We start from the raw sequence: 72,089 nt of genomic DNA, 5'->3' as shown, positions 1-72,089 counted from the left end.
AGAAAAGACCTTGAACTTGGAGGTAAGTGCACTTACGATTCGGAGATGATTATTGGAAGCAAATTTAAATGCTCGCAGTTCTCGCAGTCTCGTTGTTGACCAAGAAGCACATTAAAACTCGACTCCAATTTGTTAACGAGCACATAAACTTTCCTAAAGAGAAATGGTGCAACGTATTGTGAAGAGATGAGAGTAAAATTGTTTTCTTTGGTGGTACTGGATCCCGCCAATACGGCCTGTTTTTCCAACTCTGGTGTAGGGCTCATAAAATATATTAAAGGCATTATAGATCAGCGGGTCTATCTCGAAAAATACAATATGCTGAATATGATATCCCGCTGAAATGGGTCAAATGGTACAAACATCAGGCGGCTAAAGAGTGGTTTCGCGTGAATGGAATTGAGCTAATGTCTTGGCCAGCGCCACCATCTGACTTAAATCGCGTTGAACATTTATGGGGTGATGTTAAGAGGGAGGTTAGAAAGAGCTAAGCTTTCTAATATGACCGAGAATTGTGGGCCGTAGTGAAGGATGCTTGTCAGAACATACTAAAGGATCGTTGTGAGTTCTGTGTAATGGTTTTATAAAGCAATTAATCATACCATAAAGTGGACATTATTTTGAACACAGCTGTGAGAGCTATTGAAATTATTTCAACATCCAATTTTAAATAATGAATAATACCATGCACAACATAAACAGAAAGAAGTGTAGATAAATCTGTTTATAGAAGACAAGACGACCGTTTTGACATTAGTGCTTCCGAATATTTAAAAATACTAATCCTTTAGCAATATTGTTGCATTTTACGTCTCGAAAATAATCTTTTAGCTAAATTTATTTCTTTAAATTGCATGAATCATGATATTTTACAGATTGCAGGTCTCGAAACCAATTCCTTTTAAATTTTATTCGAGTAAGATTTTCAGTGCAAAAAGAAAATAATGTATGTACATTGTACAATGTGTACATTTACCAAAAAGAATATTTTTAAATGACACAAATTCTAAACGAAATCCAATGGAACAAAAAACACAATTTTAATTTCGATTAAAGTGAGAATATCAAAATTAAATCCTAAAACAAATGTCCGATCCAAAGAAAACTAACAGGTTTTTAACTAATTTTTTTCGTAAAATGTCAGAATTTCGGGTCAAACTAAAAACGTTTTAACTCAGTTTTATTCAACCGATATCTAAAATTCCCAGAACGAAAAAATGATTTGAATCCGAGTTTTACAGACATGATTAGATGTAAAGAAATGCTCGTGTTCTAAATATTTAAAAAAATAATTACACCGAGAATTACTAGATCGAGTTATTATTTTATTATGGCTTCAAACTAATTTTATCTCACAGAAAATATTGTTTTCGACATTCAGTACTTTTTTTTATAAAAATCTAACTTAAACTTAAATTCAAAATTAAAATTAATATCAGCAAATAACAGTATGAAAAACTGTTAAAAATTGATGTTCGGTTCTCCATATCTCGTGAACAATAGAAGATATTGACTTCAAATTAGTTTTATTCATCCCATTTGTATTTGTTTATATAAGAAATAAAAACTATTTCATCATATGCAAAATATTATTGATAATTTTTTAATTTTTTACAATTATTCAACGAAAACTTTTTAACAAAACAAGTTAACTTAGAAACCTTTTAAACAAGACAAATCGACAGACGGGATGAGAAGTTATCAGTGTGGGTCGCAACCCAGCCTCTTTATTAAATATGAAATCCAATCTAAAAATGACTTATTTTACCAATTACCAATTCGCTTGAAATATTTGTATAATAAATAACCAAGTATTGCAACTTTTTATCGATACAAATTGAGGACAGGAAACTTTATATTTATATTTCAGGAAAACTATACTTTCCAAGAATATTTCAACTTACAAAGTTGTCAACAATGACTTGGAACTTTGCTAGTAAATTGTAGTTATTTGTAAATGTTCTATCCTCGTGACCTTTAAAATGATGATGTTTTGTTTGAGGCTGTGAAAAGCTGTGGAAAAAGTGGCCCACAATACGAGCTAAACATTTTTAAAATGGAAACAAATCTTAAATAAAAAAACGTTATATACTCTACTCGTATAAGCAACAATTAAAATAATTATCTTGTTTCCCTAAAGAAATCCACCATACGTTTTATCATAGCAACTATACTACACATATCACTTATAAATTCACATTCAAATATTGATAGTTGTTTGGAAATGTTGTCGAAATCACCACCCCGAACCGCACTGCGTCCTGCCTACGGTAATATAAAGAAAAATTAATCCTTTTTAACACGCGAAGGTCACAATAAGGCACAAATAATAGCGCGCGCTATTCGACATTGAATGTATTCCGTCATCCTACCCCTGCATAGCTCAATAGTACCGTGTACGTTAGGCATATTATACTCATATGGACTTACCATGTACTTTCTAGGCTCTTGGCAAGCAAGGACGATATTTTGTTTTGAGTGCATTTCGAAGACGAATTATTCTTCAATGACCGCGAGAGTGTATTTGAAGTGCACTCTGGTTCAAGTGTGTATGTGATAGACGACGATGACGAGGACTCTGCAGACATATGCACATACAATACACACATTGTTTGCGGTTATCCTTCTTTATGCCAACTACTTGACATTGGAATGAAAGACTGGCACAAGCGAACAGGCAAACAGGAGGTAATTTCACTGTACATGGCATGGGACAGGGACAAAAATGTAACCGGAAAATTGGCGAGATAATTTCCATTTTTCATTTAAGAATGCGTGCACAGGATAAACTGATTAAATCGAATTATTGTGATATGCAAATTATGAGCAAATTATTGTGCGACAATGATTGAGAATTTAATTTTGTGTTTATACAGTGACGATGGCTGGTAAAATGTATTTTAAGATTTATATCCACGCGATGGTGGTTTGTATGGAATTCTTTTTCTCCTTTAAATTCAAGCATGCAATCAATTTGAAATATGCTATAATTTATTTTAAATTAACTTTTTTTAAAGAATTTAGTTTTGAATGATTTCATTTTCGATTGACGTTTACCAAAACTTTTAGATAAATATAACTAACTAACTTTACAATTATCTTAAAAACGTATAAGAACAACGTTTAATCTAACGCTTGTTGGTAAAGATTACTTACTTACTTAAGGTGGCGCTACGGTCTGTGTGAACTAGGGCCACACCCAACAATCTACTCCATCTAGGTCGGTCCCTAGCTAGATGTCTTCAGTTTCGCGCTCCAAGTTGGGTGCATTCACTTTGCAGTTGTGCGCTCCACCTGATCCGTAGTTTGCCTCTACTGCGCTGTCCTATGGGTGTGGATTAGAAGACTTTCCGGGCCGGAGAATTAGTTTCCATGCGCTTTACGTGACCCAGCCATCTTAGTCGTTGGACTTTTACCCTTCTGGCAAAGTATACGTCGCTGTACAGCCCATACAGCTTGTCGTTCCATTTTCTCCTCAAATGTCCTTCTATGCATACGGGACCGTAGATCACAGGAAGATCGACCCAAGCTGCTTTCATCCTGTTTTATCATTGTCCATGCTTCTGCAAGTTGTTTAAGATTATTTAAATTTATTTCACCGATCGGAAGACTGCCGACGAGGATTACTTTTCTTAATGTACGGATAAACGACACGGATTAACACATAAACTTGCTATAAGAATCGGTCTAAATTTTTATCACTACATCAAAAATCGCCGAAAAAACCTATATGGAACTCTTCTCTGAGCCAGTTCAACCACGTAAGGGCAGGTAGGTATGTACCTTGGTATGGCAATAGCAAGCAGCCCTTGTTGCACTACGCAATTAGCGTTTTGGTACCATATACTCGTTTAACCTATTTAATAAAAAAATAAAAATACAAACCATAATATTATGACGGATTTAAATAAATAATTTGGGTTTACAGTTTAATGGTTTATTTAAAGAAAGGTCTCATGACAAGAATTACTCTTGGAAAATTTGTCAATTCCTCGTAGGAGACAGTACCCGTGAAAAAAATGTTAGAGCGCACAGGCAAGGTTTCAAACCATGAAATATAATGACAAAATTAGCATTCCTAGAGTAATTTCTCGCATGAAGAAAGGAAAACAGACATTTCAATTTTATCTCGGAATGTTCATCAAGATCTTTAAGTTCATTTTTATCAATACCACTATCACCTGGAACCCATGGAGGTTGATGTGGAGGATGGATCGATTATCCTGACATTGTTGTACCAGTAAAGAGGATGTTATGAGCTAATTGAAAGCCATAATAGCCGCCGGCTGTCAGTGCAGATAGCCGTATTTCTATTTTGGTTTGAGTTTAATTTGAGTACTTTGCATGCTTCTCTGATTGGTAGTAATTCAACTTGAAATACACGCAAAAGTTATCCCCAGAGTACGTCTCAGAGGCACTTAACAAGAACATGAAATAATTAAGAAACGACGAGGTAAGTGGGACAGCTTTAAACAATGTTACACGCGCTACAAAGCATTTTTTGACAAAGATACCACACAAAATTTCATTCTGCCAAAAGCTAATGAGTTCTTGCATTTTGCTAAGTTTCAACGCTCAGTATATTTTATCTGTTTAGCACACGAATCAACATATAAAATCTTGTAAGTGCTTTTTGCCAGCAGCGAGGTCATAAAGATGGGATATTGATGTTGTTTGCACTTTTGTGTGGTTTTGTTACTTTCAATTTGGTAACTTAATCTTTCAAAAATGCACAGGGAAATTCAACTCTTTCAGAACGAGATCTTGTTTATAAAAGGCCCAAGGGCCAATGTACATAATTTGAAGCCTACATGTAGCTTAACGAGAAAGTCGTTCCAGTATTTCGTGCAAAACATCCTGTACCCTATTATTCATTGTTTGCGAGTGACAAAGAGCTCCTTAGATTTTAACATTCTGGATTTTTGACATCATATGATTTATGACTGGGCAACACCAGCGATTATTCTGGGGGTGAGAAAGGCAATTGTGTTATGATATTTTAACGACACTTGCAAAGACTTAAACAAGTCTTCACCCGTTTTCGTGAGTATGATGGGTTGCAAATAGACATGCTAAAATGGGAAGGATTTACAAACCTGTTACAAAGAAAGTGAATGCAATCATATTAATATCAGAGCCTAAGAAAATCTCATAGCTTCAATTGTTTTTGGGAGCATTACTTTTTCGAGGGAGGATCTTTCAAAAACAGGTATTTCATCTTAACAATCTTAAAAAAATACACCAAATCCAATGTGGACGACAAGTTTTCCTCACGCCTTCAGAGAATTTAAGAACATTCTTTCATAGGATCTGGGTCTGATGCATTACAAGGTACCTATCATCGATTCCGCCAACAACAATCAAATGGAGCCTCCATTTCACATTGGCTCACACGAATCAATCAAAGCTGTTTAACATACTTCGCGTTCTCTAACACATTCAGAGCAGAACTAAATTCAAGTTGAGAATGAAGGATTGGCTACCGTCTCCGCAACAAAAAAGTTTCATAAGACGTTTCTTGATCTGCAATTTATTTTTTAAACTCCAAATGGTATCCTAGCTCATTGGACTTTAACACTACTAGGTCACGAGCTTGTAATCGGGTATGCGAATATCGTGGAGGGATTTTCATCTCATCGTTTGACACTGCCTGATATTTGGTGACCTATTAATTGTGCCTGATAAATTTCATACCATTTTACTCAACGAATTTTATCGTGGACTTCCGGGCTATGAGAAAATGAATTCAATTGATAGCAGTTATGTATATTGATCTCAACTAGACCACGACACCTAAGTACAAAATTGATCCAGTTGTCAATCCGTTACAAAATGTCTAGCCAAATCCACACTGGTCTTTTTCAAGCAAACTGCACTTTCAAAACGAGGGACTTATACAAGGCCAACGATATTTAGTCAACATTAGTGAATTTTCTGAAAGAAATAATTGCAACGCCATACAACACCAACGCAAAAGCAGCCACGATAAATATTTTGAGTGAAGTATTTGCTCGACATATTTAGATATTAGATATCCTTGCAAACTGATGTCAGAAAATGTTCTGTAGTTAGTAGTTGGAACAATTTTTAAAAATTCGGAGGCGTAGAGCATATCCGCAATGTTTCATCACCAATCAAATGGGCAGGCAGAGAGATTCTTCGATACTTCTGCCCTAAATAAGGTCAACAAAGTGGAAACTCTGCAGCATGCTACAACAATTCCTTAGCGTTCGTCGAACAACTGCAAATTGAAACACTATATTAATAAATTATAACCAGCTGAGCTGATGTAGCTTTTTTACGAAACTATACATGGCATGCATTGCCTAAAGAAAATAATAAACAAGAAATTCAGTTCCACCATCGTTATGGATATAAATTTCCAACCCGAAGATCGAATGTTTCTTAATAACCGAAAGTATGCCTTCGCAACAGTAGGTTTACTGGTGATCTCATGGGCCATCTCACTGAACAGTGGAGCAAATCTTTACATAGTTTTGGAGAAAGTTAGATTATTGCTTGCTATTTGAAATGCAATATTTATTTGAATCGATAGTACGGTCCATATAATTTAATATTTAAAGGTTATTTCATGCAAACGTTGACCTTGACTGCGCCTCAAATATCCATCCGCTTAGTCCCCTTTTGGCATACTCTTTCCAACATTTCGGCCGGTATCTCACTAATAAATGCTTCAATGTTGTCTTTCAATGCGACAATTGAAGCGGGCTTGCCTGTGTAAGCATGAGCTATAACATATTCCAAAGGCGTTAAATCGAGGCGGCCAGTTGAACGGTCCCGAACGTGAAATAAAATTTTCACCGAACTCGCCTCTCTATAAGTCCGTTGTTGCGCGTGCTGTGCGGCATGTAACACCGTCTAGCGCTCACCTTTCACACTTACGTTACAATTCCTATCATCTTTGAAGAAGTACGATCCAATGATGCCAAATTGTGACTTTTTCTGGATGCATTGGTAGCTCTTGCAATGATTCTGGCTGATATTCACTCCAAAATCGACAAATCTGCTCATTGACGTACCCCTCGCGCCAAAAATGAGCTTGGTCGCCTAACAAAATTTTTCGGTAAAGAAGCGCGCGATGAACTTTCTTAACAGAGCACACATTTTTATAATAAAATTCAATAATTTGCAAGTGTTGTTCGGTTGTAAGACGATTCATGGTTAAATTATAGACCAAACTTAAGATGTTTGACATTGAATCAAAACACGAAACGTGCATCAACTGTTTAAACCAATGTTGCCAAAAAGATAGTAGCTAAAAAATCACCCATTATATATCAAATCCCTCTTCTTCGGATGTGGAACTGCAACCACAAAATATGATGAGCTCACTAAATTATCAATTTTCTCGGTATGTGTGTCACCAACCAAATCTTATGGAACGTTCACATTCGAAATGGTCTGATCTGGTTGTTATCTACAACACTTATGTATATACGTTCAAAGCTTGAGTATAATACAAATCTTTTGGTTAGTGCTCCTGCAACTTACTTAAGCCTCTTGGACAGTATTTAACGTAGAACAATTTAAATTAATTGGCTATAATATGTGCATTAGATCATTTACTTCGCTTAAAAATCGTCGTAAGGTTTTTTGTCTAACGCTTTTTTACCGTTATTTTAACGTTGTATGCCATTATAGCCATCGGCATTCCTCCCCTTAAACAGTTTAACCGAAATACTCGCGCTTCCAGAGATGTTCATCAATATACCTATTCTCGAGCCCAACTTCAGTCATACTATCAAATACAGAGATTTGTTCTTTAGCCGGACTCCGCGAATGTGGAATGCTTTACCACAATCTGTATTTCCCAGTCATTGCAATATTCAGGAATTCAAAACCAATGTGCATTCAAAATACATCTGCATAATAAGGGAAGTAAAATCCCCTAGATGTGCGCTTATTATTAAAACAAAAGCGAACACGTTATTCTCTCAAACCTACATTTTTGTCTACTTCTTAGAGGACCGATAAATAATAACATACTAATCAAATTTTTACTTAAGAAAGCTTCTATATAAGTAACACCTAAAAAGTTTCTCCAATGGTACTACTCTACCTTTAAGAAATTCTTCAAAGAGGAGTGGTAACATGGCCCACTCTTCATACACTTTATGCAAAATACTTCATTAAATATACATTATTGTCCGATGCAGACAGGTATCAGATCAGCCTTTGTATTATAATCTTTTCTGATCACAAAATAAGACAAATGTATTTTTCTATGGAACTTGCATAACATCAAACGTACGTACCTACTCGTACATATTTCTATAGACAAATACGGTTTTAATTATTATGAATGATCATAGTAAATAAATATCGCTTAGATAATCATTTTTATTAATTATTCAACAACGTAAAATACTTGTTTGTGTTCGCGAGCTACGACCATATTACAAGTCCATTGTACAAAACACCCAACAAAAGTAAAAGAACTCAGAACAAATGAATCACATGTCATAATTGATGCCATTAATTACATATGGAACAGTGTAACAATATAAGTAAGAAATAAATCATTCATATAATGAGGATAGTGGTTGACAATTGCAATTAAATTGATAATTCATATATTAAGTGAACTGAAACATACAAAGTTTTTCTCTTTGCAATTCTTGTAAATGAGAATACCAAATCACATGCGGGGAATTCGACCTTAAATAACTTACAAAGGTTCGGAGTAATAATGCTCAATAAAAATACCCTTTTTTGTTGAGCATTATTAAAATATTTACTCAACCACAAATTATCTGATTAACAAAAATAGTTTTCTAATAAAATTAGTCATCGATATACCAAACATACCAAGCTAACATTATGTACATTCATAGTGAATGCTGCCAACATTTATTATCGTTCCCACACCATCAGATTTGAAAAGTTAAGCTATGTGGAATACAACTTTAATAGCTCTGAGGTTTTTCTTTTAAGTGAGTATAAAAATAATCACTTTAAAGGTGTGACTGCATCTTAGAAACTAGCTAATTGCAACGTTTATTTAAAAAAAACTGTAATCGGTGCGCAATCGGGGCGACTTACTATTACCGCAGCACGCGGTTATTTTTGATTTTTTTTTACAGCTAAGAAGAGGTCTCAAGATAAAAGAATTAATATTAGGTAGAGGAAACTCCCCCAAATGATAAAAAAATGTTTTATTTTTAACTGAGAACGCCTGCTTAAAGTTGATATTAATGGGTAGTACAATGCAAAAAGAGTAAAATATGTAAGGGGGGCATGCTGCCCTTCTGAAACTCCATTCTGGTGCAGTAAAGCATTTCGGGTAGGTGCGAGGTTGAATGTGCAAACTATCGTTTATTCAAATGTTTTATTCAACAATACATACCTTTTGGGCTACCAGAATTAATAGAAGTTCTAATGAACTGAACACAAAAATTAAACAAAACAGTGAATAGTTTAGGTGTTTTTTTATTGATTTATCCTAAAATCACCATTTACGTGTACTTAACGTAAACGATTGCCTTCACTAACTCCTAAAATTGAACAAGGCATTTATTTTGTATGTTTATCCTCCACATAATACATAATTACATCAGCACTACGTACATTAACAGTTCACAACACCAACCATGAGATCTTCAGAATTCAGATCCATCTTCTATCATTCCAAGGACCAATGAAATTGTCCAAATTTGTCAATTTGAAAAACGTGACCAGGCCTACTTATTTTGGCACCAATTTCTTGAAACTCTAAAAAGTGGCCAACGATAAGTTCCCAGCAGCTATACCAATCTGCAATGATTCTCGTTGACACACGAAAGGAGAAGCGGAAGTGAAATCTTCTACCATGGCCATGTACCCTACATTTTTTGAAAGCACGCAACGCGTCTGTACGTACGTCCGTACATTCGCGACGGTTTTTTCGTCGTCCATAGCTCAAGAACCAGAAGAGATATCGATTTCAAATAAATTTTATTATACAAATAATAAGGCAGAAAGATGCAGAAAGGGCTCTCAAGAAAATTGCGTGGCTGGTTTTTTTACCATAGCAGTTTGAAAACAAGGTGAACATTTTGGTTAACTTTAAATATCTTACGAACCAAAACCACTAGAGACTTGAATTGAATTTTATATAACATATTGTAACGTGATATAACAGAAGTACATTTCTTGAAAAAAATCCATTAACCTGTTTTTTGATAAATTAAAAAAACTGAAAAAAAAAATTTGTCACCCCCAAAATCTTACGATTAAAATATGATTTCATCTCCAAAAAAATTTTGTGCAACAAAGAATAATGTTTTTAACATCTGATAAAATTTTGAGAAAAATCGAATTGACAGTTTTTTTTATAAAAAAAAAAAATCTAAAAAAAACATTACTTAAAGTTGGTAAAAATTGAATATCGACTCGAATATGTTTTCAACAACTTGAAATTCAGGCTTCAATTTTATTTTATCTTATAAGAAATATTGGTTTCAACATTCTGAAAAATGTTGAGAAAAATCGAATTGACAGTTTTTTTACAAAAAATAAAAACCTAAAAAAAATTAATAAACGTTGGTAAAAATTGATTTTCGACTCAAATATCTTTTCAAAACTTTGAGATATTGGCTTTAATTTACTTTTACCTTTTTTACATTCTGTCAAATTTTGAAAAAAATCGAATTCACAGTTTTTTTACAAAAAAATTAAAAACCGAATAAAAATAAAAAAAAGTTGGTAAAAAATGATTTTCGACTCAAATATCTTTTCAAAAATTGTAAATATTGGCTTAAAACTATTTTAAGCTTTTGAAAAATATTGTTGTCAATATTCAGTAAAATTTTGATAAAAATCGAATTGACAGTTTTTGAACCAACAAATTAAAAACCTAAAAAAAAATTAACAAAAGTTCCTAAAAATTGATATTCGACTCAAATATCTTTTCAAAAATTTTAAACATTGGCTTCAAACTAATTTTATCTTATAAGAAATATCATTTTCAACATTCGGTAAAATTTTGAAAAAAAAAACGAATTGACAGTTTTTGTACAAAAAATAAAACTCTAAAAAAAAAACAATACTTAAACTTGGTAAAAATGTAATTTCGACTCATAGCTTTTCAAAAATTAAAAATATTGTCTTCAAACATATTTTATTTCACAGAAAATATTGTTTTCGATATTCAGTAGTTTTTTTTATAAAATTTCAACAGTCCCTCTTTTCATAACAAAATAAAAACTACAAAAAATAGTTCGCAAATTTGGTAAGAATCGATGTTCGGTTCTTGATATCTCTCAAATTAATTTCATTTTGTTTTCAACTTAAAATCTATCAAAACTAGATTTTAAAACTCAGATTTTTCTTCAAATGAAAAATATTGTTGGTAATTTTAATATTTGTAAGAATGATCCAATTGGCAACTTTTTTAACCCAACACGAAAACCTACAAACTTTTTAGTAAGACAAATAGACAGACGGGAAGGGAAGTTAGCAGTGTGGGTCGCTCTTTTTTTCTAATTCAATTTGTCCAGGAACACTTTCAGTTCCACTTCCACTAGTTCTTCCCATTATGATAGATTAAAATTGCATTCATATGATGCAATATCATTTTCCTTAGATTGCGGCATATTTTCCGGTAAATAGCTGCTTTTTCTCAAGTTGTTTTCTAAAGGATGAGAATGCAAAATTTCCCAAATGTATGTAAAACATCCGAAAAAAGATCAAATAAATGGGAACATTTCTAACATAATTCCAAACAAGTATATAACAATAACAACTCTGATTTCGCCTTAGGGGATTCCCGATACAGCAAGCTATATCTTGTTAGATTTTACCTTCAATAGATGCAATACTTCCAAGCTACTAGAATATATTGGACCTACAACACCGACGCGACGTCTGGGTCAAAACGTCATCATCGACAGACGTAACTTTAAGGTAGTTAACTAATTTGTCTGACTTTTGTTAATCGTTGTTTCTTTGGGAAAAGAAAGCAATTTAGTAGCAAAATCATCTCTGGAGCGACCTAAATATGATGCAGAAGTATGTACTACGACAAAAGCTTATGAAAGCACCTTGGATTCTTTTGAGAAAAAAGTTATTTCCGAGATCTACGGTCCCGTATGAATAGAAGGTGAGTGGAGGAGAAAATGGATCAACGAGCTGTAGATACGAGCTAACGACTGGCTGGGTCACGTAGAGCGCATGGAAACCAATGCACCGGCGAAGAAAGTCTTCGAATCCACAGAGAGGGGCCGGTACTGATGGGTAAGTTTGTTGGGTGAGGCCCTAGTTCACACAGGACTGCAGCGCCCCCTTAAGTAAGAAAATAGAAACTCTCTTCTTTTTCTACTGGTTGTTTGTTATAAGAAAGGTCCCGATATAAAATAAATAAATTGGGTGGCGCAGCAGTCCGTTTGAGAACTATGGCCTAGTGACTGACAACTCTCAACCATTCCTGTGTGCGAGTACTGTTGTCAGGGATAGAAGGGACCTACGGCAAATTTGAGAAAGCACTTTTCATGACAAGAATTACTCTTGGAGAATTTGTCAATTCCTCGCAAGAGGCAGTACCCGGGAAAAAAAACTTCAGGTGGCATAGGCAGGGACCGAACCCAAGACCTCTCACATGACAGTCCATCGCACTAACCATCATGCCACGGGTCTCGATATGGAACATCATCATCTTAATTTTCTCCGTGTCTATTTTTAGCCCCAAGATTTCTGCATCTGTACATAACCTTGTTGTCATTTAGTGGAGATCCATTATCCTATGAGGTGGCAAGCATACATAGTCTGCAAAGTCTAGGTATTTCAGGCATGTTGCCAGAGTCCATCTTATTCCTCCGTTTCCTGTCCTTCAACTAGCACATCACTGATTATTAATAAGAAAATATACAGCCATGTCTAACTTCAATTTGGACTTCTAACTCTTTTGACTGGAGTTTGTCCGATGAACTCCCTATTGACGTTGTCAAAAACCTTCTCAAAATGAACGAACAACAGGTGAAGTGATGGTGATCGATATTCAACGCACTGCTCGATGACGATCCGTTCGGAATCCTAATTGTACAGCGTCAAGCGTTGCTTCAAAGTGTTTTCTTGCACGTTCTAATACAACAGGCCAAATACAAATGTCTCTCCAGTTTTCGTACTTCATCCGGTCTCCTTTTCTGAAAGCTTGACAATAATTCTTTTTTTTCCATTTTTACTACAACCAATCAAAAATCCTGCCTCCCGTTTCCTGCATTGTGATTGGCCTCACCTGCAAACAAACAAACAACTTCGGAAATAGTTATCCATCTTGACAAAGTTATTTAACCCAAATCCTGGTAATCAAGATAATATGCCAGGAATGTTTGTACATTCTTGCATTAAGATATGTATTTGTGTAGGTATATGAATATTACCTACCAATTCGGATTTGATAAATTGACTAACTCAAAGTCGATTATGAACTTCTTCGACCTCTACCCGCTGCGCGAACAGAAACTCCCTCAAACCATGGTACAATAATAATTTTCCTCCAGGGGACTCTGCGGAGCTCTCTGCCTGTTGCTGGATAAAATCGATATTGCGGTTCCTGTGTGAATTTGTGGATTTATGGCCCAAATATTGCGTATACCTATAAGGCAAGAGTTATATGCTCGAATTTACCTACCACAATCATTTTCGGTTTTATAGATATACACGAAAGGATACACCTGATATTATACCTTCATAAACACATACACAACACATCTGCTGAAAATAAGGATAAATATTTGTTTTCAGGTGGGTGAACCTATGTCATATCATAACTGATGTTATACTTTATACTCGTACTTTGGGATATATATTATATAGTATACTGTTTACAAGGATTCCAAGTTTGCAACAGGTTTTTATTTGGAAGCGTTCTGTTGGGCTTTGTATGATTTTTCATAAATCTAAATATTAAATGCCTTTGACTTTGAAGCAAAAGAATGTAAACAATAAATTTATTTTTCGAAAGTAATCTTAAAGTCTTCGTCCATTTAAATAAAACAAAAATTAATATCCTGTGACTATGGAATGGCTTAATGTTTTTATTAATGATGTAAGTTGGTGAAGAGACGATTTCAAAGGAACGTTTATTAAATTCAATGCGGTTGGGGGTAAGTTCTGTCGCAAGATTAATGAAAATTTTATCACAATTTTGGTCATAAGTGTATATGAAATTTAATGGGTCAGCTTAAAGATATAATTGATAATACAATTAATTGGAAATATATTAAATAATTAAATTGTATTTACCAAATTAATCAAAAACCTTCAATATCCAAAAAGTTGTTTATGTATTTACTTTTATTTTATGTAGCACTACATGCCGCATAAGACGATTGGCCATCAAGCTTGTCCAGCTTAACCAATAATTTGTGATGTATTTATAGATGGTGTACTGAAATAGTTTTCGGGTTGAATAAAGAATGCTTCTGCTGAGAGGAACTCCACATGACCCATATACTGTTTAATTTTGTTTTAATTATCACATGGGAGACAAATTTTAAGTCGGTATAAGCGGTTTTTCAATGCAAAACATAATATTGAATGAATATTGCGCCCAACTAACACACTTAAGTGCTAATTTTCGCCCTTGTAACCGATGTCGTACCTATAGTGGCGTGAGAGTTAATGCGTTCGGCTTTCTTGCTAGAGGTCTTGGGTTCAAATAGTGCCTGTGCCATTTAAAGTTCCTTCACCGGTACTGCCTCTTTCGAGGAATTCACAAATTCTAAAAAACTCATTCTTATCATGAAAAGTGCTTTTTTCAATTTAGACGTTTGGATTTGGCTATTAAGTGTAGGTCCCCTCCATTCCTGACAACATTACCCGCACATAGTTGAGAGTTGTAAGTCACCAGGCCCTAGTTCTCAACGGCCGCCTGTCGTGCCACATATACATAGTTTATTAATTTTTTTTCAATCGAAATCACTTTATGTGAATGTAACAGTATTTGATATGATCAAAATGATAGCTGTTAGATCCTTGAGGAAGATTTAAAAATATATTTCATTGTACACAATTCTTCGTGGCTGCGCTAGAAAGACTTGTAACGGACATATACGACACATTACATTTTTGCATGAGCAGAAATTACGGCAAAAAATACTACAATGTCTCAAAGGTAGTAAACATTTCTGGTCATTTGTAAAAAATGTGCGCAACACTACGCCAACGTCAGTTCCTACGCTCGTTTCAAATGACACTCCTTTTGCTAAAGCCAATTTGCTTGCAGCACAGTTTGCTGTTTACTCGATCCTGGCAATGAGTGACATGACTCCTCCTGTACTTGAAAACGTAAACATTTCTATGGGATAAATCTTCTTTTGCACTCGTATGTTGTTAGAGTACTAAAAATTCTTGACATTCACAAATCCGCTGGCCCGTATAGTATCCCCGCTATTGTTCATAAGAGGCGTTCTTTAACGTTTGCAAAACCATTGCGTAAGCTTTTCCATCTTTCCACTCCTTCCGAGTGGATGGAAAACTGCATTTATCCAGCCTGCTCCTTAAAAAGGCGAATCCTCCTCACCTCTAGCTAGCGTCCAATTGCACTTACGTCCCTTCTTTCCAACGTCATGGAAACGCTGATCAATTTTCATTTAAGAAATATCTTGAAGAACGGAAGCTTCTTTATGATCCGCAGTATGGTTCTCGTTGCAATAGGTCCACTGGTGATCTCATGGTTTATCTTATCGAACAGTGGAACAAATCCTTACATCATTTTACAGAAATTAAGATTATTGCACTTGATATTTCAAAGGCATTTGGTAGAGTTTGGCATCAAGCTCTCGTATCGAAAATGTGTGCTTTTAGTATCGATAAATCTCTTCTTTGTTGGGTTGGAAATTACCTTTCGGACCGTTTAATTGAAGTAGCATTGGACGGGTTAACGCTGGTGTGCCCCAGTGCTCCGTTTTGTAAATGAGCTATCTCCACGAATTCTCTACGTTCAGAATTGTAAGTGCAGATGTGATTGCATATGTGTCCACGTTGTTAAAAGCGCCTTCGATGTCAAGAAAAGCAACCGCAGTGAATTCTATGATGGAGGGAGTATTTGATGGTGCGTAATAATGTGTGAAACGCCGTTTCTTCCGATTTTCCTTTACAGTACGCATGGTGAGACATAGAAAAAAGTCTTGTATCAGTACCTTTGAATATCAGTAAATCTTTTTTAATTTTTTAAGAAGGAATGATGATAGACTTATAAGTCGTAAGAGTTGACTTAGTAGCATTTTCCTGCTTTGGGTACAAAAACTACTTTCAATTCTCTCCATGACGAGGGAATAGGACTACATAAAGACAGTTGTTAAAAATTGCCTCAAGGATTGGTGCAGAACCTGCAGATTTAAATGCTGTTGTAGCTGTTTAGCTTGTCCCTTCCTGTCAGACTTTGTGTATGAACTTAAACGAATTTTATTTTTACAAAATGCAGTTAGAGGGCAACCAGGAAAGTGAGTATCAGCGATTCTTCACTTGATGATGAACTTGAAATTGTCCAGGCGCCATCGGAGATTTTCAGATATCTTGGCGTCGCTGGATGAGATGAATGAATTTTTGGTAGCCTAGGGGCCTCGGAAGTTCTTCTATGGTACCACAGAAGGACCGTAAGGAAGAGAGTCCTAAGTGACTTCTCATAAGTGCTTAGGGATTCTTTATAAGTAATAAAATGAGAAGCTATTCTTGTGGCTTTGGCTCGGATAAAGATTTTCCTACAATGTCTTCTGAGCAATTCTAGCTCTAAGGCCCACCATTGTGGTTTCCTTTTTCCTCATATGAGTATAAGTAAACAAGCTATTTGTAACGATCTATTCATAGATTATAGGTGAGGTCATTGACTTTATTATCAAGTTAAGGCTATTAGAGAAAATACTTAATAGAAATTTTTCTTCCTTTTTGATATAACTCTAAAAAATAAAAGAAACTTTGCAAAGCATTTAACTAAATAAAAATGTATTCATGCGCCGCAGTGTAAACCTGTCTATGATTTAAACAAAAATAAAAATAAAAGAAGGGACATTTAGGTATCTATAACATCTCATTCAAATACACATTACACTTAGTGACATCTAGTATGGTTTCTTCGTAATACTATAACACGCAGAAAATCAATGAAAACTGTTTTTTTTTTTTTTAAATAAAATTTAAATATTTAAAACACATTCACGCATTTATAACCAGGGATAGAAATTATATACTACTAGCACGTATTTTCATTCATGTACAGTGATGTTGCAATAAAAGACACACAACTGTGTAAATAATCTATTCATCTGAAATTACATGCCACCTATTAGAATTTTAAATTCAACTCTCATGGTGCTCATTGTTTTATACCCAACTTCATTTCAAAGCAAAACCATTTCCTCATAATGATGAAGAATACAAGAGAACTGAAATATCTTATAAACGATAAAATGTTTATTTCAGTTTATTTTGTAACTTCCTTCAAAATTTAAGCTCTTTGTAGCACAAACATTGACAAACATTTACTTAGAGAGAAAGAGTTTAAATAGGTTAAGGAGTAAAATGTTAAAAGGAAAACATTTTATATGTGCAAGAGGGTGTTGTATGTTGATTCAAATTCTGATATTAAACTTAGTTATACCTCCATTTAATATCCCAAGGGAATATCGTTAGAGCTACAAATACCTTTTTGTTTCTTGTTTAACAACAACATATTTGGTTATAAGGAAAACAGTGTCAGTCAAAGAATTGACATTTCCATTTTCTGCAATGACAAATGGAATTTAAATTGAAGAAGGCATATTCCTTGAAAATTCGTAAATCACATTTTTGGTAAAAGGAAAAACACATACATAAATTGTAAATAAATACATAATATTCCTAATGATGTGCAAACACATGGAATAGCCACAAAATTTTAGATTTTTTTACTGATCATAAATTTTCTCTGGTACTATGATACTAGGAAAACAAAGTTACTACAAACTCACAATAGGATATGTTATTAAAGATGCAAAATAATAAATTAAATTGAGTGGCGCAATAGTGCGTTGAGAACTGGGCCTAGTGACTTACAACACTCAACCATTCCTGTGTGCTAGTACGTTGTCAGAGATGGAGGGGACCTACAGTTTTAAGCTCGGATTCACCCTAAAACTGGAAAAACTTAACTTGAAAAAGTTTTAAAGAATTATTCTTAGAGAATGTGTCAATTCCTCGCAAGAGACAGTACCCGTGAAAAGGCTTTATATGGCATAAGCAGGGATAGAACGCAAGCCTTCTTTTGTTTAGTAAATTTGTATTTAATTATTTTTGAACCTATCTTAAAGCTCGAAAAAAAAGAATTACCACAAAACTAATTAACCACATTTTACAACTAACTTACTGGTCCCATACGGACACTCTAAGTTAAACTATAATACTTGATATTAATGCCTTTCGACCCTTAGATTAATTTTGCTTTAATTCAATTTTATTTAATTTTGTATTTATTATAAATAAATGTATTTATTATAAATAAATAAAATAAATCTTAAACTAACTTAAACTAATTATTCTACGTATAAACTTAAAACTAGAGCAACCACAGCAGCAAATCTCGGTTTAATAATTTTTTGTTTTCCATTTTTTTGGCGTTTTTTTTATTTTCTCCTTTTTTATGTTTTTTAATTTTTTCATATTTTTTATATTTTAACGTATTTTGTTAGTAGGCATTCTAAACACTGCCTCTACTATCAACTTAAAACAACCCTAAAACTATTAAGCAAGTATGTAAACACTGCCTCTCGAACACCCGAAACTTCTCCATCTGGAAAGGGGCAACGTTAAATCACACAGGACAACCATAAACGATTATCGGCCGTATGAGAGCCATGAAGCAAATTACTTTCACTCTGGTGTCAAGCCGACTAAAACAACGGTTTCGTCAGACCGAAGACTCCTCTGGCCTCGATCAGAGCATTTATATGTATGTCTGTAGAAATATAAATACTGATACTCGTTAATAGCTACCAGTGAAGATCAAGGATGAACATCTTGCGCCAATTCTTGCTTGTATTCCTTGTAGCCCTAGCCACAGTATAACCCACTAACCATCATGCCACGGGTACTACAATCAGGCAAAATGCAAAATGCAAAGTGCAAAATGCGAGATCTGAAGTGTGAGTATTGCCTTTAGCGTGCATGAGCAAAGTGACAAAACATCTCTTAATATAAAAGGCTTGCGATCAAAAGACGAATGATATTTCAAAATACTTATTTTACGAATGGCGTTACAAGTCGTTTTCTGAGCGTTACGTCATTCTTTTAGTATAAAGTAAGTTTTGATGAGAAAACATAATTTATTTTTATTATAATAAGCGTTTCACATGTTTTATTCGACACCATCGCCATAGTCAATAACAATTTTTTAAAGGAGACTCTTCGTAAAATTGACTTAAAATGTCAGTTATATTGCTGTTTATATTTAAGTTTACAAATTTCATTTATTAAAGGATTACCTGTAGTTACCAATCGGGGCAACTTTTAGCTTTTCGTGGAGTTGATGGAACGAAGTCCACCTGTTGCAACAAACTTTAAGACACAAAGTGCTCCCAAAGAATTGACGGAATTCAATAGCCGCAAACATTGAACTTTAAAGGACCAAGAGTATGGTCTCAAAAATTATATCAATTTTTCTAATTTCTTACCTTTTGTGGTTTTCGTTATTTTATTTTCTCGAATGTGCTATTATTAAGAAACATTGCAACACAATTTATTTTTGATTTCATGAAATTGAAAATGATTTTAATAATGAATGATAATTGTATTTTAAATTTCATTTGTCAATTTCATAATGTTGTAGTTGATCGACAACAACTGGAGTTTCAGTACCGCCTAAAAAGTGACTCAGCTCGAAAAATGAGAAAGCCAAAAAACATATCGATTAATATATGTAGTTTTGTTTTGACAGCTGCTTTTTTCTAAATTTTCAAAACTCTGGCTTAAATCTAACCATTTGAACTTTAATTTTGATACTACAATCTTAAGAATCAACCACTTTCAAAAAAAAATAGGGTTAGACATGCAGAATTTATGAATACACTCAAAAAATTTTCCTGGTAGGCAAAATCTGGTAGAAAATACCAGCCAAAAAACTGGTACAATAGTCCAGATTTCGTGGTAAATAACTCCAGATTTCATGGTAAAAAACAAAAAACCAGAAATCTGGTAGAATCTAACAAGTACCAGGAGACATTTTTTTTAACCAGATTTCCTGTTAGAAAAAAACCAGGAAAAAATGTGGTAAAATACTCCAGATTTCGTGGTAAATAACCCCAGATTTCCTGGTAAAAAGAAATCTGGTTTTATTTACCAGAAATCTGGTTTCCTGGTAAATTTTTTGACAGAAAATTTTCTGGTAAATACTACCAGCGTCCTGGTAGAAAGTATGTTTTTTCCTGGTAAATTGAAGATTATCTGGAATCTGGTAAATAGAACCAGGACATTTTTTTTTCTGGTATATTTTTTCTGGTACATAAAACCAGTCTTCTGGTTTTTATTACCAGAAATACTGGGAGTTTGGAAATTATCTTTTTTTCTGGTAAATAAAACCAGGAATTTTACTGCCTGGTATATTTTTTCCTGGTAGATAAAACCAGTCTTCTGGTACTTATTACCAGAAATACTGGGAGTCTATAGATTATATGTTATCTGGAAAATAAAACCAGGATTTTTTCCGTCTGGTATATTTTTTCCTGGTAGATAAAACCAGTCTTCTCGTACTTATTACCAGCAATATTGGAAGTCTTAAAATTATCTTTTATCTGGTAAATAAAACCAGGAATGTTATTGTCTGGTATATTTTTTCTTGGTAGATAAAACCAGGCTTCTGATACTTAATACCAGAAATTCTATGAGTTTAAGAACTATCTTTTTTCTGGAATTTTATTGTTTGGTATATATGTTCCACTTAGGTAAAAAACATATTTTAGTACAGTATACCTATCAAGCCAGGAAAAAAATACCTGTTATATTTTACCAGAATTCTGGTACCTACATTTTTACCAGAAAAAAAAATATTCCTAGTATATTTTACCAGACTTCTGGTGTATTTTTTTTTCAAGAAAAAAATATTACTGGTATATTCTACAAGACTTCTGGTATATTTTTACCAGGAAAAAAAATATTCTTGGTATATTCTACCAGAATTCTGGTAAATTTTTAGCAGGAAAAAATATTCCTGATATATTCTACCAGAATTCTGATACATTTTTACTGGGAAAAAAATATTCCTGGTATATTCTACCAGAATTCTGGTACACCACGTTTGGCTTGTTTGCTGGTAGTATTCATCATTCCCGCCATAAATACGTACCTAATACAAAATATCCATCCAATAACGGGACATGCATATTCAGAGATGTTGAATGTGCTCTATGCAAGCATGAGGAATGAAATTGTTGACACAGAGATGTTAAATGTAACTTTTTTTGCTAGTTTTTGCAATTTTTATAAAATAAATAAAAGAATTTGCTTAATTGTCTTTTTAAGTAATTATTTCTGTATTGCTTAAGGCACATTTCATTACTAAATTTGTTTGGCACAGAAATTTAGAAGATTGTATGCAATTTACCTATTATATTTCTTCGTGTTTTTATTTATCAATGGAACCCATACAAAATTCAGATATATAAAAAAAGCAAATCTTGTTTTGGTTTCTTTTTTTCGATTTTGGTTCTTTTTTTTCGAATAATCTATGAAAAAAACACATGGGCGGAGTCATCTTACGTGATAATTGAAAGTTGATTGATTTTCCAACTTGAATTAACCATGCAAACTTTCATGAAAATGGCAAATTTTTGTATGAAATCTAAAACTAATTAGGTGTCATTCAAATCATTGCAAAAAAGCGTTTTTAAATGTAACTTTTTTGAATAAAAACAAAAAAAAGATATCTTGAATAACATTACATGATTCCAGCCCAGTTTTCATAGAATGTTAAGGCCCAAATATAATAAGCATAGGAAAACACAAGCTTATGTCAAAAACCTCATAAAAAAATTAAAAATGTTCACACAACCTAAAACGAAAAACTTTTATGAGGTTATCTCAAATGGACTTCGAATTCTGTTCAAGCTACCCAAAAACACATGTTTAACATAATCACACGTAAAGATCAGAATTTTTGTTTTGTTAAGCTGTGACTTTTTTGAGGTTATCTCGAAACCCTGACTCGATGGGTTAAATGGACCTCGGATTCATTTTCAGCAACCCAAAAAAAAACTATTAATACAAATATGCCTTTTATTTGGGTCTTAAAGTAATCTGTCGGTGTAAAAGAAAACTATCCTATAAAATATCTACTCTTAAGTGTAAGCATTAGTTTTTCAACATTTACATAATTTTAGTTTATCAATTATTACTTAAAATTTTTCGAAAAACTACCTACGAATTGTGTACATAAAAAAGATTATTGTAAATTTTGTTGCCATGTAAAAAATATTAGGTATTCTTAAAAAAAGAAGAAAATTTAGAGTCATTTGTGAAAACACATTTTTTGTTGTGCTTAACTTTTATTAAATATAATTGAGGAGGTGATTTTCAAAACAAGCTATTGGTAAAAAATGAGAATGGATGTAATCTGTCCGGTAGTATTCATCATTCCCGCCATTAAAACATACTACAAAATATCCATTCGATAACGGGACATGCATATGAATGTCTATGCAAGCACGAGTAAAGAGTTGACCCAGAGATGTTAAATGTAACATTTTTATTGGTATGGTTTTAAGGTTTTAAAAAATTAATAAAAGAGTTTGCTGATATCGTCTCAAAAAATAATTTTTCCTGTATTGTATAACAAATTTTATTGTTGAATTTTTCTGCCGCACATATTTAGTAGATATTATGTGAGTTACTTCCTATTTTGCTTCATGTTTTTATTTATCAATAAAACTCATACAAAATTGACAAAATTATTTGCTATACACTCATAAGTATAATTGACATTACGATGTATAAAAAACAAACCTTTAACGCACTAATTTATAGTTGATCGCTTTTTCAACGCGAATAAATAAAATTAAATTTTTATGAAAATTATATATTTTTGTATGAAAATGACAACTAATTAGGTGTCATTTTAAATTCTCGCAAAAAAGTATTTTTAAATTAATTTATCGTGCATAAAACACAAAAAAAGATATTTTGACTAGCAACTATAACATTATTACGATTCTACCCAGTTCTCAAAGATGTTAGGGCCAAAACATACTCAGCCATGTTGACCTTGTTTCCAGTTTATTTCGTCGAAGAAGAAATCTTTTCTCTTGAAACCCTGTAGGGCTCATGATAAATTTGTTGTTCTAGAAGTTTCATGAAAAACTTAACAAACGTATCCAAATTATTCACAGATAAAGCGGTAACAGAGAAGACGCTTAGAATTCTTCTCCGTTGCCGTTTAATTTTCTGATTTTCAGTTAAAACATACTAAATAGGTTGTATTACTTTCTCAATTTCCTTTTTTTAATTTCAGTTCTGTCAAATATGTATTCTCTGAATTTAACCGACTACCAGAGAAAAATAAATTTTTGATAGCTCAAAATTTATCTTTTTGCTTACAGTGTCGCAAAAGCATTCTAGACTAAATAATTTACCCAATTCAAACAAGCCTAAATATCAAATATAAATTTTAATATTTTAATATATTTTGTTTGTGAAAACTTCATAAAAAACATTCATACATACCCCTCCTAAGTTTGTTACTCATCTCTGTTTTCTTTTCTATGTGCAGGGAGATTTACATTTCTAATTTAACAACCCTGCGCATTGCACAATGTGCTTGGTATTGTAAAATCGAAACTTGTGTGTTATTTCAGTGCAAACATCGAAGAGAGCAGCACGCGGTTTTTATTCGCGGTAACTTATTCGTGATTTTCTAATAAAATTGTTGGCAAAATTGTATTCAATTATTAGCTCAAGTAAAATTAAAGAAAATATTGCAATATTACTTTGTTATTAACAATGTAATATTGTAATTTTTTCTTTGTGCACAATTGTTTCTTCTTCAACCCCAATTTTTAAACTCACAAAAAAGCACGCGCTTTTCCTTTAGCGTTCATCTTCTTCATTTGGCGTCTGCATTAACCAGGTTAGTACATATCTTACGAATATTTTTTTTAAAATCCCCATTTTTAAAACTTTTATATTTTCATATTATTTTAATTATCTTCAACAATGAACAAGCTATAAAACTAATTGTGAGGAAACAAAGCAATATTCCACTTTTTCGGCATTTTACCAGAGCGTTTACCAGCATTAACAAGGTTTCTACATACATAATCTACATCACCAAGACCAGACATAATTACAAGTAAGTAGGTAACACCATTTTATTAGAATTTTATTTTTGTATCGTTTTGAATCAATTCAATCTGACTTTGTGTAGATTATAATTTTTATTCAGTTTGAAATATACGTATGTATGAATATGTATGCATAAATATCGTATTAAAATCCTCAAATAATATCTGTCGGCAAAATAAAAAAAAGAAGTATTTTTTTAGGCAAAGTGTAACTTATTCGTAATTTTGCATTACACTTGTTGGTAATATGTATCTTTAGAATTGTGTTTATTTGCATACGCATATTTAATTATGTACAACAGTGAACAAGCACGCTCCAATTGAAAAAAAAGACGCGCTATTCTACTTTTTCGGGCATTTCCATTAGCCACGTTGATATACATATATGACTTTTATCTCCAATCCCAATTTAAAATTTACATTTTCACATTACCTACTGAATGGCAAAAAAAAGATTCTGTTTTTTTTATGGAGCATGCTTGTCAACAAAATTTCACTGTTTCAGATGGTTAAATATTAGTTTTATTTTTCTAACCCAAGTGCTTCAAAGATTATTAAATCATCTTTAAGAAAACCTAGCTGGTAATTTAGACCAGACAAGTTCAACAGAAAGTTATATCAGTTTTTAAGGATTTCGTTGTTGTATCGTTTAGCAGCAAAATTCTTAACGTAAAATGTCATTTGTATAGCTTATATTAATTTGTATTAATTTTGAGATGGACAATCAAACTAACATTAATTCTCCCACCCAACAGATTCCAAGAAAATTACAAAATTTTAGCAATCACCGGCTATACAACTAAAAAACTAAACTACCAGCGACTACAATTATCGGCTAGACATCTGACAACCTACCAGCTACTACAATCATCAGCCAGGCCAAACTAAATTATATTTAAGCAGATAAAAACAGTAAGTAACACCATTTTAATATATACAACAATTATCTTTATACTAACAGAAATAGCCAAAACTTCATTGTTTAAAAAAATGTATCATCCTTTTATTTGAAATTCATTCTTGTATCATTTTAAAGCAAAATTCAAAGTGATACAATTGACTTTATATAGCTTATCTTAATTTTTAAATATACAGGTAGATATAGTTAATTAAACTTACATTAATTCAGTATATATACCTTCCTCTTTTTTTATATTTTTTAATCAATAATACTCATTTGCTTGGCGTTAATAGCTTATAAGCAAAATTTCTTGCTGTACTCAAACACCCAACAAAATTGATAAAAAATGGAAGAATCAGAACCACGTTCACCGTCACCTCTGGAGAAAAATAAGATAAGTGAATTAAAAGAAACAGAAACACCGGTCAACATTATCCCATCTAGTCAAGTACTTCTATCGACTACAAATTTTGTTTTGGTTCGAGATGACGGTAAATTATTACAAAAGGACTTGTCATCGCCGAATGACAACTCAATAAGTATTCAAGAGCAATCAGATGATCAATCAACGGTAGGTGGGGAAAATATTTCATTCTCAGAATTGATAAGTTCTTATTGCTCCAATGATGATGACAATGAGATGGAAGCTCTCATAACTCTTTTGAATGAATGGAAAATTCCAAAATTTGTTCACCAATTTTTTATTGGTAAATATAGAATATTGATTTAAAGTAGAAATATTTCAATAAAAACCAAAAATTACGTTAACAGATGAAAATCTTTTTGTACCGGTGTTGAAAGTGGCAAACGAATTTTTCATGGAGAGGTTTTTACAAACTTTAAATATAACAACCGCAAGTAGGATTGTTTTCTTTGATAAGTGGTATCAATGGAAAACCGAACGGTATACATCTTTATCTAATACTCCGTCTTTCGATGAGTGAAATGTTTCTACACCAACGACTAGTGTAGCGTCACCTTCATCTACCACCGCATTAGTGAGCAAAAGTTTGATAGATATTTTAAACTGTAAAGATGGACAAACAATTAAAGATTATTATGAAGAAAATAAAAACATCGACAATAAATCTGTTCGTAAGTTGCTCACCGATACAATTTTGTGTTACGCCAGAACAAACAATGTACATTTCTCGTCGAACGATTTAATAAAGCTCTCAGAAGAAATACAGTTGGTGTTTAATGAGGATCCAGTAAGAAATTAGAAACTGTTACCATTTATTTTTTTTAATTTTTAATTTTGTATGTTTTTAATTTTAATTAAATTATAGTTGGATTACTACTGCACAAAAAAAGGCATGAAAAATCGTAAAGGTAAACTTGCAAACAAGTTTCATAATTATCGAGGAAAAAGTCGTTCAATGAATCGCTTGTTTACGGAACACAATAATAAAAAGAAGAAACTCGATGATTTGCCAGTGGAACAAAATACTTTTGAACAAGAAAAGCTGCTTCTAAAAATGAAGCACGATCATCATACAATGAACGCTCAAGAAAAAAGTGATGCATGGGCAAAAACTTTTAGTATTCGCCAATTAGATCTCCAAAAGGCTAACAATAAGGCAATTAAATGGGAAAAATTCTATGAAAAATGGCACTTCATGAACTTTCCAAATGGCTATGAAAAATATTTGGTCCTAATTTATTTTTTGATACCACGCCATTTTAAATTTTTATTTATCATTAACTAAACAATGTTTTTTTTATTTAATATTTAGTTAAATAACATTATTTCAATGAAATGGTTTTTATTAATTCCAACTTCAGAATTTGATTTGATTTTCCTCTACTCGAATCCTAATTATCAAATACTTCCTTTTCGGTTTTAACGTGTGTTTTCTGTAAAATTATTCAATGCCATAATTCAAAATCAAGTTTTAGAATGCATTGATAACGTATCTAAGTTGTCTTTTCTTGCATGAACCTTTCAGCAATTAATATTTCATTTAATTGTATTTTATTATTAGTTTTCAACTTAGGTACTTTAGCAAGTATTGAATTAAAAAAGTGCTTTTTTTTAAATTTAACTTTAAAAATAAACTTTCTTTTTAGATCGAATCAGGCTTTAACAGAATGTTCGCAAATAAAAACGATGTTCTAGTGGGTACCAAAATAGCCAATTTTTGTAATTTAATGCTGCAATATGCGTTCCGAAAATTATTAACCAACATCGAGTTAAAAACCATGCTGTACGATTTCAATCAACAATGTCAAGCAGATGTGTGCGAAGTATCTCAGAGTAACTATAATTAACTCTAGCTATACATATATTACATACGGAGCCTTATCGCCAAATAGTCTCGTTTTGTTCAAGATTTTTGACTTTGCCACTTACGATTATATGGCAATAAGGCTTAGATAACAGGTTCTTATTCTTTTTAATTATTGTAAAACGTAGAAAACATTCAAATTAATCTTAAGTTAAAAATAAAACTCAAAAATTATTAATTTTTCTATTTTCTTCAAATAATATTTTCTTCTTTTTAATATAAAAAAGAAATATGTAAACAGTTAACAAGTTTGTTTATTGCAATTCCTGGTTTAGGTACTTCATTGAATTGTGAAGCTTTGTTTTACAATATCTGTTTATGTTTAAGTTAACAACTTGAGAACCTATTTAACAAAAAAGGAAAAAATTGTATTAAATTCTATTGACTAAAAAAAATATTATAAGCTACTTTGAAAAATTATTGTTCTTTTCATAAATTTAACAATTTTTCATTTAATACAGCATAAACATAAAATCAAAACTACCTATTTTCTCATAACAACATTCTCAATTCTTTAACAGATACTATGACTGTGATGGTATTCATGCACTTGCACTATCTACTGCCACCAACCGCACGTGATAACAATAAGCGCTACACCGTAAAAGATAGCCAAGAAGCATCGATAAGATTGTTTGCGCTCCCTCAAGACTACAAGGAGTATCAAAATGCTATAGCTGCAAACAGTTCAAATTCCCAGCCACCGTTAATATCAATTATTGGTTCATTGACAAAAATCGAAGAAATCCACGTAGATTTCGATAACATGCATTTCAAGATGTTAACTATGGAACGTGCTATTGATATTTGCCTGAAAACATTCTTCACCTTTAACATGGCGTATCCGAAGCAATGTGAAAACTTTTGGCAATTCATAGATATTTATTTCTACCAAATCGAAAAATCAGCCACAAACGCCAAAGCTCGCAACCTTTTGCGATTCCTCAACTCAAATGAATGTCTTAATACGTAATATGTCAGAGTGAGATAACTTTTATTATTCTGTATGTTATAAACATATTTTATAATATTTAATTTAAGTAATCTTTTTGATGTTATTTAATTTATTTGAATAAAATAAGTTATTGTTTTTTTAAGTTATAAAAAGGCTTATGTTTCTTTTATTTTATGGATTTTTATATTGCAAGTTTATGAAAATTTTTTAACTTTTTTTTAGAGTTTCATGAATCTAATGGTAAGCAAAACAGAAAACTTCTAAATGACCATTTTCCCCCTAAGAAGTAACAAAGTTCTGGTAGATTTTACCAATGTAAAAAATATTCCTGGTATAATCTACCAAAGTTCTGGTGGATTTTACCAGGAAAAAAATAATTTCCTGGTAAATTCTACCAGCATTCTTGTACATTTTAGCAGGAAAAAAAATATTCCTGGTATATTCTACCAGAATTCTGGTATATTTTTAGCAGGAAAAAAGATATTCCTGGTATATTCTACCAGAATTCTGGTATATTTTTACCAGGAAAAAAAAATATTCCTGGTATCTTCTACCAGAATTCTGGTACATTTTACCAGAAAAAAAAATATTCCTGGTATATTCTACCAGAACTCTGGTACATTTTACCAGGAAACAAAATATTCCTGGTATATTCTACCAGAATTCTGGTATATTTTTACCAGGAAAAAAGATATTCCTGGTAAATTGTACCAGAATTCTGTTATATTTTTACCAGGAAAAAAGATATTCCTGGTATATTCTACCAGAATTCTGGTATATTTTTACCAGGAAAAAAAATATTCCTGGTATATTCTACCAGAATTCTGGTATATTTTTACCAGGAAAAAAAATATTCCTGGTATATTCTACCAGAATTCTGGTATATTTTTACCAGGAAAAAAAATATTCCTGATATATTCTACCAGAATTCTGGTATATTTTTACCAGGAAAAAAAATATTCCTGGTATATTCTACCAGAATTCTGGTATATTTTTACCAGGAAAAAAATATTCCTGGTATATTCTACCAGAATTCTGGTATATTTTTACCAGAAATACTGGGGAAAATGTAACCAGGGAAAAAAATATTCCTCGTATATTCTACCAGAACACTGGGTTTATTCCCATTATAATTTTTACCAGGAAAAATTATTCTCCTGGTATATTCTAACAGAAATCTGGTGTATTTTACCAGGAATTCTTCGAAAAATCTCCTGGTAAAATTTACCACGATTTTCTGGAAAATTTTACCAAGACGCCTGGTAGGAATCTAAAAACCACTTTTTCTGGATAAATTTAGCGGGAAATCTGGTCACCGGTACCAGTTTTTTTTTTTGAGTGTAGGATCAATTCATTACTACAAAAAATAACATATGTATATACATATATCAATTTCATGAATGTTCATTATTGACATTAGAAACATGCACGAAGGATGTGTTTCTGGATTCTCGACACTTTATAAATGAAAAATTGTTATTTTATTATCACTTGGATTAAAGCAGTTGCAACATTATTTATCAAAAGTATTTTGAATGAGTATCACAAATTTGATTTAAAGAAACCAAAAATTAAGTCGAACATCACCTTTTGCAAACAAAATAAAATACTTGCTTTCAATCTTACAAAGAGTATTTAATGTAGTATGTCGTTTCAAAAATAGTTATTTTTTCCACAATCATTAATGTTTCCAATTGAGTTTTAAATATCTCTTTAGGGTTTAAATGTTGATAGGCTTGGGTAAATATCTATGATTTTAGATTGGAAGAGAAATCTAAAAAAAGCACAATTTAGTCGTAGGCAGAATTTGTATTAAAAGGAAGTTTTATAAGAATGACTCCGAAGCCATTTGTAATAAGATATACAAATAAAGTGAATACACATTACAAAAAGACGCAGGGTTTTTTTTTCTGTTGTTTTTTTGTAGGTTTTTATATTCTCTGCTCAAAAGTTGTCAATTTTAATAATGTTAAAAACAATATTTTATGATGAAATTAGCTTGCAGCTAATATCTTTAACTAAAAAATCAATTTGTACCAACTTTTATAAGTGTTTTTTTTTTTTCGGTTTTTATGTTTTTATAAACAAACTGTCAATAAGATTTCCTCAAAATTTTACCAGACTTCACAAAAGTAATTCTTTGTTGCATATAAATATATCTTAAAATATTTGATTAAGATTCTTGGTACCTTGACACCTTGAGAAACGTACAGAATTTTAATTCGACAAATTGGACTGATTACAATCATCGACATTTCAGATCATATGCAAACTAGAATGATAGATAGGATGCAGTCTTCATAAAGGAGTGTCTTTGGTATAAGTTAAATACCAAATACAATAAGGGTGTGTAAGATCTGTACTATATGTACATTTACTCCCTTGCGTTGTTATTGAAAATTGATGTCAGACTAAATTTTTCAAAATCAAAATTATAATTTATATATTTTGTAGATACTTATATAGATTAATCCTTTATCAACAAGTGTAACTAATAGCTGTAACACAAACACGATTCAGCTTCGGCTTCGCCTGACGTTTACGAATTCAGCCATAGGGATTCAATGCATGCTATCACAATTGAGCTTTGACCTCACGTTTCGTTTGACAATCGTAAGGTAAAGAATGTAATGTAACGTAATGTGACTCCAAACGGAAGCTCTTGTTTGATTATCTGAACATTCGCTTTGTCTGACAGCTCAACAGCTGTAAAAAAACATCAACAAACAAAATATATGCCCTTTGGTAGGATGAAATAATAGAAATGTCATTTAAATCAACCTCGAAGCAGACCCACCGTAACGCAGACGAAGCCGAAGCTGAAGCGTGTTTGTGATTCAGCCATAATAGTCTTTTTCCGAATTGACATTGCAATCAAGTCGTCTGCCTCATATTACATTCCATATTGCATATGTACTTGATGAAGAGAGCAATAGATTGGGATAAGACCCACACTGATAACTTCCCATCCGTACCAGTCTGCCAATTTTTTAGAAACTTTAACAAAATATTACTAACAATATTTTGTGTAAAATAAGAGATTTGAAGTCAATGTCTTTCTTTGTCATAACATTTGTTTTTTTTTAAGTATTGTTATTTTGTAAAAAAAAATGTACTCGATTTTTCTTAAGTTTTATTCTGGATACCAAAAATGTTATTCTTTGTTGCATAAAATTGTTTTGGAGGTAAAACCATTTTTTAGACATAAAATATTCGAGGTGACTAGCATTTTTCCAATTTTTTGTTTTATGAAAACTCTTTATTATTAACTTACCATGAAGTTGTTGTTATTGTTATATTCAAAATTTTGAAATTTCTCGACGTTTCAAGGTCCCTAGACTCGAAATAAAAGATTTTTTGAGAGATGTCTGTGCGTGCGTGCTTACGTACGTTCGTAAGTCCGTACGTTCGCAACGTATTTTTCGTCATCCATAACTCAAGCATTGCAGAGATGTCAACTTCAAATTAATTTTGCTAAAGAGATAATAATGCAGAAAGATCCAGAAAGGGCTCTTAAGAAAATTGAGTGGGCGGTTTTTTTACCATAGCCATTTTGAAAAAAGATGAAAATTTTGTGTAACCCTAAATGTCTCACGAACCAATGCCGCTAGAGACTTGAATCAAATTTCATATCATATATTGTAACGTGATACCAGAAAAGTATATTTTTGGTAAAAATCCAATAAATGTTAGTTTTTTTTTAAATCGAATTGATATTTTTTTTTATGAGAAATAAGAACCGAAGAAAAACATTACTCAAAGTTAATGAAAATCAAATAGCTTTTCAAAAATTTGAGATTATGGCATCCAACTAATTTTAACTTATAAGAAATATTATTTTCAACATTTTGAAAAATTTTGATAAAAATCGTAGTGACATTTTTTTTAACAAAAAATAAAAACCAACAAAAAATAACAATACTTAAACTTGGTAAAGATTTACGTTTGAATAGATTTTCAAAAATTAAAAATATTGGCTTTAAACTGATTTTATCTCACAGAAAATATTGTTTTAGACATTCAGTTATTTTTTCATAAAAAAACTAAATCTACAAACAATACTATCTACGCAATTAAGTAATAATTGATGTTCGGTGTCGTGAACAGTAGAAAATATTAACTTCAAAATAATTTCATTCATTCAATTTGTATTTGTTTATATAAGAAATACAAATTTGTAAAAAATGCTACTTCATTTTTAAAAATTCGTTTTCTTTTTAAAGTCTCGTTAGCAATAATATATTTTGAAATCAAGCTATTTTATCATTTAAATGGGTAGCAGCAACACGTACAGCTAAGAAAGGCCGGGCAAGCGGCGGAAATCTTTTTGGGATCAGAACTTCACTCTTAAAAACATACGACTTTGTGGACATATGCGGATATACTGTCGTTAAACATTTACTACAGAATAATATGTTTATAGTACCTTTTTATATCAACTGCAATAACTGGATCGAAGATTCTGAAGAATTAAATAATGTACTATTTCACTTATCGAGTAAAAACGTAATGGTAATTGGAGATTTAAACGCAAGGATAGGAAACATGCAGACGGCAACTACTGTCTTACAAGAAACAAACCTTACCAACATTTATAACAACCGCACATCCAAAGATACCGTCTACAATCAAAATGGAACAAAACTTCTTGATATTCTTCAAAACTATGATTTATGTATTCTAAATGGTTGTACCGAAGGGGATCGAGAAGGTCATTATACTTTCATTGGAGGTCAAGGCAAATCTGTGATAGACTATTGTGCAGTAAATAACGACTGGGTAGATCTTATAACCAAGTTTGAAGTTCAAACAAAAACTTATTCCGATCATTTACCTATAGTTATTGAATGGACTAATAATGCTATAAGAAACGAAAAAACTCTTAATTTGCTCCCAAGAATGAACTGGAAAATACAAAAAATAAATATATACCATGAAGCTATAGACAACTTTTTTTCAAATACGGTGCTGAACACAGAGTCGGTAGAAGAATACTCTTCGCAAGTAATATCATGCATTAGGAGTTCTTCTTCAATTAAAATGACAACTGGAGAAAAATTTTACAAGCAAAAGTGGTTTGACTCCGAATGCTCGAAGTTCCGTAAGAAATCCTTTGCTCTATTACACGCATGGAGAGAAACAGATTCCGAAGTTTTAAAGAAATGGTATGCTGAAGCCAACACCTCTTATAAAAATATGTGTCGTGTGAAGAAAATCAACTGGGAAAACAACAAAGCTATTCAACTTGCAAATATTAAAAACTCAAAAGAATTCTGGAAAGCAACAAAAGAGATAAATGGTTCTAAATTTAAAATAGGTACAGGCGTTTCTGCAGCACACCTATCACTGTACTTTCAAACTCTACTTCGTGATCAAAGAAACATAACCTTTTTAACTGCCGAACCTCTTATCGTCGATGATATTCTGGATTGTGAAATCTCTTTGGTGGAAATTGAAAATGTCTTAAAAAAATCAAAAAATGGAAAGGCACCGGGAGAAGATGGTATCCCGTACGAATTTTTTAAAAATGCTACGCCAGTATTTCTGTTGGACCTCAAAAAATTGTATGACAACATTTTTTCGAACTCTATTGTACCAAAATCTTTTAAAAACTCTGTAATCTTCCCCATACACAAAAAAGGCGCTTTAGATAAAGCCGAAAACTACCGTGGCATATCGTTTATGAACACCATTGGCAAACTCTTTTGTGGAATTCTAGTCGCTAGACTTGAAAAATGGATTGATGAAAACAACACCATGACCGAACTACAGGCAGGATTCAGAAAAAACTACTCGACTATCGACCACATTTTTAGTCTAACTGCAATAGTGAAAGGTTTTCAAGCGAGAAACAAAAAGGTGTACGCACTTTTTGTAGATTTTAAGGCGGCTTTCGATCTCATTCATAGAAACGCGCTTTTGTACAAGTTATCGCAAATCGGACTTTCTACCAAATTCATTCAGATCATCAAAGAAATGTATTGTGGAACTAATGCTGCTGTTTGGGATGGAAACAATATATCGGATTGGTTTGAAACAGATAGTGGTGTGAAGCAGGGATGCCCACTTAGTGCATTGTTATTTGCACTTTTTATAAACGATGTTGTGACTGAACTACCTGGTGGAATCAGAATTGCAGGCACCATAGTAAATGTTCTTTTGTACGCCGATGATTTGGTAATTTTATCTGAAAATCCGCAAAATCTACAATTGATGATAAACCGCCTTGTTTCATTCTGTGAGAAGTGGGGACTTATCATTAACACAGATAAATCGAAGGTAATGGTTTTCTCAAGAAATAATCGGGGTAACCCAACACAAAACTATAATTGGTTCTTGGGAACTAACCGTCTTGATGTTGTGAGAGAATATACTTATTTGGGAGTAAAGCTTAATACAACACTTGATTTCAAAACACATTTTGAAGAAAAAACTAAAACTTGCCAGAAACTTATAAACTCTACTTGGAAAAATGTTTTGTTCAATGAACACGTTAGTCTGTCAACAAAGTACAAAATCTTTGATTCAGTCGTTAAATCGACATTGTGTTACGCTGCAGAAGTATGGGGAACTGATGAATTTGAAGAAATGGAAAAGCTGCAAAGAAGTTTCATCAAAAAATTGTTCAACCTACCAATAAAAACTCCAAATTATGCTATTTACTTAGAAACAGGTTTACCCAAAATTTTTACTAGTACTCTTAAAACACAAGCCGACTATATTCTAAAAGTACTCGACTTCCCCGAATCACGACTCGTATGGAAAATGCTACAGTATGAAATCCGAAATAAAGATTGGTGGATGGAGAAATGGCGAAATCTTGGCGAAGTCTATGGAGAAAATACCAACATAATTCCCGGCGATAGAATAACAATAAAAGATCGGTTGTATCGTACAATACAAAAGTTTGAAGATAATCAGAGAGCGTTGCTTGTAGCGGAAGCCCAGCAGTCGGATAGCAGATTCTTGTACTCAAAACTCAACTATAATCTAGAAGCTGATAACTATTTTTGTGATTCGCATAGTTACCAACAAATCTCTTTAATATTTAAAACTAGATGCGAGGTCCTTGGGCTAAACGGTGCACCATATAATGGAAGTTTTGATCGGTTTTGCACATTGTGTAACCTCAAATCAAAAGAGGACTGCTTTCACTTTATTGGAGTGTGCCCAATTTATGCAGTACAAAGACAACAATATTTAGGAGCTAAATATTTAACGGTGCAAGAAACAGTTAATTTACTTATTGGCCCGAACTGGAAAAATCTTTATTTATTCTTAAAAAGTGCATATAATTATAGAATGTTATTGATAACTGAATTTGATTAAAACAAAATTGTAATGTAAACTTCTTAAACCAAAAAAAAAAAAAAAAAGAAATTAAATTGTTAAAATATTATTGCCAACTGAGCTGACGGCAATGCCATAGCTTATAAATTCATTTTTGTAATAATCATGTTATTACTTTATAAAATCAATAAATGAATTACTTACTTACTTACTTACTTACTCATTTAAAATGTTGTTGATAATTTTTAGTTATTCTTTGGGCAAGATGTAACCGAAAACTTTAAAAAAGCAGGAAAACCTACAAAAACAACAATAAATTGACAAGATATGAATTCGACTCAAGTATGAGGAGAATAAGGAAAGATATTATCTTCGAATTTTTTATCTCAAGCAAAATATTAAGATAACATTACTCGCAAACAAGAATGGTTGAGAGTTGTTAGTCACTAGACCCTGGTTCTTAATGGACTGTTGCGCCACCTAATTTATTTATTTATAAAATATTGTATTTTTACATTTTGTTAAAATTTTTAGAAAAACAAATCGACAGACGGGATGGGAAATTATCAATGTGGGTAGCATCTCAGCCTCTTTATTAATTTATTCTCGACAGCTTTTCAAAACAAACTGCTATTTGCAAATTAATTTTTTTTCAAAATTCTAAATATAATTTGCAAAGTTTATTATTTAGTGAAACAAAAAAAAAAAAATAACAAATTTTTTAACTTTTTAGAAAAGACTATGCACTTTGCAAATTTGATTTCAGTGAAAGGTATTTACGAGTAGCAAGGATAAAATCTTTTTATTTCAATAATTCCCTCTCTGCAAATTTGCGTTAAGTGAAACATAATTTTCAAAGTGAAAGTGTTTGCTGAAACACGGCCTTTGTCTAAATCTTGCTAATTTTTTTACAATTTTGTTGAAAGTTTTGACAAATGTTCTGTTGTATTTTTATCAACTTTCAAATATGAAAACTGGACATCTGCTGTCGTTTTTTTGACAATCTCTTACTTCACTATAATATGGAATCCTTAAAAACACGATTAGTAAGCTCTTCTCTATCTAAATGACAACTTAATCCTGTATCTGTTTGTTTGCTATTTGTATACTGTTAATGTTTTAAAAAGTTTTGAGTAGCTTTAATTTGTTTTATAAAATATTATTGTTAGGTAAATATGAAAGAGGATCTGTCATTCCAATATGTCTCTCTACCTACCACTTAATTACTTCAAGTTAATCAAGATTTGAATACTTTACAAATTAAAATGACCAAATATGCTACAGCTGGGTAAACCCATATGCGTGTATTAAATTTCTCAACGATTTATGTTTGTATAAACATATGTACAAACGAAATAAAATCAAAACATCATGAAAGGTGTACACGCAAATTAGGCTATAAAGTAGGCTGGCACTTACTCAGCCAGGTGTAATTAGTTATTTTAATTAATTCAATTAAATCACACACTCTGATTTTCTGTGATGAAAAATCATTAATTCACAGAGGAATTAATTATTTTGCTGTTTTATATATTTGAATATTTTATTTTAATAATATATGCCCAAACCCTACAAATTGTCTGCAGTGCTCCTTCATTGTCAGTAGGAGAATAAAAGATGGAATGTTTGCTATAGGCGTACAAAAGAATTTCTATTAACACACATACGAGAATATATGTACATACATATTATGTACGTCTATGGCAAATACCAATTTAAAATTGCCTACGTTTTTTTCTTAAGTAAAGCCTACACATCATACAAAAATATGTAATATTAACATTTAATATGTTCAGAACACAAACGATATGTGTCATGCATAGCATTAAGTTAATAAGGATTTACATTTTCGGTGATTGAAGTAATAGGGACACTTGTAGAGAAATCTCATGCAACAATTTTGTTTGGTTAAAAATACGAATTTTTTTAAAACGATTTTTTAAACTGGCACTGATTTCAAAATAATGTTTTAGTTTTTTTTAAATATACCACACAGCATAGATCCAGGGAAACATTGCATACGAAAACATATTGACTATAATTCTGCAAGAATGTTCCTAAAAGTCAAATTCAAGTTTTTGAAAAAATATTTGAGTTCAAAATCGATTTTTACAAACTTTTGTTAAATTTTGTTTTAAGTTTTTATTATTTGTAAAAAAACTGTCAATTAGATTTTTCTCAAAATTTTATTGAATATTGACAACAATATTTTTTAAAAGATAAAATTATTTTAAAGCCAATATCTCAAGTCAAAATTAAATTTTTACCAACTTATAGTAATTTTGTTTTTGGTTTTTATTTTTTATAAAAAAAAAACTGTTAATCTGATTTTTCTCAAAATCTTACCAGATGTTAAAAACGTTATTTTTCGTTGCACATTTGATCTCGATTCAGGTATATAAAGAATTGAGACGAGCTTCAAGCCCAATTCAAAACCACAAATTAATGTAGGGGAACAAATCCCCTTCTTGAAGTTTTTATTTTATGTCAAATTCTTTTGTAAAAACTTTGAAATCGACCGCCAAGTTTGAAAGCTAAAGAGTTTCCCTCTTTAAAAAGAAAACAGAAAAAGGTAAATAAACACTTATTTTAGCTTATAAGCTACATAATTCCTTCTGATTGGTTTTTTTTTTGTTTTTTATTATTCTGACAGGTCTTCTTTCAATTGTACCAATCTTTAAATACAAAAATGTTGCTTCTACCGATGGGTTTTCTTAAGAATTTTCTACTATAGTATTTATAGAATGCCAAAAAAACACGGGTAACGTAGGAAATATTGATTCATTAAACAAAAAAATTTAATATTTTTAAAAAAATTAAAAATGAAAACATTGATATTTGTCATCATTTAGTATTATTAAGCCGATATAAGAGTTGGTGCAGAATTTTTAGCTTCCCATAGCAAGTTATTGTAATAGGTCCGATTTGTCAAATTTAAAATTTTGATATTTCTCGACGTGACTAGAGTCGAAATAAAAGATTTTTAGAAAGATGTCTGTACGTCCGTACGTTCGCGACGTTTTGTTCGTCGTCCATTGCTCAAGAACCAAAAGAGGTATCGACTTTAAATAAATTTTGTTATACAGATAATGAGGCAGAAAGATGCAGAAAGGGCTCTCAAGAACATTGCGTAGGCGGTTTTCTTACCATAGCAGTTTAAAAAAAAATTAACGTTTTGGTTAACCTTTAATATCTTACGAACCAAAAACACAAGACACTTGAATTAAATTGTATACAATACATTGTAACATGATATCAAACAACTTTTTGGTTAACGGAAATTAACGGTATTTTTTATAAATCAAAAAAACTGAACAAAAATTGTTACATCATAAATTTTACGAATGAAAAATGATTTTATTCCCAAAACAATTTTGTGCAACGAAAAATTAAGTTTTTTACATTTGGTAAAATTTTGAGAAAAATCGAATTGACCGTTTTTTTTATAAAACATAAAAATCTAAGAAAGATTGCTCAAAGTTAGTAAAAATTGATTGTCGACTCAAATATCTTCTTAAAAATTGAGATTATGGCTTCAAACTAATTTTTACTTATAAGAAATATTGTTTACAACGTTCTGAAAAATTTTGAGAAAAATTAATTGAAAGTTTTTTTTGACAAAAAATAAAAACCTAAACAAAAAAATTAATAAAAGTTGGTAAAAATTGAATTTCGACTCAAATATCTTTTCAAAATTTGGAGATATTGGCTTTAAACTACTTTTATTTTTTAAACAATTATGTTGTCAATTTTCAGAAAGTCGAATTGTCAGTTTTTTTTTACAAAAATTAAAAAATTAAAAGAACATACATATAACAAAAGTTGGTTAGAATTGATTTTCAACTCAAATATCTTTTCAAAACTTTAAGATTATGGCTTGTCGAGATCAGAATTTAATGTGCTTATCATATGCTGCCGTTGAAGTTCCACATCCGAAGGACAAGAATGAAAATCTAAAAACGAATATGAAAGGCTGAGGGTACTGTCATCAGCGAAACAATTTAATGGGTTAGAAGTTTCAGACAAAAGATCGTTTATAATAATAAGGAAGAGCGTCGGAGACGAAACGGAGCCCTGGGGCACACCAGCGTTTATTTTGTGAATATCAGATTTGAACCCGTCCAACACTACTTGAATTGAACGGTCCAAAAGGTAATTTCTAACCCAACGAAGAAGGAATTTATCTATACCAAAAGCACGCATTACATAAAGAGCTTGGTGCCAAACTCAATCAAATGCTTTTGAAATATCAAGTGCAATAATCTTACTTTCTCCAAAACGATGTAAAGATTTGTTCCAGTGTTCGGTGAGATAAACCATGAGATCACCAGTGGACCTTATGCTACGAAAGCCATACTGCCGGTCATTAAAGCTTCTTAATGTTCTTCAATATATTTCTTAAGCTGATAATTAATCAGCGTTTCCATGACCTTGGAAAGAAGGAACGTGAGTGCTATTGGACGATAGTTAGAGGGTAGGATGATTCGCCATTTTTAGGGACAGGCTGTACAAATGCTGTTTTCCATCCGCTCGGAAAGAGATCTGTGGAGTAGAAAAGATGGAAAAGCTTACGCAGTGGTTTTGCCAGCGTTGAAGAACACCTCTTCAGAATAATAGGGGGAATACTATCCGGGCCAGCGGATTTGTGTATGCCAAGTTCTCTCAGTACTCTTGCAACTGCACGAGTGCGAAAAAAGATTCGTCCCATAGAATCGTTTACGTTCTCAAGAACAGGAGGACTCATGACACTCTCTGGTAGCGTCGAATTAACAGCAAATTGGCTTTATCGATCGAGCCCACATAGGGAGAGTCATTGTGGACAAGCGTTGAAACCGAGAATGACGTGGTGTTTCGTACGTTTTTTACAAATGACCAGAAATGTTTACTACCTTTGTGACATTGTGGTATTTTTTGCTTAAATTTCTGGTGATGCAAAAATTTGGTTCGTCGAATGTGGCCGTTGCAAGTCTTTCTAGTTTGTTTGAACTTATCCCGGTTTTCCTCAGTGGGGTTGGCTTTATAAATCCGGAAACTTACATCTCTGATCCTAATTACCTCTTTACAGCTCGAATCAAACCATGAGTTCTTTTTATGTTCGATAAATTCTACCCTATTCGGAATAAAATTTCTCATTCCACAAAGAATTAAATTTGTAACCATATCTGATGATCTATTCTAAATAGAAGAAAACAGTCAACAATCGCGTCTTCATGTAAAAAGTGTTGCATCAAAATTCTCATATGACGAACTTTTCAAAGTAGGTACCTAAAAATAATTTGATTGATGGAAGCATAAACTAACTTTTTTGTAAAATGTGGTCGAAAGTAAGCTGGTCTTATGAATGGAACCTCAGTATGGTTTAACTGATACTGAATAAAAGGAGACCTTATACGAGCTCCCATGTGATGGTTTAACTGATACTGAATAAAAGGGGAATTTATACGAGCTCCCATGTGATTTCTTTAAACTTTAACACTGTCCTTGAAGGAATAAAGCAGAGCTCTCACGTCAACATTAAAAGCAATATCTTTCAAAAGTCTATCAAATTTCTCGCTTAAGCTGATAATCGTTCTACCGATTCAAGAGGGCTTTTGTGATTATTAGGACCAAGCACGAGGCTTTGAGATAGTTATGGCATAAAATGTAGCCATATGACACCCTCATCATCATCGTTCTGGTATACGATGCAAAAGCAGCAATAGCGATTGAAAGCGCCTTGGCTCTGTTAGAGATATCATTTCTTCGCGTCATCTACACTCCCGTCTGCAAAGAAAGTGAGTAGAAAAGAGGGTGGGCGTACAGTGACGTAGACTTAGCCCGTTGAATTAAAGTCAAACGCCTGAGATGCCTTGGTCACGTAGACCGCATGTAAACCCAGTAGAGGATCAGCTGGATACATGTACATAGAGACCAAACTAGATGGAGAAGTTTCTTGGATGAGGCCCTAGTTCACATACAACTATAGCGTCATCGCAAGTAGTTAAGTATTTACAATTAAAATATTAAGATATAGTTGGCAAAAAAACATTAATTTTTGAGAGTTTGATTTATCAGATTTAAAATCCCAAAATTAAAACCATTCTACGTGATATAGACGATTTTACGCATTTACTATTTTTTGACTAATTGTTATTATTTATAACATAAATATTATTTCAACAAATTACCTCACTTTGACTCGAAAGCTAGGCTGGATAATACAATTTGAATCAATGTCTAAGCTAACAAAAAGAAAAATAATGCTCACAATTTTGTCCACAGCTTAAAATAATATTAAGGAAGGAAGAAAAAGACAACTTGCAAAATATAATTTTAAATTTTTTTGTATTATTTTGTATGATTTTTTTATTTCATTTGCTTTGTAATAATAAAAATAATAAAAATAAAAGACGTTTACATTTGTAAAATTATATTGGTATGTACATGTGAGTGCCTGTGTTTGTAGCCTGTATTGACTAAGATATATTTTTTATATTAATTAAATTCGATACCGTTGCATTCATACGCAGGGGTTAAATGCTCGGGCTTTTCATAAGTCATATATCGTTAATGATTTGAGTGTGATTATGATTGATTGATAGAAGATTACGTTTTGATTGGCATCAGAGGAGGGATAAAGAGGATGCATCTATTAGGTTATTTATCCAGGCAAGACCCTTGTTAGTGGTCCTCTCCTGCTGTGGCAGTGGGTGGTGAGATGAGAATAAGGTGTTTGCAGGTTGTCGCTATTGTTACCATTGATTGTAATGTTCGCGGTACTGTCCGTCATCTTCAGCGTATCCAGCTGGGGCGCTTCCATGGCTGGCAGCAGCCAATGCATTAAGGTGAGCGGCTCTAGCATGTTGTACTTCAGGTGTGTCAACAGGTACTCCATTTTGAATCACAGGGATGTGGATTGGTCCGTGGTTGTAGGTGGGAGCATAGTGAGGAGCCGGTCCACTTCCAGCACGGGCAGATGCCTCAGCTAGAGCAGCATAATGGGCAGATCGAGCGTGTTGGACTTCGGGTGTGTCTACAGGAACACCATTGTGGATGATTGGCACGTGGTACGATTGTGGCACAACTGGGATTCCAGCGCGGGCTGCACTGTGAGCGGCATAGTGAGCAGCCTTAGCATGTTGAACCTCAGGAGTATCAATTGGAGCTCCATTTGAAGGTAAATGACCACGAGCCTCGGCATGAGCGGCATAATGGGCAGCCTTAGCATGTTGAACTTCGGGGGTTTCTACAGGGACACCATTGACGATCACTGGCACGTGTTGTGGAGCGTATGCCCATGGTCCGGGGTACAGAGATCTTTTGTAGAGGTGATGGCCGGAACGTGCTGCAGCGTGAGCAGCGAAATGAGCTGCTTTAGCCAATTGAACTTCAGGAGTATCGATTGGCACGCCATTGTGTAGCGCAACGGGAGCAGCATGAGCTGGAACGGCATAAGCCAATGGAGCTGCATGGGCAATTGGTCCGGGTGCTGGTCCTTTGGGGAAATTTGTTCCAACAGCATTAAATCCATTATGAGGATCTGCAACATATGACACCGATTGCACATGACCATTAGCATCCACATACGAATACGATCCACGTGTCACACCATCATGTAAGCGGACTTCATTTTTTTGTGAGTTTGGATCCGCATAGCCATATGAATATTGACCAAGTTTATCTTGGGTGTGATATTGAGTTGAGAGGGCACCATATATCGAAGCTGAGCATGTTGACACCAAGAACGCAGCCAAAATGATCTAGAAAAATAAATTGATTAATAAAAGATTAAGAAAATTAACGAAACCAAAACCTAGTCTATTTTAAGTAAATGCAATAACAAAAGGTTTGTTTCCTAAAAAATGAAATCCCAATTTCAATTACAAAAGCTTCGAGTAGGTAAATAGTAGAAGTTCATTAAAAACTAATGAATAAATTCTCCACGAAACAAACTGCATCAAATATCGAAATTCTCTAAATTCCATGCTCTATTTATTTTCTGCTTTGTTCGTCAACATTAAATTAACATTTACTTAAACTAATTCAAATGAAGGCATTACATTTTCTACATCACTCCACTTAATAATTTGAAACTTATTGAAGCAAACCAACAAGTTTAGTTTTATAATCAACACACAAATATCTTGCACAGTGGAAACTATAAATTCAAAAAATATATTTTATACGACAAAAGTGTATGCAACACGATGGTATGATAACATTTTCGTTAATTGGAAATTGTGCCACTATCTAGAAGATGATGAGAAGAAATATATGGATAGCTAGCAGTTCCTTAAGGAGGTACATCGTCTTGAGTAAAAATTAAATAAGCATACATAAATTTGTCTTCGCAGTAAAATAACTTTGCAAAAACTTTGTTTATTCGAATTGATTCCCAAGTCTTTTTTAATGTTCTGAAAAAACAAACATTTCTAGAAGAAGTTAGAGTTACTTTTAAAGTAATTCCAAGAAGAAATTTCTAAAGATTCAGTACAAAAGGTCAACATTATGACCGTTGACAAAACAATAATTGGTAAGAACTGAGAAAAGTATCTTATTGAAAAAATCTTTGTAATCAAGGAACCGACACCTATAAAATTAAATGCTTTCGATCTTACTTTATTTTTTAAACTTCAGTGAAAAGAGCAGCATCTATTCAATTTAAGATATCAAAAGAGGCCTACTCTTTAAAGATTGGTCAACATTCTTCGCAAACAATTATTTCTCGCTGGCAATGTGTGCTGGAATTTGATCTGCAGGCCACCAGCATCGGTGTGAAGTATAAAGGTCTTACGTCTTATACAAACAGCAAGAGAGTAATGCGTACGAGTATGTAAATTGTTTTTTAATTACACATTGCTCAATGAAATGGTATTTCTTACAAATTCCACTTGACTGTTAAAAAGAGATTATTTTCGATTAAAAAAAAAACTTTCAATTGCATTTCTTTTGATATTTGTACTCTAAATGCAATTATGAAGAAGTTAATTTATAAACGTTGTGAGTTTGATCACCATTAAATGGGTTTTGTTATGAACTTTGTTAGTGACTCACTCTTTTTGCACATATAGAGTCTCGTCAGAAACGCATTTTAAAACCTATGTCTCCCATTAGATGTTAATTAGCCGAAGAGTATAATATATCAGATCACTGGGAGAAAATTCAAACTTTACTTGTGAAACAAAACAGTCAACACTCGGCTATAGAAATTGACAATGACGACGCAGAACTTGAGATTTTCTAAAATCTTCTATTAGAAAACATCTAAGTGTGATAGAATTTGTGGTACAATATATTGCCCTAATACTAAAAACCTTAAAAAAGCTTGAAAATTAATAAAATAATTCAAGAGAACGCTTGACTCATGCGCTTTTAAAAAAATCAAGCAACACATTACAAATCGTCAAAAATATGTAAATTTTTCTAAGACTGAATTATTCATGGTTGGGATGCGACCCACACTGATATCTGTCGATCGTCGTGCTTTAAGCTTTAACAAAATATTTATAACAAATATTTTGAGTGAAGTCAATATCTTTCCCTGTCCTTCTAATACTTGAGCGGAAAAGTAATTCATGTTAACAGTTGGATTTTTGTAAAATTAACTAAAAGTTATCAACTGTATTTCAATATGATGAAATATTTTGATTTTTGAATCTAATTTTGCCAACGAGATTTTTAGTCGAATATCCATTTTTACTAATTTTAGCAGAATTTCTTGAAAATTTGTGTTTCTTTTATAAACAAATGCAGGCTAGATTTTTCTTAGAACAATATCTTACTTAAAAAACACCATTTTTTACAGAATGAAAACAATTTTCAATACCTTCGTTTATTCATCGAGAATCGAACATCAATTTTTAAGAATTTTGCATACTAATTCTTGTAGGTTTTAATTTTTATACAAACAAAACTGAGAGTTGGACACTTTTACAAATTCAATATCTTTAATTTTTGAAAATATATTTGAGTCAAAGATCAATTTTCATTAAGTTTTTGTAACATTTTTTTAGGTTTTTATTTTTTGTAAAAAACTGTAGATTCGATGTTTTTCAAATTTTTATTGAATTTTGAAAAGAATTCGATTTTTATCAAAACCTTACCGGATGTCAAAAATGCTGTTCTGCGTTGCATTTAATTATTTCGGAGATAAAATCTTTTCGTAAAATATTCGACGTGACAATTATTTTTCAGTTTTCATTTATTTACATATATAGACGACGCAAAAAGCTTAACGAAAATATTTTATTTCGATTCTAGGAACCTTAAAATGTCGAGAAATGTCAAATTTTCAATTCGAAAAATCGGTTATATTACAATAATATAATATGGAAAGTTAATAAGCTAGGTGGCGTAACAGTCTGTTGAGAACTGGGGCTTAGTGACTTGCAGCTCTCAACAATTCCTGTCTGCGGGTACTGCTTTCAGGGACGGAGGGGACATACAGTTTTAAGACTAATCCGAACGACAAACTTCCCAAAGTAATTTTCAAGACAAGAATTACTCTTGGAAGATTTGTCAATTCGCTGCAAGCGGCAGTACCGGCGAAAATAACTTTATATGCAAAAATCAGGAATGGAACCCAAGATCCCTGACAGTATAACGCACTAACCATCATGCTACGGATACTACGACCATGCAAATAACTTTATGTTAATGACACCTAATTAAATCTAATACTTATTATTCGAAACGTACTTGCATAGCAATGAAAGGTGTGTAGCCAACCTTCAAATGTGTATTGTTATGTTAAAATATTTGTAAAAATATGTATAAAGATTTGAATTAAGACACATTAAAGTGTCAATTAGATTTATTGTTATGACCATCGTAATACATAACAGAAATTTTAATATCAACACAAAATACCTATTATTCAATTTGTCGGCTTAAATCGTGGCATACCACGATTAACTGATTATGTTTTAAATTAAAATTGTTTCATTTTTAAAATTGGCTGTCACCAATCAAATAGGTTCATAATAGTCAATAATAAAGTGTACAATATTATTATGTGCATATGTATGTACATATGTACATATATAGATTTGTAGAAACCTCAGAAAAATATTTAATTCATCAAAAAAAGGAAAAAATATTGAGAAACAAATGTCAAAAGTCAAATAATTAACTTTAAACCATTTTTCTTCTTAGTATTTATTGTTTTGTAGACAAACGGACAGACAAAGTAAAAATTTTACAAAGTTAAACAAAAAAATGGGACTAAAATAACTCTTAGTTTCGCAATCACACTCATAGTGTAACCGCATGCCTGCGCACCCAAACGGACTCCAAACTCCATCAACAGGTTGTGCCCCAAAAGTATAAAGCCATATTGTAGCATATAGCCAGTGGCAATCTATCTCGATGCAGATTGCTCTAATAACTCTTTTTTCCCGCTTAACTGTGTAATTTGATAACAAACTTATTCAACCGTAACGCGTTACGATTTCGCAAGAAATCTCAAGCACAGGCACAGAAAGCCAACCAACATTATAATGGCTAATATGTAGGTAATGGGTAAAATGGCAAACGGTCAGACCACTCGGGTTCAACATATAGGTTATATATCTTATATGACATGAGATGCATCGATCTCCTCACATAACAATAATGTTTAATTCGTTCACACGCCACACAAAGCCTACTGATGGAATTTGGCCCGAACAAGATGTTACCGCTAATATATCACAGCCATAGTCACAGGCAAAGACGAGCGATCAATGAACATGAACGTGATACTTACGAATGGTTTCATTGTGATATTCCTTTTATTGTTTTTGCAGGAAGGTAAATAGATTGTTTTGAAATTATATTTATGGCAAGGACACAACACACGACACTCTTATGGAAACACTCTAACACTCGGGATATAGGTTAGCTGTTAGACTAAGTTTTACGATCGGAATTAGTTGAAACCTCCTAGAATCGACTAGGACTGTTAACAAACTGTGCTGATCACCTGAGAGGGGCCCCAATATATACCGACAAGATACAAACTGCTTGCTTCGAAGAATACGAATTGTTTTTTCTTTCCCCCCCAGGTAAAGAAGGTGTTGCTGGTGGTGGTGGTGATGGTAAATGATTGTGGTGGGGTGGCCAGGCCATGCCCGGCATCCTACAGCATAACCCCTTTTGGTGCCAATATAAGTCAGTTAGGCACTTGCTTCTTTGTGTGCGCTGACTTGCACCACTTTGATGGAATTTAATTGCATTTTGTGCGTGGAATCAAGTCGTGCCGCTTCACCGCACCAACTCTGTTGCTATACCTAAATGATGGGGAAGCCGATTCGTTAACATTCGCGTCTTTAGCTATAGCCGAAAAAACAACTAAATTCTTAACTTGCATAGGATTGTAGCCATAGTAAATAGTGATCCAATCCATGACCTTGCTTTCGCGGCGCTGAACCGCATTTTCTAGCCTATTCTCATAGGCAACCGCCCAACCCCCATTTTTAAATTGTTATGTTGTTGTTCTTTAAAAAAATAATTGTTAAATTTAAGAGACAGCCAGGTATATCAGTGTATCTAGATACGACTACTTTCATAATCCAGCAGTCTTTATGATATTAAGGAACTAAACTTGAACATGATGGACACATTACAATCGATTGTGGAAACAATTTACGTGCAAGTACAGTGAGTCTGAGTACATACGCTAACCGGAGATAGATTTCTGTTTGTTTCTTTCTTACTTTTCCACCTGTGTGCGCGCCGCCGCCGCCAGAAATAGAAGAAAAAACCCAAAATAGGTCTTACATGAACAATACTACTCGGGGAAAACGAGAAAAGAAAAACCTTGATGCAAGTTATTAAACAATAAAAAAACAAAGTTAATTGGTCATTTCTTAATGGCATTCCTCAGGCGGTCATTACTTTAAGACTTGCTTGATTACTTCTTGAATTTTAAGTAACCACCAGTGGAGTTTGGGTTTGTACTTTAGGTTTTTGATTGTAGTGTAAAGTGGTTTATAAGTTGATAAGAGGAACTGTACAAGTTATTTCTTCTGTGGCAGCAGTGCAGTTTCATTGAGGAACTTATTAAAACTCACGTTAAGTCTATGTCCCTTTAAGATCTATTTTTTTTGTGGGTTTGGTTTGGAATTTACCTTAATTTTTATAAGCCATACATTCTTAAGTTAATACTAAAAATATCAAGATACATAATAAACAATGTTTACTGGACATTGTATGACAATACAAGTCTTTTGATCTATAAAACAGTAAATGGTTTTTTTTCTATAGATTTATTCAGCTTTATTATTGCAGTTACGTAACAAAAAATAAAAAAAAGACCTCATTTACACCAATTAGTTGACAAGAAAAAGCAATTAGAAATAAAATAAATAATTTGTATGTAGGAGTTCGAAAACCTACCAATGATGAAGATAATTATCACTAATTAACTTTTCTTTTTAAGACAGGTGTCAATCATAAATTGTATTTATGAGTTTTGATTTGACTTGAAGTAAAGCTGCTTCCATTATTTCAAGGTTTAGCGAGATTTAATCCGGCTTAATCCAATGATTCTGTTCCATGGCCGATTTTCTTTTTCAGAAATATCTCTGTGCTGGTTAGACTTGAGCAAGAAATTGTCACTTTTAATTAAGAAATTCAATTTAAAAAAAGAATTACAATGAAAAATTTGTGATTTTATACATCCCCCAAAAATGTCTAATTATATTACTCATTAAAAAACTTTCTCAATGTTGTTTTATTTTTATCAAACTTAATGTTGTCATGTTTTTATTAAACTTTACAGAATATAACTTTTTAATAAAATGATATACATATTTCTAGAACAGTCATTTTCATAAATTTTTAGTTTATGTGGTCACACATTTCTTTTATATTTTATTTAAGATATTTAAAATACTACTTTTCTTTAAAAAAAGATCATGGATTCCGAAAGTTTTCTGCGGAACCTCACCTGTTAAGTAAAACTTTTCTCATATGGTATATACACAACCTATACAGTTCATATATTTTGATTGTTGATATTATTTCGAAGCAGATGTATTTGTTGACATGAAAGCTCAAACTTTTAAAAATTTTGTAAACTATCTAAACTATCTTAAAGCTAGACAAATATTTATAAAACTAGCATAGTTAATCAAAGCTTTGAACTATTGGCTGTCAAAGTTAAACTATAATACTTAATACTTTTGACTTCCGGCTGCACGATCTATTTCACTACAAAAATTTAAAAAAAATACTAATTTAAATGTCTTTTTTTTATTTACTTAAATACTAGTTGAAATTAGATCCTTAAAGTATAACTTAAAACTAACTAAAACTACCTAATCTGCTTAGCAAACCATGCCTTTTAAACTTTCCATAGGAAGTTATTGTAATGGGCCGATTTGTCAAATTGAAAATTTCAAGGTCCCTAGAGTCGAAATAAAAGATTTTTAGAAAGATATCTGTGCGTGCGTGTGTATGTACGTTCGTATGTCCGTACGTTCGTATGTCCGTACGTTAGCAACGTTTTTTTCGTTGTCGATAGGTCAAGAACCAGAACAGATATCGACTTCAAATAATTAATTAATTAATAATACAGATAATAATGCAGAAAGGGCTCTCAAAAAAATTGCGTGGTGGTTTTTTTACCATAGCAGTTTTAAAAAAAGGTAAACATTATGGTTAACCACAAGTATCTCACGAACCTATAACGCTAGAGACTTGAATTAAATTTTATAAAATCCAATATATTTTTTGAAAAAATTCAATAAACGGTTTTTTATAAATCGAAAAAACTGAAAGAAAAAATTGTCACATAAAACATTTTACTAATAAAAAATGATTTCTCAAAGTTAGTAAAAATTTAATTTTAACGCAAAAACTTGAGATTATGGCATCGAACTTAATTTATATTATAAGAAATATTATTTTCAACATTCGGTAAAATTTTGAGAAATATCGAATTAAAATTTTTTTACAAAAAATAAAAGCCTAAACAAAAAAGTAAATAAAAATTGGTACTTTGAGATATTGGCTGTTAACTATTTTTATCATTTAAAAAATATTGTTGTCAATATTCAGTCAAATTTTGAGAAGAATTCAATTGACAGTTTTTAAAAAAAAATAAAAACCTAATGCTAAAACTGCAAAAATTAAAAATAGTGTCTTTAAATTTTTTTTATTTCACAGAAAATATTACTTTCGATATTCAGTCCTTTTTTTATAAACCAACAGTCCGTTTTTTCATAAAATAATAAAATCTACAGAAAATAGTTTGCAAAATTGATGTTCGGTTCTTGATATCTCGCAAATTAATTGCATTTATCCAATTTATAAAAATTTTAGAAATGCTACTAAAATTGGTAAAAATTTGTTTTCGACTAAAAATCTATTTAACAAAACTAGATTTTAAAACTAAACTATTTTTTGATATGATTGGTGGCAATTTTAAAATTGGTTAGAATAATTCAACTGACAACATTTTTAACCCAATACGAAAACCTACAAATTTTAATCATGACAAATCGACAGATGAGATGTTAAGTTATCAGTGTGGGTCACATCTCAGCCTCATTTTTAACTTCCCATAGGAAGTTATTGTAATGGGTCCGATTTGTCAAATTGAAAATTTTGACATTTCTCGACGTTTCAAGGTCCCTAGAGTCGAAATAAAAGATTTTTAGAAAGATGTCTGTCGTCCATAGCTCAAGAACCAGAAGAGATATCGACTTCAAATAAATTTTGTTATACAGATAATAAGGCAGAAAGATGCAGAAAGGGCTCTCAAGAAAATTGCGTGGGTGGTTTTTTTACCATAGCAGTTTGAAAAAAAGGTGAAAATTTTGGTTAACCCTAAATATCTTACGAACCAAAAACGCTAGAGACTTGAATTAAATTTTATATAATATATTGTAACGTGACACAGAACAGGTATATTTTTTGCAAAAAAATGAATATAACGGTTTTTTTTATAAATCAATAAAAGCGAAAAAAAAAATTTGTGACCTCCAAAATTTTACGACCGACATATGATTTTATCTCTAAAACAATTTTGTGCAACGAAGAATAATGTTTTTGATATCTGATAAAATTTTGAGAAAAATCTAATTGACAGTTTTTTTTACAAAAAATAAAAACTTAAAAAAAAAATGTATAAAAGTTGGTAAAAATTGATTTTCGACTCAAATATCTTTTCAAAACTTTGAGATATTGGCTTTAATTTACTTTTTATCTTTCAAAACATCTTGTTGTCAACATTCAATTAAAGTTTGAAAAAAATCGATTTGACAGTTTTTGTACAAAAAATTAAAAACCGAAAAAAAAATTAACAAAAGTTCGTAAAAAATGATTTTCGCCTCAAATATCTCTTAAAAACTTTGAGATAATAGGTTCTAAGTAATTTTTTCTTATTAGAAATATTGTTTTCAACATTAGGATAAATTTTGAGAAAAATCGAATCAACAGTTTTTTTACAAAAAATAAAAACCTGAAAAAAAATGTATAAAAGTTGGTAAAAATTGATTTTCGACTCAAATATCTCTTCAAAAATTTTAAATATTGACTTCAAACTAATTTTATCTTGTAAGAAATATTGTTTTCAATAGTTGGTAAAATTTTTAAAAAATTCGAATTGACAGTTTTTTTACAAAAAATAAAACTCTAAAAAAAAAACAATACTAAAACTTGGTAAAAATTTTCTTTCGGCTCAAATAGCTTTTCAAAAATTTAAAATATTGGCTTCAAACTTATTTTATTTCAGAGAAAATATTGTTTTCAATATTCAGTAATTTTTATATAAAAATCCAACAGTCCGTTTTTTCATAAAAAATAAAATCTACAAAAAATAGTGCACAAATTTGGTAAAAATACATATAGACAAACTTTTAAGCAAGACAAATCGACAGATGGGATGGGAAGTTATCAGTGTGGGTCGCATCCCAGCCTCTTTTTTTTATTTTCGACCTAGCCTTCAGCAAAAAATTAATGTCAAATGAATAATATTTATATTACCATGAAGTTCTACATTGAAAAGATTTTTTTACGTATGTGTAAGGAAGTTCGGTGTGAGCATAATTTTCGATTTTTGGAGGTGAATCTACAAAGAATATCAAATAAAGCGGTTTAAGCGGTTTCCGAAGAGGCACTAAAGACACTAGAACCTGCATTGAGATTAATTTGTTTCAAGTTTAGTGAAATGTCGACAAAACATTTTAGACACCGTAACCGTTTCGAAAAAACACATTCTTCGTGGCTTAATGAAACCCTTACCCGTCTACAAGCTTTTTATATGAAATTCCATCTTCGTCTTCGAATATTTAAAAAGTAGGCAGTCTAAAAAAGAATTTTGAAGTGTGCATTGGAAAAATAAAAAATATTGTTGAATTTCTATAGCTTTGAAGAAATTGTGATGGCCTACGAAAAAAAAATTAAAATAATTGGAAAAAGAGATACTGCCGCTGTAGTCAAAAAATTAACAGTTAGTTCCCCAAAAAGAGGTTTGGTTGCACCATAGTATTATCAACTTTTATTTATTTCTTTAACTTAAGGTACGAATTAAAAAAGATCGCTTGGAACGGTTCCCTGTGAACAAATATGTGTATCTGCCAATGAAACGTTGGCTGTAATTATGGATACGCAGTTATCCACTCATCAATATGATATTATCCCTTAAAAAATTAGGCGCTATGAATCTATTGCCCTCATATGATAGAATTAAGGAGCCAAAAAAAATGTTATCCTGATCGAAAAAATGTGTCAGAATCGTCTGCCATGCCATGTGTGATCTTCAGAGCTTTGTTGATCATAGTGTTGGTAGTATATGTTTGGCCCAAAAAGATGCATTTAATTGTGATGAATTTAAAACAGGATTTAAAGAATTATCGTTGATTAGTAAGTGGGGAAAATAATATCTGAAGAGCAAAGCCCACTGAAATGAATAACACACCCATGATATCGATAAAATCTGAAATCAGAATGATAAATGTCCTTTGGGTTAAGTCTATTCCATTCTTGAATTCTTTTCATGGAGTGTATTCTTCATATAGCATACAGACTTGATGTAAAAGTTCGGCAAGTCAAAGAAAAGAAAGCAAGCAAATGTTCAAAGACTGGAAAAAGGTAAGACAAACTGGCTTCCCAATTGATATGCCAACCCAACAGTCTGGAAACACGAACGATGGCAATACGGCAAGAAGAATCCTCCGAGACGAATTTAAAACGGATGAAATAACCAAGATTGATGTGGATCTTATAAAAGGGTTCCGTATTATTTTATTTAGGAACTCTAGCTTCTAAGTTTTCAATCAATTTGGATGCGTTTGAATCATGTATGTAAGTATGGATGGTACTATATGCCAGTAAGAGTACATTAAATATTTTATTCATGCCATAAAAGTGGTTGCTTCGTGCATTCTTTAGCCAGTATAAGGTGCATTCCTAAAAGGAATACAAGTTCTATCGAGCATGAAAACATTTTAAATGCAACTAAGAAATTGGGTGGCGCAACAGTCCGTTAAGAACTAGGACCTAGTGATTTATAACTCTCAACCATTCCTGTGTGCGACTAATGTTGTCAGGAATGGAAGGGACCTACAGTTTTTATGTCGAATCCGAACGGCTATTTTGAGAAAGCACATTTCATGACAAGAATTACTCTTGTTCAAGTTTAAGTCGCGTAAAAATTATTATTTTAAAGTTCGTTGTACTGGAAATTGACGCATGTCAAACTCAATTGTCATTTCAAGTGTCATATTAGTTTAATATTTCCCATTTGCGATAATGGTTGGTTTAAATATTAAAACTTACTTCAAAAGATCGACGGACTAAGCCAGCGATCAGAAAGATTGTGAAGAAATTTTGAGAGTGCGCAAGCGTTTTTAAATTCGCAAGACCTGTGTATTATTGTAACGCATTTTTTCTAACATAATTTATTTCAGCAACGATGTTTCTAAATTAGTGGGTACGTAAACAAAGAAATGTGAGGCATATATAGGACTCAGAAAACAAGTAATCGAAGATGTACAAAAAGTGAGTGTCATGGGTCAGTATTTCTTTGAAGATATCAATGGGTGATCGAATATAATGACTTGAACATTATTTTTGAACAAAACAAGTCACACAACACGACCAGTTATGGCTCTATTTTGTACAAGTTTTTGTGTTTTTGGCTACCAAGATCATGTGGTTTGACACCTTCCGACTATTTCTGTGGGTCTGTGTAAGAAAACATGTGAACGCGAACTACCCGACTTCAAAACCTTTTATTATTTTGAATCAGGCCGAGATAGCTCCCGAAAGTGTTTAAAGTTATTTAAAAAAAAATCACACGCTGTAATGGAAAATCCAAACTTTACCATTAAAATAAAAACTTTATCGCTGTGTCTTATTTATGTTTACTTTGGAAACCGAAGAAACCGACCATGCATATTGCAAATGCATCTACTGTTATTTAATAGTCTTAAAATTACTTTCTTTATAGATCTTGATGATTCCAGCGAAGTTATTACTTCTTTTTCTTAGTATATTAAGATATATGTGCCTTAAATAATCGTTGAAAGTAGACTCACTAAATCTTAACCTTATAAACATTTGAGCCACTAAATACACAATTATAATAATCGTCATGCTCCATTATTTCAGTGAATCAAAATCAAATTAAAGATAATATTCCACAATTTTTAATTCATTGGTATAATAAATAGCAATTATAAATAGTTATTAAAATAATATTCATTAAATGATAATGATAAGTGCACTACATGTGCAGTATTTGTTAATATTTACAGTTTTGAACTTACCAGTGCAATTGCAGTCAATTGTGTTAATGAAAATAATAAGACCTTTGGAGGAAGAGAACGGTGTATATATCTTTAGCTTTTTTTTAGTAAATAATGATTAAATAAAATTAAAACAAAAAATCAAACGTTAGACTCTAACTTCGTGGAAACAACAAAAAAGTAACCTTAATATATTAAACTAAGTTATTGGGTGTATGTGTTGTAGATATTGGTTATTTCTTCTTATTTAAAAATCAAAATAAGTTTAAACGGACTAATGTCAACAACAGTGTTCTGCTTATGATATTTTAGTTCCGTTTGTCAAAATATTGCTTAGATAGTTAAATAATAATAATTTGAAATAATAGTACACCGTAGTTAGAAGTAAAATGGATTTTGGTATATGAACATTGAACATATTTAGAAATAGTAAGACACTAAGAAATTGAATTTGAAATGTTTGCCCTTCTTTACTCTACTTATTATTTAGTAAAAATGAAGATCGTTTTCATGTCCAAATTAGTTGGAATCATATCTTAAATTGATCTTAATAAAATAAGATTTTAAAACAATTTAACTATACCCGAAGTGTATCATTAAAACCATTTTACATAAAGATTTTTTCTCCAGAAATATAAATTGTGTTTTCTGAGCATTTATCTTTTTGTTACTTGTTAATATAAAGTTCGCTTTTAACAACGGTGACACATCTGGAATCACATCTTCACTAACATTTTTGAACGTAAAGAATTCGCTTGGGGAGTTAATTCATTTGATGCTGACTAGCAGTATTATTATCTCAAAACTGGACAACTCTTTTGCTAGAAGATTCGTTATTAGAAGGACACCTCTCTCTGGAACCTGGTAGTAAATGAAATCATAACTGGTCTGGATGCGGAGGGATTCAGAGTGATTACCTACCTATGCGGATGACGTTTCTAAAGCGGTTTCAGGAAACCATCTTAGCACCCTAAGAAAACTCTTACAAAATGCCTCAGACAAGCTAATACCTTGGGCTGATCGGTGTAAACTAGGTGTACAAGCGGATCTGCGGCACTGGGTACCCTACTCTACCTAACATCTCTTGATATACTTTTTTCAGTGATCTAACAACAACACGGGCCACCCCTTAATTCTTAAGTATTTAGAATCAATTCCAAAGCACACGCACTGCATCATCCCCCAACTGCAATTCGACAGGAACGTCCACATTCCAGATCTTTCTGGAAGGGTCAGTCCAGATTTGTCGATCATCTCTAATGGAGATTTCACAATAGAGACATACCAGGAAATTGTAAGGCAAATTAAATCGCTGGAAATGGTACAGTAAAACCCATTTTACCATGTTTGGCTAATGATGGCATACCAATCGCTGAGTGTAAACTATAGCCAATGCAAGACTGCAAACATCAGGTGAAATAAAATCACTGCGTGGCAAGTCACGAAAATCACGCTGAAGGTTGTTACAATCTCTAAGCAAATCGCAAATAACTCGATAATCGGTGTCATTACCATCAGGCACTGTCTAATTGGAAAGCGCGATACGCAACTAGACTTATTGTCAAATGACTTTTGCAAAAACTGTATGGACATGCTCTAACTCAAAACCACAAGAATTACCTAGGAGAATTCTTCTATAACGATCTAAGCGATCTCAATCATAAATACTCTTTAACGTTTCGTAAGTAATTTAACCCGGTTTAATTGAGCTAAGAAGAAAGGCTCAAGATTCATGTGGTATCACAATGAGTTATTAAACTGGTCTAAGTGTCTCCTAATCCATCACAGACAGCAACTTTAACCTGACCTAACCTAACCTTCTTGTTTAAAATATCCACTACAGTTATATGGACTGAAACGATTGGACAACAGTAATTTTTATAAACATTCAAAAAATTAGTTCAATACCAAATCTCACATGAGGCTGAAAATCGTTGAATCCTCAGGTTTATTATTTTTGTCTTGAGTTGCAGACCTTGTTATTTTAAAATTTCAAACACCAAAGCGTAAGATATACATTTTCCAGTTCCGATGTCGGATACTTTTTTTTAAATTGTAAGAAAAATGTAAAACATAAACGCAGCGGCCTTCAGCTTCATGAACTCACTTAATGTTTCGAAAATCCTTGCAATAACCTATACTTTTATTTAAACATTCAAAAACAAGATTATCAATGACGCAACATTTAAAACAGCATGATAAACTTCTATAGCACATAGCAGACTTCAAGCCACATTCCGTTTAAACATTCAATCTTTTTATTATTTTAACTTTTCACCAAAGCGTAAGACTATCATTGAAACTGGAAAGGAAAACATTGTAAGAGCCAAAGAGCCAGATTTGGGAGCATCTTCCAATGTCATAGTAAGATTATAGCGCATGATTTCTCGACACAAAAATTACAGGATCTACTTTGATAACTACTTCATTTTTTTGCATCTTTCGGAATATTAAGCCAAAAATGGTATTCATGGTCTAGGTACTATAAGAAGGAATAGAAATTCCGATTGCAAGTTATGTCAAAGAAAGAAGTAATTATGAAGAAAGACCTAGGATCTTCAGAGGAATATGTAGCTAACATCAAAGGAATCGATGTTTCAACGTTTGTATGGAAGAATAATAATCTAGTTACATTGGCTTTCACTTTTACAAAATCCCATATTTGAGGTATGCAGATATGATAAAAAGAACTCGAGGTACATAATATATTAACATCCCGCGACCTAATGTTGTGAGCGAGTATAACTAACACATGGGTGGCGTTGACCTTATCGCCAGTATTATGGGTACAAGATAAGACTAAAGAGCAAACGATGGTTTTATCACTACTTGGACTTAAGGTTGGCCAACTCGTGGCTGCTCTACAAAAAGATGAGCAAAGATAAAATCTTCCTCACAAGGCGTTTATGGCATCCACAGATTTTCGCCGGGAAAGAAGTAAAGGATCTACCCAATACGTACCTCCACTAACAGTTCGCCAAGATCAAGTCGGTTACAATCACCAATGAGCCGAAAAGAAAATGCGACGCAAGTACATAGCTTTATGCTATACCAACAACAAAAAATGTTCTAGGAACATCTGTTCATCTTTCCTAAGTTGTTTTCTTTTTTATTCAAAATATCATTTCTCATACCTTAGCAGTTTTATTTCCCATAGTATTTCATTGTTGCCTACAAGCTACATTCCGTCTTTTTTTAAATTATTCATAAATAATAACATATGCATGTACCTATTTGAAAATTTAAAAAACTATATATATATTTTCTTATTAATAAACCTATCTGAATTCACCAAAAATTTGCCATGTGAAGGTCTTAGGTTATAGAGGGTTAACAATTTGCTGATACCTAATTTAAAAAAAAAAATGGTATAATGTTAAAACAATTTAAAAAATATTATGATACTTCAAAAGTGACTGGAGTTTGAGTTTTCTTAGATTCGTAAAATGTTAAAAACCTAGTATAATATTCTCGTTTAGAATTAGAAAACCCTTTTTTTAAACTTCAATATCTTATACTTACTCGAGATATTTACATTTATCTAACACCCATTGATTTCTCAATAATTTGCCATTGCCTCACTGTACTTACAACATCCAAATAGTTTTTGTCATTCTTACATTTGAATTTTTGTTCCGCCTTTAAATTTGCTGGCAAGTTTTTGTACATAAGTAATCCTACATTCATACCTATAACTTAAGCCATGTTGACTTGCTTTAATCGCCAAACTCAGTCTTAGTTGTGGACAATTTGTTGGGCGTTGCAGAGCCTAATCAATAGACTGAATCGCACATTGTGAAGCAATCGACAACAGCAAAGACCGACAACGAAGACCGAAGAGACAGATAGAGGCAGTTGTGGTCGATCGACGACGACGCGGACGCGACGCGACGATCTATGATATTCGCTTGTATGTGCTCTATACGCCTAATGTGGTGGTTTTTCAGTTGCTATTCTTTAGGTTCAGATTCAGACTCTAGAGTTTTTTTCTACGCCAACGGGCGCGGGGAGCTCGGCAGTTAATTGAAGCACTGCACTGTATCTGTAAGCATTGCCTGGCGCGACGGTACCATCGTGGGGGTGATCGCGCTTGATGCTAGCGAAGTCAAATCAGATCGTGCCATTAGGGCAGTGCACTCCATGCAGAACAAGTAGAGTCCGCGCATTTGTTGCACATAGGTTTCTTTATTTTTTCTTGTCTTAGACAAGAATGTGTGCCTGTTGTTTGTGCTCTGTGGCCTGTGCTTTGTGCAGGCTTTAAAAAGCGTATACGAAATTGAATTAATACTAGCAATTTTGTGTGTTGTTCCAAACGTTAGTTGAAACGAAGGAGTGTGGAAATTCGGCAACGGACATACCTTGAAATTTTCTACACTTACCTACCTTACCTACCTACATACTACATTTCTATAAAGCAATAAAAATAAACAACGAAGAAACCAAACAAAATAAAAAAAGGTCGATTTTGAGATCGGAATTGTTAAGGCTGTTTTTTGTTAGCTACACAAAACAAAAATATTCAAGTTGAGCGGTTTACACTTTTTGAGGAGGCATGGCTTGGAGTCGAGTCGGTTCTAACAATAACTATATAAGTCTTGCAATAAGGCCTCGATGTGATTCAATAAATTAGGAAAAACGGATACGTTCCAGTTAATTCGTTGCATGGACAAACTTTTAGTGTTTTATTTTTATAAACAATAAAAAAAATTAATAGCATTCATAACATGAGCCTTTTTGCTTTTGAAAATTTCGATCATGAAATTCAGATAATTGTGTTTATTACAAAATGCATTCAGTTAAAAAAATCTTACACACCTATAGCCACTTATAAAAATAAATAATAGAAGAAAAAGGTACCTACATACTTTAAATTCCTAAGCTTAAGAAACTTTAAGGCTATGTAATAATATAGAGACATATTTTCTTACATTATTTCTTTCAATACAATTTCCTTAAATTTCTGTTGTGGGTTGGGCTTTGGTTAGGCACTAAAACCGTTTTAAATAATCACTGTTCCTATAAAATTGATTGTTTGCTGTATATTGCCTTTTCAATTCAAGCTAACTATGCAAATCAAAATTACTAACTTCCAACGAAATTATCTTAAACACATGAATTTATATTCAAGGCAAAAATAAAAGATATCAGCTGATGGAACTCCTACTTATAAGTAGACAGAACATATACATAAACAGTCATTAAAAAGGTAATATTTAAAAAGTAAATAAATTCAGACCCTAAAAATAAAAACGTAGTCTCAAAAAAGATCTTAGTTTTGCGATTTGTTTTTAGAAATAGGAATGAAGTTCAATATTTTAAAATCTAAAAAATTTAATAAAGTTAAAAATAAAACATAAAGAATTTCTTGGTTCCTTTTTTATTTCATATTTTGCATAACTTTAAACTTAAATTAAGTATAACTTACTTGATATGAAGAAATGATATTGATATTTTGAAGCCAAATTTGTACCTATTTAAAAAACTTCAAAAAGTAAGCAATCAAAAATTGAAGGTACGCTGATTTTTAATTTTCGTAAAAAAAAACTGGCCACACTGATAACTTCAAATCCCGTCTGTCGATTATTCTTGCTTAAAAGGTGTGTAGGTTTTCTTGTTTTTTTTTTTAACAAAGTTGACAGTTAAATTATTCTTAAAACTTACCAACAATATTTTCCATATGATGAACACTAGTTTTCAACAATTATAGTACCATTTCTTGAAAGTTTTTATTTCTTTTATAAACAAATACAGATGGGATTTTTCTGAGAAAATGTATCATAGAGTGAAATCATTTTAAAGTCAATTTATTCATTTATTCACAAAATATCAAAAGCCAAACCTCAATGTTTACAAATTTTGAATATTATTTTTATGTTCTATGGATCACCTGCTTAGGGAATTTGTCAAAAAGTCACAAACGGAGATTCCAATTTTGTCAAAATAATATTCTGAAAATGATGTTATGTAAATCTTCAATGGCGATTTTCAATAATCGAATTACGAATTACATAGAAATGGTTTCGATAAGAATCTCAAAACTGAGTGAAAGGTATTAAATTTCTTGTTTATCTTCCGACAGTTCCATTGTCTCATATCAAGCTTCTTAAACTTAGTTACAAAACGTTATTTCTGTTAGGTATTACAATATGTTTATTGAGTTATAAACAAATTTATTTATTGAAGACTGTGTTTTACTGTAGTTAATTATTGTTCAATTGTTTATATTTTAATTTGTTTACTATCTCTTTTGTATGTTATATATTTACTTGTTTATTAAATTACTTATTTCAGCGTTTTCTGTTTTATTATTGCATCTTTATTTATTTGTTAACCTTTTTTACTTATTTATTTATTTAATATTTTGGTATTTATTTAGTAATTATTTATTATTTATCTACTAACTTATTTATTAATTTTTCTATTGATAATAATCTTAATACATATAAATTACTTGTCCGCGACTTCTGAACTCAAGAAAAAAATCAAATGGGGTGGTGCAACAATCCGTTGTGAACCAGGGCCTAGTGACTTACACCTCTCAACCATTCCTGTGTGCGAGTACTGTTGTCAGGAATGGAAGGGACCTACAATTTTAGGCCGAATCCGAACGGCTAGTTTGAGCAAGCACTTTTTCATGACAAGAATTACTCTTGATTTGTCAATTCTTCGCAAGAGGCAGAACCAGCGAAAATTAATTTTTTTTAAAATGCATGACAGTCGAACGCACTAACCAACATTCCACGGGTACTACTGAGACTTCTTTACTTCATAACCGATTTTAATCAAATTTAAACATTATGTGCAATTTGATCCAACTTGAAAGATATAATAGCTTACATCTCAATTTACCGAACATCAATTCTTACCAAATTTGCTTACTATTTCTTGTATATTTTATTTTTTTTTATGAAAAAACGGACTGTTGGATTTTTATAAAATAAACTGCTGAATATCGAATACAATATTTTATGTGAAATAAAAAAAGTTTGAAGAAAATATTTTTAATTCTTGAAAATTTATTTTAGTCGGAAGTTTTAATAATTTTTTGTTTCGGTTTTTATTTTTTGTAAGAAATCTGTCAATTCGATTTTTCTCAAAATTTTTCTACAGTGTTAAAAACAATAATTCTTGCAAGTTAAAATAAGCTGGAAGCCATTATCTTGAAGTTTTGAACAGATATTTGCGTCGAACAACTTTTGTTAAATTTTCTTTTAAGCTTTTATTTTTTGTAAACAAAACTGTCAATTCGTTAATCCTTAAATCTTTAAAAAAAAAGATATTTGAGTCAAAAATCAATTTTAATAACTTTTGTTAAATTTTCTTTTAAGTTTTTGACATTTTGAGAAAAATCAAATTTACAGTTTTTTTATAAGCAATTAAACCAAAAAAAAAACATTACTCAAAGTTGGTAAAAATTGAATTTCGATTCAAATATCTTTTCAAAACTTCGAGATTTTGTCTTCCAGCTAATTTTAACTAACAAGAAATATTGTTTTCAACATTGGGAAAAAATATACAAAAAATTGAATTTAAGAAATGGTACTAAAATTCGTAAAAAATTGTTTTCGACTAAAAATCTGTTTAACAAAACTAGATTTTCAAACTAAACTATTTCTTTTTATGAAAAATATTGTTAGTAATTTAAAAAAAAAATAAAAATATTTCAACTGACAACTTTTTTTAACCCAACACGAAAATCTACAAACTTTTAGGCAAGACAAATCGACAGACGGCATGGGAAGTTATCAGTGTCAGTTATCAATTCAAGTCGTGAGATATTTTGGTTTAACCAATTTTTCAATTTTTTGACAGTCCTTTCTGGATCTTCCTGTGAAATGTTGACCAGGACTGAGCCTCAAATGGTCCATCCGCTTAGTCCAATGTTGGTATACTCTTTCCAACATTTCGGTCGGTATCTCGAGAATAAATGCTTTAATGTTGTTTTCCAATGCGTCAATTAACGAGCTTGTCTGTATAGACATGAGCTTTAACATAGCCCTTTAAAAAAAAATCCAAAGGCGGATCTAGGTGGCCAATTGACCGGTCCTGAACGTGAAATAAAATGTTCACCAAATTTGCCTCTCAATAAATCTATTATTGCGCGTGCTGTCTGGCATGTGGCACCGTCTTGTTGAAACCACATGCCATAAAGGTCATGCTCTTGCAATGCGCGATGAACTTTCTTAACAGAGCACACATTTTGATTAAAAAATTCAATAATTTACAACGTTGTTCGTTTGTAAAACGATTCATAGTTAAATTATAGACCAAACTGAAGATTTTTGACGATGAAACTAAACACGAAACGTGCGTCAGCTGTTCAAACCAGTGTTGCCAAAAAGATAATAGTTAAAAAATCACCCTTTGCAATGAAGCGTTGCGAAATCGTATACCCATTTTTTTAATGTTTTTATTTGACCACTTTTAACGTAACGTTTTTAAAAGCTTAACAACAACAAACATAGAAAGAACTATCAAATGTTGTTTATGATTGAACTATTTTATATTGTAAAGTTTCATCAATTCTTCTAAACTATAACTTTTCGATTGTTTTTCAAGCCCGTAACGATGAAGCTTTAGTTACAAAAACAATATACCGCATCTAGACTAATAAAGTAAGATATAGCAGTTTGTCACAATCTCACACCTGTTTACTCTTTAATTTATGGTGTACCTTAATTAATTACCTAGTGTCAAAAACTTACAATAAAATCGTTATATACATCACGACAAGCTATAAGATGGGAGTCAAATGTTACAACACGACTAACTTACCAGTAAACGAACATGAGTGTTTACATAACTCGTTTTGCACCTTGTTTTACACCTGAACGTGATTCGTATATTTTCCTTTAATGGTTCTAATAAATCATTAGAATTAATTACAACTGAGACTTCCTTCCTTTCTTCCTGCTGTTCGTTTATAAACTCAATGGATTTAATTCTTTATAAATGCCGCACGGACAAAATAATTCTCCACATGAAAATTTAATATAATTCCCATAGTTTCTTGAGTTTTCTTTTCAAAATCGCATTGATATTGGCTTTCAGCCTTCACCTCAGATTCGAAATCTGGCATAAGAATCGAAGGATTACAACCATCAACGAACAGAAAGAACCTTCCTCTATACGTTATACTCCCATTGTTCTCGTTATTTGAAGAAAAACGTTTAATCCAAAACCGAGGGTCAATAAATGAGGGTTTGACATTTTATTTCGGTGCACAACAAATATATAATATATATACATAATGTATATTGTAAATACAAATGTATCCTTGCTGCGAAACGAAATATTTAAATAGAAACCCGCAATTCGTTTGGCTTAATGCTGCGTAGGTTGCAAAAAAGTATATCTAACTCTATAAATGTATCTAAATGACAGTCCTTAAATCTGTGAACATATGTATGAGTGATTACTGCGGATTGCCTATAGCCCACATTCTATGAAAATCGAATAGAATATTTAAATTTAAACTGAAATTGCCATACATCTGTCTTTGACAGTTGATCATTAAATATGGAGTAAATGGCAATGCACACATTTAGAAAACAAGTTCTTTTTTAATTTCCATTCCTTGGCAAGGAAAAAAATAAAAAGAAGAAAGGACATGATGTGTTTTGAATGTCTGCATACTAAAATGAGTGAGAAATATTAAACCTGGCAAAGCATTCCACATTCGTGTAGTGCGGCTAAAGAAAGAATTCCAGTACCTTACATTACGTACGCAGTTGGGTTCAAAGGTAAACTGATGATCATTCCTAGAGGTACTGATACTACGGTTGAATTGTTTTAGGGGAGGGGTACAACTGCCCATTTCGTTAGGGTATTTGTTTGTGAAAATATCGATAAAACAATTATAGGCATGAGACCTTGGGCGGTGTTCAAGAGAAGCAAATGTCGCAGTAATATAATATAAATATTATTATATACGTTATATAACAGCCTATTTTAAGAGCTATTTTTTCACTTCTATCCAAAAGTCTAAATTATTTTAATAGGGCACCATCCCACATATGTGAAATATGGACGAATAAAAGCTTTGTAAATTTTGGTTAGATCAGAAAGTCTACAAACCGGTAAAAATCCAGAAATTAAAGCTGTTTAGTCTCCTCGAAACAATTACCGCCCACGAATAGTGGTGTTGGGGGGAGGGTTACACATTTGCTACAATAGATAGTATTTTCTCAAAGCACAAAATTCTACAACGTCTCTGATTCCCCATTGGGCAATACTGTCAAGTCCGTCCAATACTAATTAATCTATTGCTTTAAAGGCAAGCCAAGCCATACATGCCGGTCATTAAGAAGCTTTAGTTCTTCAAGATATTTATTAAGGTGGAAACAAAATAGCGTTTTCATGACCTTTGAAAGAAAGTTAGTAAGTCCATTTAGACGATAGTAAGAGAGTGAGGTTTTCCCAGCGTTGGAGAAAACCTCTTCAGAGTGAAAAGAGGGATATTATCGGTGCCAGTGTAACTGCACAAGTGCTATAGAAGATTTATCCCATGAAATCGTTGACATGACGTTGTGTTGTGCACATTTCGTATGATTTCGCAAAATAAAATCTTTAACTTAAGTTTTCAGTCGATGTTGATGCATTATGAAGTAATTATGAAAACGACGATTAGACTTTAAAATGTGTCATGTGAATATTCTGGAACTACTTTTAGAACAGTCTAGCTATTCAAGAAGAACTTCAGTGGCTTTTCAAGAAGGCAATAGATTACCAGTTTTTTTGACAAGGTCCGGATATCAATAAAATACCCCTGAGCTTACAGGCAAGCCTCTTCCACACAAGTAAATTTATCCTTATAAAAGAATTGGGTCAAGTATTGGTTTCATGTAATAACATTATTTTCGTTTTAAAATTTGTTTATATTTTATTTTAGGGAGTTTAGAAAATTATCCAAAATTAGGAAACTGCTGTGGTGTTAAACAAAGGAATGGCATGAGAAAATTAATATCACCATAAAATAAATAAATAAGGAGGCACGGCACTCCATAGAGAACCTGGGCCTATTGTGACATACAACTTTTAACCATTCCTTTGTGCGAGTAATATTGTCTGGGATGGAGTTGACCTAAAGTTTTAAGCCGAATTCATGACAAGAATTATTCTTGGAGGATTTGTCAATTCCTTGCAAGAGGCAGTACCCATAAAAATAGTTTAGATGGCACAGGCAGGGTTTGATCACAAGACCTATGGCATGACAGTTCAACGCATTAACCATCATTCCACGGGTACTACACGCATTAAACTCAAAAAGTATGTACACATTGAATTCAGTTCAACACTGTAATGCCTTTAAACACTTCAACATGAATTTGTTTCTTTAAATGTTTCTATCAAATTCGCACAAAAATGACACCTAAGCAAAAACTCCCTTTAACACAAAACCTATTTTCGTTACGTATCATTATACTGGAAACTATAAGAACAACTAACTACAACGCCTTCAGGACGTTTTCTTTTTTCATATATGTAAGGACTATTTTACGGATTGTTTGCAATGATTTATTCATTTTTATTCCAAAGTTTCGTGAGAGTTTTGATTCAAAAAAAAGGTTAATCTTCAATTTCAATCACTTTTGATTAATGAGGAATATTTTTGAATAAATAAAACCGCACCAATAAAAATTGCTAAAAAGTGTTAAACCCTTAATTTTTTTTCGGCTTGAAAAAAGGAAGAAGTTTGATGGGATCTTTTTACTTTTTGCTCCTAATCAAGAGTGAACAAATGTGTACATTTCCGCCCAGACAAGCTTCACAACTTTGGTTTGGGTTATAGATTGATTTTTTGGACGTTGGCTTCCTTTTTTGTTGTATTATATTTTCGATTTCCTTACGATGTCTTTTTAGGTGTCGTGTCCTTTTTATAGAGAGACAGAGGGAGGTGAGTCAGTTTTAAAATTGGGGTATTGTATTATGTATTATATTATTCGTAAAAAGGGTGTTGGCAGATTACGGTCGAAGAGTTTTAAATTTGATTCCTTAATGGCTCATTTATGTAAAGGCAAGCTAAGGTTTTTTTTTGTATTCTATAGAAGAATCTTTGCTTAGGTAAGGAATATGTACATGATGTAGGTTTAAATAGGTTGCAGGGTCTAGTTTTCATGTATTTTATTTGTAAAACTATTTTATTTGATTATTTAAAGAGGTAAGAATTAGTTCGTAGAAATGAAATTTGTGTTAGCTTTTGACCTTTTGATTTTGGGGTTTCAATTTCATTTTGATAAAATCGGTTGCTAGTTAACTGTGAGCTGTTTTTAGGAAATTGATTTTTATTAACATTATTTCTGATTACTAATTTATCTAAATCAGTTTTGTTTTTGTAGTCTAAGAGGCGGTTCTAATTATTGAAGAAATTGAAGTATTTTGTTTTAATCTATAAAAAAAACTGTCTTAAAAAATTAATAAATTTGGTGCCTTTTTAGCTTGATAAGAACCATAGCCTAGTTCCGACAGTGTATATAGAGTTTTAATGCCGAATCCAAACGGCTCATTTTGGAAGTACTTGTCAATTCAAGTATTCGATAGTATTTGCCAATTTTCTATTGCTTTCGTAAAACATTTCGAACGAAAGTAGAACGTTTTTAACAAATCTATGGTGGTTATCACAAATAATTGAGCTAAAATGAAATGAAGTAAACAAATGGAATAGTTTAACGAAACGGCTGTTTTACAGCAGTCAGCTTGACCCCAGAGTGAAGGTAATTTGCGACATGGTCCTCATACGGCTGGTGATCGTTTACGGCTGTCCTTTGTGGTTCAACGTTGCCCCTTCCCAGATAAAAAAGTTTCGGGAGTTCGAACGGCAATGCTTACGACGCTGTACCGGCTAAATCAAACAGCCGAATCTTCTTTCGTGCATAATTATTCCAAAGCGGTGCTATACTATACAAAGGGAATCGAATCAACAAAATTGACAATTTCGTGAAAAAACTCGTTCAAGGTCACATTGCAAGAGCTATGTCTTCGACCAACAATTTAATTTTTGGGGCGTTCTATCCGACCGACGGTTATTCGACTCTTCGGGTTTCCAGACTCAAGGCAAAACAGGAAGATGCAGGGAGAAGGTACAACGTCGAACGGCTACAATCGCAAGAGATCGCAAATCCTTCTCCGGCCGAGTTACAAGTAACCTCTTCCGAAATCGCCTGCCGCCAACACAATATATCGAAAACCAGTAGCAGCATTGCCGAGATACAATTAGAGAAGCCGTCTCTGACGTGCTGGGTTCCAAGCAACCACCAACAAGGAACCCCTGGTTTGATGAAGAATGTCGACAGGCAAATGCAGCCAAACAACAGGTATGAAAAGCAGCGCTGCATAAAAGGACGAGAGGTGCTCATAAGCTCTATGAGCAGAAGTGGCGAGAGGAACACCGACTTCTCAGAAGGAAAAATAGAGAGCATGAGAAGCGTGCGGTCGAAGATGTTTAGAGGTTTAAAAGCAGAAACGAAGTTCGAAACTTGAAACGAAATTCTCAAGTACATAAACCTAGAACTGAAGGCTGCAAAGACAAAAGTTGAAACATCATAGTGGCACCGCAGTCAACGCTGAGGATTTGGAAGGACCACCACGGTGACGAGCGACGAACCGAATTCCGTTGTCAGACAGGATGATCCATTGAACATAGACGATGAAACCCAACAATCCCATCTTCCCGACTTAGACGAAGTTAAGATAGCCAGATGGTTTAAATGCCGAGCTGTTCAAAGCAGCTGGAGAGGAAAAAATGCCCGATGAATGAGACCTCAGTATTGTTTGCCCGATTTGAAAAAAAAGAGAACCTCTAAACTGCGCCAGCTATAAAGGAATCAGTCTATTTAACATCGCTTTCAAAATCTTCTCTGCCGTAATATGTAAACGTCTAAAGCCCATTAGTCAACAACCTAATAGGTCCTTATCAGTGTGGTTTTAGACCAAGAAAGTCCTCAGTCGATCAAATATTTGCATTACGGCAGATCCTGGATCCAAGAACACCAAATCGGCACCCACCATCTTTTCATCAATTTCAAGGCTGCATATGACAGCATCTACAGGGACGAGCTGTCATGCGATTTTTTTAACATAGTACTTGAAAGAATAAAAAAAAGATGTAGAAGTTTGTAAGTCCATATGGGATTGGTAAGTAAGTTGTAAGTTATGGTTAATTAGGCTAGTTTTATAAATTTTTGTTTAGCTTTAAGATTGTTTTAAGAATAAATTAATACAAAAATAATTTGTATTCAATTTATAATCGGAAGTCACCTGCAATCAAAATTTCATTTTCCGGCTCCAAAAGAGCTCGTAAATGCCATTGTTAGAACTTAGAGTTACATAGGTAGGCATAATAAATAAATGTTTGGATACCAGATTAATTAGTATAATAAGAACTTCAATGTTAATTTTAGCAGATCAAATTATGGTGTACTTAGCCCCTTAAATCAATTAATTGAAATCTATAATAAATTTCCCTCTTGAATTAATTCACAAAATGATAATATAAAAAGTATAAATTGCAAATTAATATTTTTCAACAGACTAGTTTAAGTTTTAGATTGTAAGTATTTATTAAATTAATATTCATCGTTAATTATAGCTGAAAGAACATCAAGCGCGTCGCACTTCGTCGCCACAGTTCATTACTTTAAAAGTTTAAGTATTTTAAGATTTTCGGAATAACTAGAACTTTTTACTTAATTGCTTTTTCTATAGTAGTCGTAAACAAGCGCCACTCACAACATGAAGCTACTTAATGGAGACTGATTTGTTACTCTTGTTTTTAACTTACATTATCTAAAAATTTACTACCTTGTCACTATGGTTTGTGTGTAGGACTTAAATCCTATAGGTCTATAGGGTTCAATTTCTCCCTGTACCATCTAAAGATCTAAAGTTTTTTTACGATTACTGCCTTGACGTTCTTAAAAGAGTAATTTAGGTCATAAAAAGTGCTTTACTAAATTACCCTTTCAGATACAAACTGTAGGTCCCCTGCGTCCCTGAAATGACTTGCATACAGATATTTTTGAGAGTTGTACTCGTAAGTCATTGAGCCCTAGTCCTTTACGGATGGTTATTCCACCTAATTTGTTTTGTACATATACCTATCTAATACAAATAAAAAAAGAGGCTGGGATGTGACCCACACTGCTAACTTTCCATCCCGTCTGTCTATTTGTCTTGCTTAAAAGTTTGTAGGTTTTCGTGTTGGGTTAAGAAAGTTGTCAATTGAATTATATACCAAAAAAAGTTGAGTTTTAAAATCTAGTTTTGATAGATTTTAAGTTGAAAACAAAATCAAATTAAATTAAGAGATATCAAGAACCGAACATCGATTTTTACCAAATTTGCGTACTATTTTTTGTAGATTTTATTTTAATATGAAAAAACGGACTGTTGAATTTTTATAAAAAAAAACTACTGAATATCGAAAATAATATTTTCTGTGAAATAAATAGAATTTGAAGACAATATTTTTAATTTTTGAAAAGCTATTTGAGTCCAAAGTACATTTTTACCAAGTTTTAGTATTGTTTTTTTGTTCAGGTTTTATTTTTTGTCAGGAAAACTGTCAATTCGATTCTACACTAAATTTTTCCGAATGTTGAAAACAATATTTTTTGTAAGTTAAAATTAGCCGGAAGTCATAATCTCAAAGTTTTAAAAAGATATTTGAGCCAAAAATCAATTTTTACCAACTAATTTTTCATTTCCTTTAAAGTTTTTATTTTTTGTAAGAAATATCAACGATTTTTTTCACAATTTAAATTGTTGAAGACAATAATTTTTAAAAGATAAAAGTAGTAAAAACCCAATTTCTCAAGGTTTTGAAAAGAAGATATTTCAGTCGAAAATCAATTTCTACCCACTTTTATTAATTTTTTTGTTTAGGTTTTTATTTTTTGTCAAAAAACTGTCTATTGGATTTTTCTCAAAATTTGTATCAATGTTGAAAACAATATTTCTTATAAGATAAAATTAGTTGGAAGCCATAATCTCAAATTTTTGAAAAGATATTTGAGTCGAAAGCAATTTTTAACAACATTGAGTAATGTTTTTTTTTAGATTTTTATAGTTACACAAAAAACTGTCAAATTTATTTTTCTCAAAATTTTAACAGATGTTAAAAACTTTATTGTTTGTTGCACAAAATTGTTTTGAAGATAAAATCATTTTGTATTCGTAAAATTTTTGACAATTTTTTTTTTAGTTTATTTGATTTATAAAAAAATTTGTTTCTAAAAATATACTTCTTTGGAATCACGTTACAATATATTATATAAAATTTAATTCAAGAGTGTCTAGCATTTTTGGTTCGTAAGATATTAAGGGTTAACCAAAAGATTTACCTTTTTTTAAACTGCTATAATAAAAAAACCGCTTTCGCAATTTTTTTGAGAGCTCTTTCTGCATCTTTTTGCACTATTATCTGTATAACAAAATTTATTTGAAATCGATATCTCTTCTGGCTCTTGAGCTACGAACGTACGAACGTACGAACGTACGTACAAACGCACGCACATACATCTTTCTAAAAATCTATTATTTCGACTATAAGGACCTTGAAACGTCGAGAAATGTCAAAATTTTCAATTTGACAAATCGGACCCATTACAACAACTTCCCATGGGAAGTTAAAAAATAAAAATC

At 32.2% G+C, this 72,089-nt stretch overlaps 2 protein-coding genes and 1 long non-coding RNA gene across 3 annotated transcripts; 2 read left to right on the top strand and 1 right to left on the bottom strand.

The window, feature by feature from the left end:
• Positions 1-24,003: 24,003 nt before the first annotated feature.
• On the top strand, positions 24,004-26,120 carry LOC129942124 (uncharacterized). The gene is made up of 5 exons (XR_008780976.1): positions 24,004-24,085; positions 24,181-24,307; positions 25,055-25,211; positions 25,494-25,907; positions 25,972-26,120. It is a non-coding gene; the product is annotated as an uncharacterized LOC129942124 (long non-coding RNA).
• Positions 26,121-32,952: 6,832 nt separating this feature from the next.
• LOC129942904 (uncharacterized) lies at positions 32,953-35,772 on the top strand. Its single transcript, XM_056052033.1, has 2 exons — positions 32,953-33,946; positions 34,085-35,772. Exons 1-2 carry the CDS (start codon positions 32,953-32,955, stop codon positions 35,770-35,772), a joined length of 2,682 nt encoding a protein of 893 aa, XP_055908008.1.
• A 6,268-nt stretch (positions 35,773-42,040) lies between these two features.
• On the bottom strand, positions 42,041-47,671 carry LOC129939817 (pupal cuticle protein). Its single transcript, XM_056047978.1, has 2 exons — positions 47,459-47,671; positions 42,041-43,472 (listed from the first exon to the last, which is right to left on the bottom strand). Exons 1-2 carry the CDS (start codon positions 47,468-47,470, stop codon positions 42,465-42,467), a joined length of 1,020 nt encoding a protein of 339 aa, XP_055903953.1. The 5' UTR covers positions 47,471-47,671; the 3' UTR covers positions 42,041-42,464.
• Between the last annotated feature and the right edge of the window lie 24,418 nt (positions 47,672-72,089).

This window comes from Eupeodes corollae, chromosome 1 (assembly GCF_945859685.1).
Source record: "Eupeodes corollae chromosome 1, idEupCoro1.1, whole genome shotgun sequence".
Lineage (NCBI taxonomy): Eukaryota > Metazoa > Arthropoda > Insecta > Diptera > Syrphidae > Eupeodes > Eupeodes corollae.
This window is presented reverse-complemented; position numbering and strand designations above follow the sequence as displayed.

Coding starts and splice junctions, on each gene's coding strand:
- LOC129942904 (XM_056052033.1), top strand. CDS start 32,953: ATGGTAATTGGAGATTTAAACGCAAGGATAGGAAACATGCAGACGGCA. Junction 33,947..34,084: donor AAAGGCACCGGGAGAAGATG/GTATCCCGTACG, acceptor TACACAAAAAAG/GCGCTTTAGATAAAGCCGAA.